The 72,089-nt window shown below is 35.3% G+C and overlaps 6 protein-coding genes across 9 annotated transcripts in view; 4 read left to right on the top strand and 2 right to left on the bottom strand.

Moving 5' to 3' along the window:
- Positions 1-115, top strand: part of LOC133829780 (glycine--tRNA ligase, mitochondrial 1) — a 4,762-nt gene extending 4,647 nt beyond the window's left edge. For both annotated transcript variants that reach the window (XM_062259575.1, XM_062259574.1), the window contains one exon: positions 1-115. This exon is cut by the window's left edge and continues 351 nt beyond it. The gene's annotated coding sequence lies outside the window, so the exon portion shown is untranslated.
- Positions 116-1,803: 1,688 nt separating this feature from the next.
- On the top strand, positions 1,804-6,731 carry LOC133829781 (protein TIC 22, chloroplastic-like). Of its 3 annotated transcripts, none has more exons than XR_009891868.1 (9): positions 1,804-2,289; positions 2,735-2,797; positions 3,200-3,274; positions 3,542-3,592; positions 3,961-4,020; positions 4,130-4,201; positions 4,287-4,322; positions 4,407-4,580; positions 6,448-6,731. XR_009891868.1 is itself a non-coding variant. In XM_062259577.1 (8 exons), the coding sequence occupies exons 1-8, from the start codon at positions 1,840-1,842 to the stop codon at positions 4,497-4,499; spliced, it is 900 nt and encodes a 299-aa protein (XP_062115561.1). In that variant the 5' UTR covers positions 1,804-1,839; the 3' UTR covers positions 4,500-4,929. The 3 variants fall into 3 exon arrangements, 1 of the variants encoding a protein (XP_062115561.1); XR_009891867.1 differs by lacking the exon at positions 6,448-6,731 and adding an exon at positions 4,656-4,929; XM_062259577.1 differs by lacking the exon at positions 6,448-6,731 and having other exon boundaries at positions 4,407-4,929.
- A 2,150-nt stretch (positions 6,732-8,881) lies between these two features.
- Positions 8,882-12,303, top strand: LOC133829779 (uncharacterized). Its single transcript, XM_062259573.1, has 8 exons — positions 8,882-9,338; positions 10,342-10,455; positions 10,568-10,636; positions 10,770-10,789; positions 10,893-10,945; positions 11,080-11,110; positions 11,222-11,303; positions 11,822-12,303. The coding sequence occupies exons 1-8, from the start codon at positions 9,155-9,157 to the stop codon at positions 12,001-12,003; spliced, it is 735 nt and encodes a 244-aa protein (XP_062115557.1). The 5' UTR covers positions 8,882-9,154; the 3' UTR covers positions 12,004-12,303.
- Positions 12,304-22,158: 9,855 nt separating this feature from the next.
- Positions 22,159-25,665, top strand: LOC133829777 (agamous-like MADS-box protein AGL15). The gene is made up of 8 exons (XM_062259572.1): positions 22,159-22,652; positions 23,293-23,365; positions 24,011-24,075; positions 24,172-24,271; positions 24,393-24,434; positions 24,785-24,826; positions 24,921-25,093; positions 25,535-25,665. Exons 1-8 carry the CDS (start codon positions 22,471-22,473, stop codon positions 25,620-25,622), a joined length of 765 nt encoding a protein of 254 aa, XP_062115556.1. The 5' UTR covers positions 22,159-22,470; the 3' UTR covers positions 25,623-25,665.
- Positions 25,666-26,403: 738 nt separating this feature from the next.
- Positions 26,404-27,324, bottom strand: LOC133831795 (protein BPS1, chloroplastic-like). The gene has a single exon (XM_062262209.1). The coding sequence runs from the start codon at positions 27,322-27,324 to the stop codon at positions 26,404-26,406; it is 921 nt and encodes a 306-aa protein (XP_062118193.1).
- Positions 27,325-64,930: 37,606 nt separating this feature from the next.
- Positions 64,931-66,241, bottom strand: LOC133828789 (uncharacterized). Its single transcript, XM_062258890.1, has 5 exons — positions 66,040-66,241; positions 65,745-65,960; positions 65,587-65,679; positions 65,400-65,504; positions 64,931-65,321 (listed from the first exon to the last, which is right to left on the bottom strand). Exons 2-5 carry the CDS (start codon positions 65,913-65,915, stop codon positions 64,980-64,982), a joined length of 711 nt encoding a protein of 236 aa, XP_062114874.1. The 5' UTR covers positions 65,916-65,960; positions 66,040-66,241; the 3' UTR covers positions 64,931-64,979.
- Between the last annotated feature and the right edge of the window lie 5,848 nt (positions 66,242-72,089).

Here is a 72,089-nt window from a genome sequence, read left to right as displayed (position 1 = left end):
ATCATGTAACAATAACCTGATAGGGAAAAAAACAATATTCAATACTTGCAAATTTGATAATCTAGACAACTATACAATGTTATAATAAGGCTAATTTAACCTTTTTTTTTAGGTATTTCAAAAGATTTTGGTTAGGAGCAAGTTAGATAATATTATGTATCAGATCCAGTTGGTTACTTCTGTATATCCAGTTGATTATTAGATGTTGAATTACTAAGCAAATGTTTTAGTATTATACTTGCATGTCATAAAAATCATTTATAAGTAAAATTTTCAGCAATTTCCTTTCTAATAATTACTAGTAAACCAAGAGAAGAATAAGAATTATCTCTAGGTTTTTTTTCTCTTTATAAGTCAAGGTGGATAGACTTTTGATTTCTAATTTTTACCAACTATTTTTCATAAATTAGAGTTGTCACACATGATTATAATATTAAAATTGAATCATCTCATGTTTTTTTAAAATGATATGCTCAATTTTCTCATATCTAAGGATTAAAAAAGAGTGATTATCATTGAATACTTAATACATTGATTATTGAATTTTGTAATAATACTCTATAATGTCATCTTGTTCAGCAAAAATCCATGATCTTTTAACAGTGTAACATTTAAGTCCCTAATATTTTTTTAAGACAAAAGTCTCTAATTTTTTGATATAGTAGCATTTTAGTTTCTAATCTTTTTTTAAGTCCAAAGTAACATGTTTGCTAATGACTCATTAATTATTTAGTTATTAAAAATTCTAATAATATTTTGTTAAAAAAAATTCTAATAATACTTATAATTTTTTTTCTTTTAAAATACCCAAAATTTGAATAAGTGTATTTTACATTTGATATTTTCTATTTTATTTTATTTTTTAATTTTTAACTTATTCTTCAAAATAATTGATGTTTCCAAGGTAAAAATAATTGAGATGTTTCATTTCTTCTTAAAAAAATTGTCAATATCACACTTTTTTTTTAAAATTTAATTTATATAAACTGTCCTGTTCAATTTTTGGTTGATTTTTAAATCATATGTTCGATTATTATGAGTGGATAATTGTATATATATATTTTGATGATGTGTACGTTTGTACTTATTTAAAATTATTTATAAAATTTTGAGAAATTCTTAATAATTTAATGTGTAGAAAATATGAATAAAATATGATTATTTCAAGTATATATAAAAAATAGGTATGCTTATGAGTGCAACAAATCATTTAATCTCTATTTTTGACCCATGCTCCAAATAATTACAATAGCAAAAAAATTATAACTATTTATTTATGGAGTAAATGGTGGTTAAAATATCTAATAATTTCAAAATATTGTACTTTTATACTAATTTTTTTTTGGTGTTAAATACTCAATGTCTTTAAGTACTTTTATAATCAAATTTTTTTTCCGTAGTAAATATGCTCAAAATTTTTAAAATATTATATTTTTATTCCTATTTTTTATTATTTTGATAAATTATAAAAAAAGTAAAAATTAATTAAAATATATATTTTTTACTTTTTATCTTTGATTTTAATTAATTTTTGAAATTTAAATTATTTTATCTTTCTTATTCTTTCTTAAAATAACTATTTTAAATTAAACATTGATAAATATTTTATTAAAATTAATAAAAGTAATTTATAATAATTAAAAATTATGTATTTTCATTAATTTAAAATATAAATTTTTTTTTTAAAAGTAAAGAAAAAAATATAAGTTTTAATTAATTTAATTAGTTTTACTAATCTTAATTTTTTTAATTATTTTAAAAGTAAAAATAATTTAAAATCCTATATTTCCTTCTATCTTCAAGACATTAATACTTCTCTGTCTCTCTCTTCTCATATGGATGTGGAAGCAAGAGCAAACTACAGCTAAAGAGCTTTCTTCGCACTCTTCAATGGAGTCTCCAAAACCCTACGCCTCATCCTCAAACCCTCTCCTCTCACTCTCCACCTTCATACACCAGCAATGCCTCCGTCTCGGTGCCGACCTCTCCACCCGACTCCAAGACACCAAGCGATTCGCCGAAACCGTAACCGGAAATTGGCCCAATAGGAGGCGCTTCCGTCTCTCACCACTACCACCTCTTCCGCCATTTGCCTCCTTAACTCAGCCCAAGCCACCCATGGCTGCCGCTTTGGCCTCCGATCGTGTGGCCAAGACTCTCACCGGCACCGCTGTTTACACCGTTAGCAATTCGAATAATGAGTTCGTTCTCATTTCGGACCCTGAAGGAGTCAAATCCATTGGCTTACTCTGCTTCCGCCAGGAGGACGCCGAATCGTTTCTTGCTCAAGTTTGTTCTTTTATTCCTTTTTGATCATTTCTTTCTTGTTTCTGCCATTTTTAGTTGCTCTATATATGATACTTCTGTCAAAAATAAAATAAAATGGAATGTCATTATACTGTTGAAGAATTAAGTGCATTCCAAATTTCCAGTGCAAATTTTTGTTATGTTGAACTTGAACACTATGGTCATTCTTGGAAAGCAGAATTGAATTAGATAAGATAGTATTAAGAAATATAAGAAAAAAAAATGTAGAAGAATAAATGAGCTGATTATTTGCTGGTAATAAATTAAGAGAAAACAGGATAAACTATTTTTTTTTCTTACAATTAATATAGATGAAGATGTGGGGTTGGATACGATAATTTTATTTCCCAGCAAGTAATTGGGGTTTTTCTTTAGGATATTGAATTCTGCTGTTAGATTCAGGTGGGTTTGTCCTGATTGTTTACAGGTTCGGCTGGGGCGAAGAGAACTGAGAAGTGGTGCTAAAGTTGTCCCCATTACGCTTGATCAGGTGATATTTTGTTCTGAATTGAATCATTTCCTTTTCTTCTGCTTGAACTAAAACTTGTAATGCTTAGTCATGATTTTGCACAATAGTTTTTACTACTTGTTTTTGGGTGTACCGTGTATGCCAATCCGAACATAAGAAGCTTAAGTGGGAACTAGTTGATTATCCGAGTTGGTGCTATAGAGTCCAGGACAGGAACCTACAATGGTAGAAAGGTTAGGAAAGTATGAGGAAGATAATTGTCTATGACAGTTACATCTCCTATGCTTGAGCAGAACACCATAAAAAATGCATCTCTTTTGAAGTCTATAGGCCTTTTGGCTCTTCCCTGAAATATTTTTAACTTCGGCAGGTACAATTACAAAGAAACCTATATGCTCTAATGCTTTTCCTTGTGATATTTAGGTATATATGTTGAAGGTTGAAGGAATAGCATTTCGGTTTTTGCCTGATCCAGTTCAGATAAAAAATGCTCTTGAGGTTAGTTTTTCTCTAATATTGTACTATAAAATATTGGTTGACTTTTATTTGGATGAGCTAAGTATTAAATACCACATCATTTCAGTTTAGTAGCATTTGTAATATTCTTTCTAAAGTGAGTTTCTGTGTCTGTTCATTGAATTGTATTTGCTTTAGGAATTTGGCTATATTTTTTATCTTCTTTTGTACTGTCTATATATCTGAGCACATAATATTGTGCTTTCTTATACACTTAAGTATTTGCTCACAATTATTTATATGTTATAGCTCAAAGCAACTGATCTCAAAAATGGATTCGATGGAGTTCCTATTTTCCAGGTACTACACTAGTTGAATCTAGTATCTTGCTTGAATACAACTGCCTTATCCTTTGGTAAAGTTTGTTTATGGTTAAGATTATTGATTATTTGAAACATCTCTAACCTAGTAATTCATTATATATAGATGCTTTCATACACTTTTTTTTTCTTTCCTTTATTCAACATTTACTTTCATGAAGAAATTTAACTCTGCTCGTACAAACATGTTTATATTTTGTAATTATATCCATTAATGGGACATCTAATTTATTTATCTTATCAGTCTATAAGGTAATCGTCACATGTTTAATTATTTATTTATTACTTTATCGTGTTCCCTTTCATGATGCATGAAAGTACTCTATCTGATTAGTTGTGTGTTTACAGTCGGACCTACTGGTTGTGAAGAAGAAAAACAAGCGTTATTGCCCAATATACTTTACTAAGGTTTGTTTGGCTATGTTTTCTCGTAGTTTTAATTGTACTCGAAAGAATGCAACACTTGTTGACGCACAAGTGTGATTCGCTAGATGCTGAATATTTGACTTTAATGCAGGAAGATATTGATAGGGAGCTCTCTAAGGTCTCTAGGTCATCAAGAGGACCAGGGGTTTCTCAAAATATCATGGTACAAGATATATGATTTACTTGGTCATGTTATACTTTCTGTTTTTATATTCTCATAATATGTTAATTATATATTGTGTTTACAGGTTGGTAGTCTTGAAGACGTTTTAAGAAAAATGGAGGTATTGTGGTGCTTAGTTTTTATAAATTTCTCTAGTCCTTGATTAAAGACAGATCTTAGCTAACTTTATTTGGATCAAATGCAGACGAGTGAAAAGAACTCTGGCTGGGAAGATTTGATTTTTATTCCACCCGGAAAAAGTTACTCCCAGCACATTCAAGATGTGAGTAAAAAATGAAGATACACAGCATAGCTTCAACTTACAACAACATCAAAACAGTGAGACAGTGGCACATTCCGATGGCTCGCAGCGAAGCAGGTGAAGCATCATTCCTCCCTCTCTCTTTTTCTCATTCACTTTCGCATAACAATGCAAAATCTTTGACGCATGCAGCTGGTATCGAAATTTTGGAAATGAAAATAAAACTTCATACTTGACAACAGTTGTGGAAGTCAGTGAAATTCCGAAATTGGACTAACTGCCCAAATTTGTTATACTGTATCTGTACAGTTTAACTGAACTTAAACCGTTCTGGATTTCTTATTTTACATTTTTTGTATGGAGTAGAATTCTAAATTAAAGTATTTTCTACTTAAACTCTTCTCCTATATATACACCTCTAAATGCCAATGCTTTATTCCACTGCTGTGGGAATCAAGATTAGTTACTTCTAATAATATTGTGGGATTTCATGGCATTTGTTGCCAACTGTTGCCCTAGGCTGGGAACATGCCACAGTTGACCAATATGGGTTAATAAAGCCATGTTATAATTACACAATATCTTTTTTATTATATTTTTATTTAGATAGACAAGAGAAATTGGTGAAAATGATATATATTTTTTTAGTGATTTTGTACTTTAGTCTGCTTTTGATAATTCTTTGCAAAATGACATCTGTCTAAAATTCGACTAGTTGTCTAAATTTTTTGACCGATTATTTGAATTTTTCGACCATCTGTCTAAATTATGAGAGGTTATTTTCCAAAAATTATTAAAATTAGATTAGAATACAAAATGATTTTAAAAAAATAGGTCATTTTGCCAAATGACCTTTTAGATAAATCCCTAGTTGATGGTAAATTGTGATGGCCAAACGACATAATGAGCCTATCTATTGATAATTTGTTTGTTTAATCAGCATGCAATGCTGTGCATTGTCAATCTTTTCCTTTTTATTTGTTCATGCCTTAGAGCATAATAATGAATAAAAAAAGGCTTGTTAAGGCAAGTTTGTAGGCTAGGGTCACCAACAAAAAAAGAAAAAGAAACAAATAATCGTTTCTATTTTTCGAATGTTGCATTATGAAAATTAAAGTTAAATGGTCTATATCGTGCTAAAAACATGTCCAATAATCATTTTTGGATCATTATGTTGTCTATTGTATAATATTATTTAAAAATGGAACTTTTATAAACAAATGGAATATTGGTGGAGCCTCTTTTGATTGTAAGAAGTTGACTGTCTAACAAATTAGTAGTTGAAGCTAAGTATCTTTTCTCAATTTTTTATTTTTATTTTTGGTATAAAATTATATTGGTGAATTCTCGTTTAGGGGCTTCACTTTAAGTCCTACCGGTAGGGCTCTCAGTGTTATCGATTTGTGAACATTTTTCAGCGCGATTTTTTTTATGACCGTGTATATTGTAGATATTTAGAGCATTCTGCAATTTTTTAGAAAATTCCGAATAGTTTACAGTACCGAAAACTAAGTTCAAACATGTTGCATGACTAATTTTTTTTATGCGCGTGGAAAATAATATGTTTTAACCTAGTTTTCGGTACTGTAAACTATTCGGAATTTTCTGAAAATTTGTAGGATGTTCTAAACAACTACAATATACATGGTCATAAAAAAAATCGCGCTGAAAACTGTTCACGGGTCGAGAACACTGAGAGTCCCACCTTAGGGCTTAAAGTGAAGCTCCTATAAAAGAATTGTCCAAATTATATTTACATATTTCATAGAACTGTTTAGTAATCTTAATAAGATAAAAAGTTATAATCTTTGAGCAAGTAAACACTAGATAAAGCTCTTTCATTAATTTTTCTCAAATATTTTACCTCTCTTGTTCCCTCTAACTACTATACCTAAACTACCCTTCAAATATTCTAATCATCATAAACCACTGCTATTAACTACACGAGTGCAATGCATTGTTTCACCTTGCAAAGCTTTTGTAGGCTGAAGAAGCAGAGAAAGATGAAAAAGAAGAGTTGCGAGGAAGAAAGGGCTTGATAATGTTCTCTTCATTTTTTAGAAATTACATATTCTAATTGTTCTCATTTGGTTTTCTAGAAAGGGTAAATTGCACTTGAGGTCCTCAACCTTCAACGAGTGTATCATTTAGGTCTCAGTCTTTTTTTTTAGTGTTTAGGTCCTAACTTTTATTTTTTGGTGCACTTTAGTCCCTAAGGCCATATTCCTTCAAAATTTATTAAAAAGTCATGAATTATGCATATGGATTGGGGTATCAATCGAAAAAAGTATCAAAGATCAACTTTTACTTGCCTCATTAGTACCCGCTGTTAACTTTGTTGTTAGATGGTAACAACAGATACTAACAATGCAAATAAAAGTTAAACTTGTGTACTTTTGGTATCAAACAAATAACTTGGGTACTTAAGTGCAACATTTTGTATAACTTGAATACTTTCACCACAAATATCATTTTATATTAAATGTAATTAATTTTCATAGTGTGTTTTAATATTGTGGCTTTTGTGTTTTGGCCAAAAATGCATTTGGACCCTATGTTTTGTGTTTTACAAAATAGATCAAAATAGTATCCTAAATTAGATTTGGTCAAAATAATTATAAATATAATATTGCATTCTTTACTCTTTGGTCACCTTCTCTATATTTGAAATTATTTTGACTAAAATTGGATTTATGGTACTATTTTGATCTGTTTTGTAAAATATATAATTTGAAATGTAATTTAGCAAAATAAATGATTCAAACAAATATTCAAGCAAAACATAGGGATATAAAATTATTATTATTTAATTATATTTATTAATATTAATATTTATATAACAAGTTAAGTTTGAAGTAAATGATTGGAGATAAAATAGTAATTTGATTTGATAAGGGTGATAAAATGAAGTTAAAGCTGCTTTAAAATAAAATTTAAATTGGAAGGGGCTTTAGGTTTTTAACTATCTCTTTCTTATAATGTAATAACTAGAAACGATTTATATATATTTATACTCATTTTCATGATGATTTGTTTTGTTGGATTGCCAATTTTGATGGTTCTTACTTTTTATTATCATAAAAAAAAGGTAAATACTATTTTGGATATTGTGTTGGACAAAAATTATCTTGTATTTTGTTAAAGTTAAATGACAATTTGGATTTTGTATTTTGCAAAATGAAATAATTTGGACCCTTAACCAAATTTTAGTCAATTTTTTTTTAAAATATGATCAAAATGCACCTGAGCTTTATTAATTATTAAATTAAATAAATAATGAAAAATATATTTTAAAATAAAAAATAAATTAACTTGTTTCTTATTTAAAATAGTATTTTAATTATTTTTTTATTTAAAAATATATTTTTCATTAATTAATTAATTAATAAAACTTAGGAGCATTTTGGTTATATTTAAAAAAAGTTTGACCAAAATTTGGTTAAGAGTCTAGATTGTTTCATTTTACAAAACACAAATTCTAAATTGTCAGTTAACAAAATACGGGGTCCGATCGATAACTTTTGCACAACATAAAGTCCAAAATGATATTTACCCTAAAAAAAATACTTATTTTTCTCACTAATTTGGATTAACATTTGTGAACACCCTAACAATTTAATTATTTCAAGATGCAATTTTAGTTATGATATATTGGGTTATGCTTGCAAGTGAGATAATTTTCATAATCACTAATGTTTACTTAATTCTGAGATAAATTATGTCACATCTTAATACTTTATGGAACTTAATTTTTTTCCTTTTTCTTTTAAATAAAAATTTACATATTCTTATTATTAGATTATTGAAATAGACTTATTAATCATTCATTAAAAGTGACATAATTCCATTTTCAATGGTGACTATAATTCGAGACAAACTATTGCCATACAAAAAAAAAGTTTAAGGGCAAGACTAACGATGTCATAATTTGGGGTAAAAAACATATTTGTCCAAATAATTTATATTAAGGAATTTTATAGTAGGGGTGTCATTTTTGTCCATGTTAGTAGGTATGTATCTATTTTTTGTAGTTGTAACATGCATCTTACAAATTTTCAAAAAATTCTAAATAATTTTATGATGCCGAAAACATTATTCAAATATTTAGCTGGATGTGTACATATTTATTTTTTATTTTTTATACAAGTGCAATTGAAGCTATTTTGGACTATATTTTTTTGCACCACAAATTATTTAATTTTTTTAAAAAACAATAGGATGGCTACTAACATAAGTACACCATCATATATAGGAAGTTTAATTTCTCCATATGCCAAAAATAACATAAACACCCATACTATAAAATTATCCAATTAATTCATGGTTATCCTTTTGAAAAATGAGAAAAATATGATCCACACGTGGGAAGACCTCAAGTGTATTTTACTTGTTCAAGATGCAACCGAACCAACCAACAATAAAACAAGCGACGGTTGAGTTAATAATGAAAAGAATCACTACACTACTCCTTAATATTAGTACCAAGTAAGTACCAGAAACTTCCTCTGTTCACCTCACCTCACCTCACCCCAACCTCCTCAACCTCAACTTCCACATCTTCTCTTCTCTTCTCTTCTCCATCACCCACTTCCTCCGCCGCCGGGAACACTCAGACCCAAACCCCTTTCACCTCCTCCGCCACCAACTCCGGTGACCCACCAAAAAAAATTCAATCTTTTTTTCATATAATAATGTTCAGGGACATATCGAGTTGCAATACGTACAACTATGGCGATGCCTTGTACTGGGATGCCCGCTATATCCAGGAAGGTGGATCCTTTGACTGGTACCAGCGTTACTCTGCGCTTCGCCCATTTGTTCGCAAGTATTTCCCAACCACTTCTCGGGTCCTCATGGTTGGCTGTGGCAATGCTGGTATCCCTTTTTCTTTGTTTGGTTCTTTCTAATTTGTGGATTTGGAATCGAGGGTTTCTTTTTATTTTCTCTCTTTTGATGTTTTTTGTTTGGTTGCTGAGAAAATTGAATCAAAGTGAGTTTGATTTTTGTTTGTTTGTTTGGAAATGGGTATTTTTTAAAACAGAAAATTCTGATTGGTCCCTGCCCATTTCATTTATTGATGATTATAGGAGGTAAAAGGAGTGATTTTGTTTTGATTTTGGCCTTTTTTTCTTTTCCTTACTTTTGCCATTTCTGACAGTTGCTCAAAAGAGTGAATTATATAAGAAAAATGGATTTTTGTATAAATTTGATTATTAAGGACATATATAAAATTTTCTTCTATTTAATTGCTCTTTTGGATTGTCTCGATTATGATTAAATTTTTCAAATTGGTTTCTGAGAATTCTGGTGAAGAAATAGATATATGGAGTTCTTGCTTACAATAGTATTATTGTACTTGTCTTTGGTGTTCCTCAACCTTGGATTGTCTTAGAATGAATAAATCACTGATTCATAATGGATCATATTTTGGAAGGGTAACAAGGAAATAAGGGAAAGGAATAGAGCTTACTTAATTTCTTATTTTGATTCTTTTCATTACAGATCAGTAATGCCATAGAAAACAAAATCTGAAAATTCAGTACAAGAAAATACAATAAATGATATAGAAGGGGAAATTCAAGGATCCCTTAGTCCTCCCAAAGTTTACAACATAACAAACACCCTTCAATTTCATCCTCACTCATTATTTATAACATTTTCTTTTACTTACTCATACTAACTACTATTTAAACTATATCCCCCAGCTAAGCAATTTATTACAATTTGATCACCCAACTCCCTTTCTAATCCCTACCGAGGAGCTATCACAATGTTTTTCTCTCTTATTTTCTCCTTTTTAATGTTTTTGTTGCTAATCATTGTGGCCTGATAAAAGGAACTTGTGACACAACTTGGATTGTTTCTGTTGGTTTTGTAGTTATGTCCGAGGACATGGTTAAGGACGGATATGAAGACATAATGAATATTGACATTTCATCAGTTGCCATTGAAATGATGAAAAGAAAGCACGTGCATATTCCTCAGTTGAAATGTATCCTGGTAATGGTAAATGAAACTTTTATGAACATGATAGAATCTTACTTTGCTTTTTTGAGGTTAAGCTATATATCTCTAGGGGAGTTTTCCTATATAAATTGTAATAGATATGCAAATGGATGTTAGAGACATGAGTGCCTTCCCAGATGACTCATTCGACGGCATCCTTGATAAAGGTGTGAGTATAATCATTACTTCTTTTTGTTTTTCTTCGATCATATTGCAATAATCTATACTAATTTTGTTGCGGCTTTAATTCTTGTTGATGTTAACATGTTTGCGACAATGGCCTGTCAAACTCTATTCTAGGAACTCTGGATTCTTTGATGGTATGATTCTTGTTCCCATGTTTTTATTACTTATTACCCCCATTTTAATAGTTTCTGGGCATGCTCTAATGCTTCTTCTTTTTTCTTTTGCTTTTGATTTTAGTGTGGCACCGATGCTCCTGTTAGTGCTTCTCAAATGCTAGGAGAAGTCAGTAGGTTGTAGACTTTAAGACAATGGTTTTGTATTCCAGTCTGTTCTGTGTTATCTGTTTCAGCAGCAATTTGTTTCTTGTATTTAAGTTTTGTAATTGCAAATTTCTGAAGTATTCACTGGTGTTTTTTGGTTGTAGGCTTCTTAAACCGGGAGGTATTTATATGTTGGTAACTATACTCTCCTAGACATGGCTTTGTGGAATTAATTATTTTTTTGTGTTTTTCTTTTTCATGGAAAAGCACGAAATTCTGATCAGTTACTGAATTGTCTTCTGACAGATAACTTATGGTGATCCTAGAGTAAGGATGCCTCATTTGAACAAACCAGCATACAATTGGAAAATTATGTTATACATTATACGTAAGTTTTCATTTACTTTCTCTTTTCAGCCATATTCGGTTCCTCGTCTTTTTTCCTTGCCTTGTGTATCACAAGCATTAGGCTATAGCTCGGTTAGGTACACCACCTCATCTACATGCCTACCAATACTTTTCAGAGGATTCCCTCGCTTATGATTAGTTTTTAGATTGTTACTTAAAGTTAATTTGAGAATGTATGGTGAAATGTGTTTGTTTTTTCGATGTTGTATTCATGAACATTCTTGTAAATTTATGATAAACTTACAAGGCTTTTCTTGAGCTTCTTATTCCTCATTCACCTTCCTTGTCATCTCAAGATGAGAAATGAACATTTATGGCTGGTTTTGTTTTATATATAGTGTCACTGTGTTCTTTCACTGATTGCAAAAATATTCAGCCTAGTTTATCATTGTCATAGGTTGGCCTAATCATTCCAACCTTAGCGGTAGAGCAATTAGAATACTTGTTTAAAGGATATCTGAATATCTCTGAAATTATTTGTCTCGTTATTTTTCACAGCTAGACCTGGATTCGAAAAGCGTGAAGGTGGTAGTTCATCAACCAGGCCGAGTTTGGAACCAATTCCTACAACCGAGAATGGCTTACTCCCAGCGGATTTTGTTTTGGAAGATCCAGATTCTCACTTTATATACATGTGTAAAAAATTGGATGATACAGAGCTGACTGCTGATGTCTTGTAGTAATTTACCAGCGACACGGCACCGATGATCTAAGGTACTACATGCTTACAAGCTTCAAATCACACAGCATAATCATTCATGGGATTACCATTCTTGCTTGTACAATGAGGACTAGTCATTAGCATCCTTGTTGTGTTTTGTAACAGATAAATGTTTCCATTTAGTAATTCAGTGTGCTAGCTTAACTTATAGAGTGAAAAATATATATTTTTTAAAAAAAAATAGCCAAGGAAAATGGAACTCTTGAGAGAAACTATAGTGGAAATCAATAAGGATCATCTTCTTATTTGTTTTTCTTTTTGAGGTCGACTTCTATTTTAGACATGAGAACAATAATGTTTCTTTCATAAAAGGAATGGCATGATTTTTGTTATGATGAAATAGAGAAATCTTTTAAGCATAATTCAAGTGATTATGACAAGGCATTGTCATGCTTGAAGTTGTGCTATGATCATCTCCCTTCACACCTAAAACATTGTTTTGCCTATTGTAGCTTATTTCCTAAAGATCACGAGATCGATGTGCAAACGATTATAAAATTGTGGATGGCACAAGACTTTGTCATTAATGAAGAGACAGGCTATGAGTATGTTCTAAATTTACTTAGAAGATTTTTCTTTCAGGAACCTACAATAGATGTGACGGAGCGTGTGGTTAAATTCAAAATTCACCATTTGATGCATGATCTTGCACCAAATGCTTCTTAGTCGCACCAAGTACTAGTAAACCATCTCGTCCATTCCATGTGTCATTTGGTTCTAGTAACTTTTCAGAAGGTGATGTACGTCGTTTTTCTTCGTTTATAATGCGATCTGTTTTGTTGCAGAATCACTCGCGGGGGAAGTCCGGAGTGAGACGAGGTAACAACACAAACACATTATTTGATAAAATTATTAAAGAGAATGATTATTTACGAGTGCTAGATATATGTGGTTTTCGAATTAAAATAGTTCCAAATTCAATTGGCGACTTGAAATTTTTGAAGTATCTTGATCTCTTCGAGAATGAGGATATCATGCAATTGCCCAATTCCATTACCAAGCTTGTAAATTTGCAAACCTTGAGGCTCTCCTCATGCTTCAATCTTATACAATTGCCAAGAGACATTCAAAAGTTGGTCTGCCTTCGACATCTTGAGATTGATGGGTGCCACAGTCTGACTAGTCTGCCTCAAGGAATTGGTCAGCTAACCAATCTTCAGACGTTATCACTCATTGTTCTAGGCCAATGCAGCCCAGTTAATCTGTTCAACATTGGCCTAGAATAATGAGTGATAACGTCTGAAGATTGGTTAGCTGACCAATTCCTTGAGGCAGACTAGTCAGATTGTGGCACCCATCAATCTCAAGATGTCGAAGGCAGACCAATTTTTGAATGTCTCTTGGAAATTGTATAAGATTGAAGCATGAGGAGAGCCTCAAGGTTTGCAAATTTACAAGCTTGGTAATGGAATTGGGCAATTGCATGATATCCTCATTCTCGGAGAGATCAAGATACTTCAAAAATTCCAAGTCGCCAATTAAATTTGGAGCTATTTTAATTCCAAAATCACACATATCTAGCGCCCGTAAATAATCATTCTCTTTAATAATTTTATCAAACAATGTGTTTGTGTTGTTATCCCGTCTCACTCCGGACTTCCCCCGTGAGTGATTCTGCAACAAAATGGATCGCATTATAAACGAAGAAAAACGACGTACATCACCTTCTGAAAAGTTACTAGAACCAAATGACACATGGAATGGACGAGATGGTTTACTAGCATTTGGTGCGACTGAGAAGCATTTGGTGCAAGATCATGCATCAAATAGTGAATTTTGAATTTAACCACACGCTCCGTCACATCTATTGTAGGTTCTTGAAAGAAAAATCTTCTAAGTAAATTCAGAACATACTCATAGCCTGTCTCTTCATTAATGACAATGCCTTGTGCCATCCACAATTTTATAATCGTTTGCACATCGATCTCGTGATCTTTAGGAAATAAGCTACAATAGGCAAAACAATGTTTTAGGCGTGAAGGGAGATGATCATAGCACAACTTCAAGCATGACAATGCCTTGTCATAATCACTTGAATTATGCTTAAAAGATTTCTCTATTTCATCAGAACAAAAATCATGCCATTCCTTTTTGAGGTCGACTTCTTCCATTGTTTGTGACTTTGTAATGTGTCCCTTTGTGTTTTATTCATTAAAAAAAAAATGTTAACAATTCAGTGACAGTTGAAGAACTATAGGGGTCTTAATAAAGGAGGGACTTTAAACTTAGGATTAGCTTCTTTATATACAAAGTTTTTGTTTCACATTTGATTTTGATGAATGGTGTAACCTACCCCATTAGACATAGTTATTGTGCATTTGTTTACGACTTCCGCCGAGTCCACTAGCACCAGGACACAACGTAAGAAGGAACGTTATGGCTAGTGAGTAGGTTGCACATCGGGTTGTCGGGTTCGGGTGCACGAAAATGGTATCGAACCCGTCCGATACATTTTCGGGATTGGTCAGGTTTGGGCCTTGAATGGGCTTTGACAACAATTTTTTACAAAAATGTCATTTTTTGAGTTTTTTTTAAAACTTTTGTCATGTATTTTTATCAAAATAAAATAATTTACAGCAACATGCCAACATTCAAAAGCATAATTGTTGAATTATTTTTGGTTAGACAAGTCATTTATTTCACACAAAAATCTATAAAAACATAAATCAAAATATAATTTCGGGTTCCCTTTTGGGTTTCGGGTTTAGTTTAATCTGTACCCGTACGCTATAAGAAGTGTGAACTTGAATAAGAATATGTTCAGATTGGTTTGGGGCACCTGAAATTTTTGAATTTTGCCTAAAATCGGGTTTTGCGGGCTCGGGTGTTCGGGTTTTTTAGGTTAAATGTTCAACCCTACTAGTGAGAATTGATTCTCGAATGGATAAGATGAGAATAGTAATAGGTATTTCGATATATAAAAATATTATTTAGAGGAGGAACTTTAAACTTAGGATTAGCTTATTTATTTCAAGGTTATTGTTAGGTATGTGATTTGGATGAATAGTGAGCATTTGCCAATGGTGAACATCTTTTTTTGAACAAAAAACTCATGTCGTTTTGGGAAGGTAACAGAGCAGCATGTCCATGTCTTGAAGGTACAACTACATGTCATTTTTATCAGAAAATAACCTTTCGAACATGTGTCGTTTATTATGGTCACATCCATAACCTACAAAGATAACAACATATCATTTTCTTCAATCACTAAAACTATATAAGATTGAAACGACGTGTTGATTAATTGAAAACCACAAAAATATATGAATAATATCACTTCTGTGAGTCTTTTTAAAAAAACAAACGACATGTAGTTTGGAGAATCTGTATTCTTTAAAAACGACATTGAGTGTGGCTAAAAATGTTGTTTATATTACTCAAAAATTAAAACAAATAAAAGGAAAAATGACTTCATTTTTGGTTTTTTTTATTTTACTTTTTTTTTTTTACAAAATAAGCATAAGCATGGATTGTGTAGTTCTCTAAGTTAGTATTTAAAATGAAATGTGAGTTATAATTTGGAGATAAATATGGGACTTGTTATTTTATTAGGAAAATTATTATTTCATTGTGGTCTATACTCATTAGTCATTTCTTTTATTGTAGAAAAACAGAAATTAGTTTCTGGCAATAATAAAAGTAGAGCTTTTAAAATTATAATAAAAGAAAATTTGATTATAAGTTATTCTCACCTTTACTTACAAACAACTATTTTCATTGTGGTGTTTTCCTTCTTTTTATTTTTTTACTTTCAACTATCCAAATTTCTTTTGATTTTCAAGTATCGAGATTTAAACATTGTATTGTATTAATTAATGATTGTGGGTTTTAAATAAATGATTTTTTAAAATAAAAATAAAAACAAAAAATATTGCAGAATTATTAAAAAATAAATTATTGGTTATTTACAAAAAAATAATAATACAATCATACTATTAAAAGTATAATAAAAAATTGTATATGTAATATTTAATATGTTTAGAAACACCTATGATGCATTTGATGCGTGGTATAAATTTGTATTGTATTGTATTATAATGAATTGTGTTGTATAACATATTTTTACATTGTACTATGTTTGATATTGACTTGTTTTATAACAACCGATACCAAACATATTATTATATAAAAATATATTATAAAACACAATTTATTATAATACAATACAATACGACATATAATACGGGATATCAAACATCCACATAATTTGAATAAAAAATTTAGCACATAGCATATATTAAATATTTTTGAATTAATAGAATAATTTTATTTTCAAGCTCTTGCAAATTAATGTGTTAATATTAAATTCACTAATAATTTTATCTTGTGATACTCAAACTAAAGCGTGATATATATATATACTAGATACAAGCAACGTGCAATATGCATGTTTGTTTAGTTTTATTTATAGAATTTATTAATTATTTTTATTAAATTTATATTAATGTCATATAAATTTTAAAATAAATATCTTATTTTAATTAAATAATTTATTTATATTTGTTTAAGTTTATGTTTGTTCTAGTTTATGAATTGAGAGTGACAACAAGAGATTATATATTATATGTTTAATGTAATATTAAATATTATAAGTGTATTTTAATTTAAGTTTCTGGCTAATTTTTTTTAAAAGTAATTTGTTACTAATTCACATTAGATTATATTACATGTTTAATATGATATTATTCTAATAAGTGAGTTTAAGTTTAATTAAATTTTATTTAAGTTATAAAACGTATGATTTTATTATTTTTAAATAATTATCGTTGTAAAATATCTAAATAATATTCTATTTTAATTTGTTCAATTATTTATTATTTTAAAATAATTATCATTGTAAAATATCTCAAAAATATCATATTTTAATTTGCTTAATTATTTATTATTTTTAAATAATTATCATGGTAAAATATATCAAAAATATCATATCTTAATTTTTTTAATTATTTATTTTATTTTATTTAAGTTTAAGTGATGTTTACAAACTGCAATTAAATATAAGAATATTCTGTTAAATATAAGAATATTTCATTAAAGTTAACATTAAAAAAACAAAAGACCGCTAAAACCAAAAATTTCTATTATCTATACACTTTTTAATAGAAGAGATATATTTTGCAATACTCCATTATTATTAGAAGTGATTAGCACTTCTAGTTTTTATAATTATTTGTAAAATAAATAATACTATGAACACATAAACTATAAAAGATTGTACCTTGTTTAGAAGATTGTTTTGAATAAAATTATCAAAATAGTACTTTTATACAAAATAACATTAAAAAAATACTTTTTTTTTATAGATTAATTTATTGATTTGTTTTGGTAATTTTTTAGATATTATTATTATTATTTTTTGTAAAATTGTAGTTGGTATTGCTCTTTTTTATATTTTAGAATATTTGTGGCAAAATCCTCTTTCGTTATTATTTTGTTGTACCCGTTAGTTTTGGCCATTAAATGGTAGCGATAATCCAAATGTCATTACACCCTATTGACCTTCGATTTGGTCAACAACACGGAGTTACTAAAAACGATAGAAATAAGATGAATTGAACTCAAGAAGATAAACGACACCAAGATTTATAGTGGTTCGACCCCAAAGAATGGTAATGACATACGTCTACTTCGTGTTCTTATTAATGCAGAACTCCAAAACTTGCGATTAGTGAAATAGGGTTCACGAGTTTTAAAAGCTTGGAGGCGAGTATAAGTTTAGTGGATAAAAACACTATAGTTCTCTCTTGATTACAAAAAATTGCCCCTCACTTCAATGAATCCCGTGAGTCCTATTTATAGGCCCAATGATGTACATATGGGCTTATGGGCCGTCCTATATTTGTATTACAAGCATATTTGAATAATAACATAAATAATGATATTTACATATAAAGAGAATTAAATATCCTATAAATATCCAACTCATAACTGCATTTGAATTTTGGCTTCGATCCTACGAGCAAATCTGGTCGTATATGTCAGTATATCAGCTTCCCTATTAATGCAACATTAAAATGGCATAAATGACAATAGTGATTAAAATTTATGTCACATTAATTAATTACACCCTATATATATTCATATGTAAAGCTTGTAAACCAAATTAAATATTTTGTGATTAATTTGTGAATAGAGATAAATAATAGTGCTATAAAAGCATACCATAATTAATGAGAAATGCTAAGGGGCACTATTAGTGCCCAACACCACAAGGAGGTGACATACTGCTATTGATGCAATCTAATATTTGGTCCACACATTTGAGTTTAATAAGTATAATGCAGTATCGCTAACCAACCATAGGCTGACAACTCATGTGGTGTTGGACACCTTAAGGTGCCAAATAACAACACTTATAATTAATACAATGATAAGATTTAAATGTGAATTTAATAATACTCTTTATTATTTTGAGAGAATATAATATTATGGCTCATATTTATTAAGAAACAAAATTGTTTTGAATCCCAAGTAACCCGAGCCACATGTTACTCACTTAGATGTACGAATTATGGGGTTATTTATTTGAAATATTAGTTTGAGATATTATGATTTGAAAATTAAAATTTTGTGTTTTGTTTGAATAATTTTGTTTGGTTAGTTTTTTTTTTTTCTAAAAAAAATAAGATGCATAGATAATAAAGAAAAGAATACAAATCAGATTTTCGATTATAATAAAAAATTGTACGTGTCTTTCTTTTTTAGAAACCAATAATCAATAAAAAAAATTAGTTAGTCGCATAGATTATTTTGAATTAATAAACTAATTTTCAAGCACTAACTAATTAATTATCTCTTAATATTATTAGATTCACTAATAATTTTGTTAGTATGTGATATTCAAATCGAAGCATGTATATCATATTGCAATACTCCATTATTAGAAGTGAGTAGCATGTATTGTTTTCAATACTATTCGAACAATAATAATTAATATGAACACCCTCCATAATCTATCCAAAGTTCTATCTTATTTAGAAGATTATTTTATAAAAAATTATACTACAAATGATTTTAAGATTTTTTTTTTTGTAAAATTGGAGTCAGTATTATTCTTTTTTATATTTTGAAATAGAGATTGAAGCCCAACAAGAATGAAATGAAAAAAATAATAATATAGAAGGATAATTTTATCCAAATAACTTATTGTTTAGCTAAAAAAGCACGCAAACCAACTAATTAGCTATATTATATATTTAAAAAAGGGTGTTGCTATTTGGTACCTTAAGGTACTCAACACCATATAAGGTGACACCTATGGTTGGTTAGCGATACCCCATAAAATTTATTAAATACAAATATGTGAGACCCAATATTACGGATAGCGGTATGTCACCTCACCACTGGTGCCTCTTAGCAATTCTCATAAAAAAAAATAAACATGATAGAAGAACACTTGAATAGAAAAACTTAATAGTTTTAAGTCCAAAATAAATTTCACCAATAAAGCAAGAACTTCCTCATGAAAAATCATTATGTTACACCCAAAATTCGAGAATAAATAAACAATCTCGAAATGTATGCTTGTAAAGAGTAAACTCAAAATTAACAAGTGTTAGCATTATATTTGTACAAATTGTCATGCGATTCCTTGTTACGTCATTAGTGCTCGAGCATTAGTTGTAGATTCGAAAGCGTCAGACTCCTCCAAAAGATGAGTTCGAATGACTAAACAAGAAAGGAGGTGGTAATAACTGGAATGGTGAGCTCGAGGCTTTGGGTGATCTCGAAAGCGCGTTGAGGCAGTGATCAAGCTCGAATACGCGTTAAAGTGATACACAAAGATGTTGTTAAGAAATCCCTATGTATGTGGGATTGGTTAACATCGAATATTGTTACACCCAAATTTCGACACCGTCATAAATGATTCTCGAAATGCAGGCTTGTAAACGTAAGCTCGAAAATGACAAGTAATGGCTCAACACTTGTATAAGTGTGCATGATTCGTGACTTGTTCCTGTTGGTGATCGAGCACAAGTTTATAAGGCTCGAGCTTAAACAAGCTCGAAAGAACGAATCTTCCCTGAGGTATGTGTGTAATTTGAGTCTTAGTGCGAGCTCGAGGTGTTAGTCTTCGAAGATTGAGCTCGATGAAATCATTGGCTAAGGATGAGACTGACTATAATAACGAGCTCGAACTGTTGGTCGATCTCGAAAACGTGTAAACCTTACGTTCAAGGTTAGCAACACACTTTGTACGCAATAACTGTTAGGAGATTTCTATTCCTTAGGGATTTGTTGTTATTTGATATTAAATTCCAATTATCATGGCATATGATGTAACTAATGTATTTAATTATATTTATTTCAAATTTGAATTGTAACTTCCCGAAATAAGGAGAAATTTTGTTAACCAGTTCTATAAATAGCTTGGAGAATTTCATTTGTGGACATGCACAATTTGGTACGGAGAACACTGCTAAATTTCTTTGTAAAAGCTATGAGAGAATATCACAAATCGATAATATTGACTCGTAGACTAGGCAGATTTTAACTGCCGAATCACGTAAAAATCCAACTGCTCTTCATTGTTTACTTAAATCTGCTCTTCCTTGTTTACTTAAATAATTGTTTAGAGCTCTTTCGATTTAAGTTGACGAAAAACAGATCTTTTATTATATAATGCATTTAATATGTATTATTTAGATATTCATTTGAATTTAAATTTGAATGTTATATTATGACTTTTCTAAATTTGTGGGAAGATATTCTTGTAACAAAATCTATAAATAACACGGATTTAGTCTTGAAGCTTTAACGCATATTTTAATAAAAGTGATTTGTGGACGTAGATAGATTTTAACAGTTAAATCTCTTTCTTTTCTTTTTTTTCCTAATTTATTATTTAATTATTCTATATAATTAAGTTGGACAAAAATCAGAATTCCCAATTCCCACTCTAAAAGTTGATGGTTGAACTCTTAAACAAAAATTTTCATTAAAGAGCAAGAAATTGACTTTTAAAACTAGTTTAGAACATTGGGAAGAGATATGATTTGTCAGGGGCTTTACCGTACAAATAAATATAATGCAATAGCAACATATCATAACACAACTTTCATTGCTATGAGCATTATGTAATGTACGTACTTCATAATATTATGTATATCTGACCACTAATAACTTCATAGCTTTTTTCACACTATTATACCAACTACACTATACACTACTACCTAGTCAAAATTATAGTTGGTATCATCTTATTAATTACCTCTAATATACAGTCAAAAATAAAAAATAAAAAATCCCACATATATCTCCACAAATAAAGATTACGATTAATAAAGCATATGGGATTCCCTCCCAAAATAGCAACCCTTTTCTTTTATTTAATAAATATTATTTGTTTGAAATGTTTTTCTTTTTCTTTTTCTTTTATTCCCTACACTAGTGTAACTAATTCTTACAACTCTATCTGGACTACCCTTCTTTTAAAAATGATATTTTGGGATATTTTTTTGAAACTAAATAAAAAATTACAAGTAACAAGATGCCACTAAATCCTTCCAAAAAAATATGTAGAGACAAACTAGGAAAATGGGGTTCTCTAAATATGGTAGGCTCTTTACTAAATGTAAAGACTTAATGTAACCAAAACAAGAGAAAAACATCTTAATGTGGCAAAATATTTATTTGTACATATTTATAAAAAGAAGAAATAGGTCAAAAAAAAAAAGTTGGGTGGGCCACACCCCAAATATAAACACTTTCTCAAATATAATTTTTTTATTTTTTATTTTTTGGTTCTTCTTCTTTAATTTATTCACTTCTAAAACGGCAAAGGACTCAAAATAGGTGAGTACCTCTTTTTCTCTAATTTTGGTAGTGAATTTACCATTTGTGGCAATAATGATGAGCTTACCAATTTTGCAGAGCAAATTAGATAATGACAATAATAAAAGAAGGGGTTTTTTTGTTCTGAAAACCACCCTCAAGTGGGACCCAATTATGAGCCAAAACTGACTAAGATTAAAATAATAATAATAATAATAATAATTTTGTATATAATTTTATTGATTAAATAAATATTAAAAAAGTGGGACCCAAAAGTAGAGACCCTATTAACACCACACCACTCTAAATGTGGCAAAAAAGAGTCATGCACAACTCTAAATAGTATACAGAGCCATGCAAAAGCTTGCCGTTTCCAAGCTCTCGCCATTTGGGGTAAAACGCTCTCTATCTCACGGCCCTTTATCTTCTCATCTTCTCTATATTTGGCAACCCTCACACCCTCTTTTCCAAGATTAGAACAAGAAAACCCATTAAGGGGTTAGGGAGATAAAAGAAGAAGGAGAGATAGTAATAATAATAATAATAATAAAAGAAAGGTTTTTTGATTGAAAGATTGGATTTTTCTTTCTGGGTTTTGAGTTTTGAACAATTTTGGCATCTGGGTTTTTTTTGTTTGTTTGGAAACTGCAAGATGGGTAGGGGTAAGATTGAGATCAAGAGGATTGAAAATGCTAATAGCAGACAAGTCACATTCTCGAAGAGAAGGGCTGGTTTGCTTAAAAAGGCCCAGGAACTTGCTATTCTCTGTGATGCTGAGGTTGCTGTTATAATCTTCTCTAATACAGGGAAACTTTTTGAGTTTTCGAGTTCTGGGTATGGAAGAGATTTACTTTCATTTCGTTCAGTTTTCTTTTTAAATGTTTTGCATGTGTTTTTTTTTTATGCAATCATTTATCCTTTTGAATACACTCCTCTCTTAACTCTGTTCCTTAAATGTTTGTAAATATGGTTTCTTTAAATGGACTCGATAGAAAATATTTATCTGAGATTTGTTATTAGTTTTTCTTTTCTTCTTGATATTCTTTTTTGAAAGGATTTTCTTCTTGATATTCTGTAACTGCTTAAAGGGGCTACATGTTGGAATTGATGTCTGGGTTTTTTTTGCTTATTATTTTGGTGACACTCTATTAGTGGCTGCTGCTTAATGGGTCTAAATCTACATTGTTAAGCATTCTATCCCTCTTTTTGGTACTCTGTAACGATTCTCAATATCATTACTTTGAGTGGTTTTTTAATCCATAGATTCATTTGGGTTTTCTTATCTAACCATTTATTTATATATATACTTCTTCCTCTCGGTTTACTATTATGTTCATTTTTTGGTTGTTTTTCACTTCTCTTTAGCTTTCTCTCATTTTCTTCTGGTGACACATAGACTGATTGGACAACACAAGGTGCCTCGTATGGCTAAAATGATACACTTATTTTGTATTCGTTTTTGTTGTTTTTACAGTATGAAACGAACACTGGCAAGGTACAATAAATGTGTAGATTATCCTGAAGGTGCTATTGTAGACAAAACAGAGGTATTCTTTGTCACATCTCACACATATATACTTGTTTGTCTCTTTTATTGTGTCATTTAAAGTTGGGGATTTGGGCAAAAGTATATATATAATTTTGCTTCTTATTAGAAAAGTCTTGCCTTTTTTCAATTACTTAGAAATATAGGTTGATTCAGAATTTTGACAAGACAAATAGATATTAAATAAATGAAACCAAACCAATAATACTTTTGGAATGTACTTAAGAAGTTGTTGAATAACTCTCCTAACTCATTAAATTTTAATAGAACCTCTTATTGTTATATTTGCTGAGTTATGTACTTTAGTTAAGAGAGAAACCACTTGTATTAGCGTTTTAAATAGTATGATATTTCCATTGACCAAATTAAGTACAACATGTATAATGTATATCTTGATTTATGTATTGTACTTCTTTTTGTAAACTAATCTTGATAGATTTTGGGAATATATTGAAGGCATTTCTAATAATAATGTATTGCTATTTTCACCTGATGAAGTTTTGGCTTGAAGGAAATGACTTTTTTGAGGATTAATACAAATCTAAAAGGCTCTAATTTTTGCTTTTCTCCTGTTTTCTCTCTTGCTTCCCATGATCTTATTTTTAAGATAAAAAACACTATTATGCTTCTCATTGTAACTTTTCAGAAGCAAGACTCCAAGGAGGTTGATGTTTTAAAGGATGAAATCGCAAAGCTACAAAGGAAAAACTTGTATGTATTCTTTGGAGCTTATAGTTCTGTGATGCTGCAAGATCCTAAAAATGAAAGTAGAAAATAATTCAATGCTCTGTTCTTTGTTTTTTTTAGACGTTTGTTGGGCGAAGACTTAAGTGGAGTGAGCTTAAAAGAATTGCAGCATCTTGAACATCAACTAAATGAAGGATTAACTTCAGTGAAGGAGAGAAAGGTTCATAACTTTTGTCTAGAATAACTCTTATTTGTTATCAGTATCATATTGGCTTCTAAATCAGCTTATTGTTTTTTAGCATTTAAAAAGACCTTATTAGTTGTTGATCTTATGATTTCAGGAGAAAACACTGAAGGAGCAACTAGAGCAATCAAGACTACAGGTAAGTGCAAGCCTCAACAACTTGCTAGTCTTCAATTAACTGAGAAAATATCAAGTATAAATGCTGACATACCTACTGTACTTTATTGTTATGCTTATTATTCTAGTAGTTTTCGCTTTTAATTATAGAACGAGGGTGGAGACCGCTTTTGTTTTAGATTGCGAAAAATTCGATGTGACAAAGCTAATAAATTTTGTTAGAAAGCATATGAATGGTGATGGTTTTTCCCAATGTATTACCATAATTGTAGTTTGGATATAAGAAATTTAGATTTCTTATCTTGTACATGGTTGTATCAACCTCAAATCAAAGTAAATACATGCTTATCCTTCCAAATTTTTGGTTTCCAGGAGCAGCGCGTTATGCTTGAAAACGAAACATTACGCAGACAGGTAAGTTTGTGTGTGTCTTTGCTACAAATTGAGTTTGTAACATTAGCTTATCTCAGAGAATAATGTTTCTGATTTTTCCTGCTTTAACTTGTAGGTTCAAGAGCTTCGATGTTTATTTCCTCGAGCTGACTGCACAGTTCCATCATATCTTGAGTACTACCCCATTGAAAAGAAAAATTCTAGTGCTAACCATAGTGACATTGGTCCAGACCAGAACTCCCATTTCGCAGCCGAGAAAGGAGACTCTGACACTACCTTGCATTTAGGGTACTAATTCTTCTCTGAGATTGTTTATAAAAAGTTACTGAGATATGCATTTTTCAAATTTGATTATTGAGACAACCAGGAGGATTAGACATGTTGGTTTGCTCCCACAATGTGTTATGTTTGAATTCTTAGTAGGCACTTACATAGAAATTGTTATAATTTTCTAGGCCCTAAATATTGTACGGTTAGGCAAAGATTCTTCGGCGAAAATGTTTAACCAAGTTTGATTATTAAGACACTCGACAGGAATAACTCAAATGGCCAGACATGTGGTTTGTGGTTTGCTCGCACAAATGTTCGAGTCCTTGTTAGATACTAATTTCCTAGTCCCTAAATATTGCATAGTTAGGCAAAGAGCCTGGTTTTAATTAAAGAAATAAAAATATATAGGGCTCTGAGGCTATGTGATATTTACTCATTGATGTGTTACTCTTCCTCCAGGTTAGCTAGTGATGCTTACAGAAAGAGGAAGTCTCCTGAGCAAGAAATGCACTCCACTGACTCAGGAAGCAACATGGGCCTCCTTTGATTCTTTTCACGGAATCACACAGCAAAACCGAAATGAATTTGGCGATTTGTCTAAGTTTTGCAATTTTTGTTGATAAACTACTGAAGAAAATTTGTGTAGGATCCTAAGCTGGAAGTCAGATAGATTTGTTCCTTTTAGGCTGGTTCTGGTCTAGTGATTAGTCATAACATTCTTATGGAAGTAACTAACTATGGACATTGCATGCCACATATATAGCTTTCTCCTTTAGTATGCATCAAAATAGATTCTTCTCTTTCTTGCAAATATATTCTTCTTTCTCATCTCATTGATATTCTGGCTGCTCTTGTGTTCTTGTTACAATGCTTCATTGTTTAAATCAATGTTCTTTCATTTTTGTTTTCAAGAAAATTAATCGAAAATATAGATATTTTATTCAGTATTATTTTCCAAATTGATATATTTTTTTAATAATTCCTTAAAAAAATAACTTTTGGCAGTTTGTGCCAAGGCAGGATATGCGTGAGTTGGGTAAAAAAAAAGAAAAAAAAAACATTTTGTAAAGTGAAAAAAGGGCTATTTTGTGACACCCATTCCAGAAATGGTTATACCTAATCTAGAATTATAAGAATTCAGCAAAGAGAATAGATTGAGAAAATAAATAATTGAATTTGTGCTTTCTGTACATAGATTTCTTCTTAAAGAAAATAAATACATCTTACAATCAAAATGAAAAAGAAATAGAAATAATATTAGATATACAAAAGATTCAAAACTTCTTCTGAAATAAGAAGCTTTTAGAAAAGTATACTGGTGCTGGTTATTATTCACTTAGTTGTCTAAATCCATTGAGCAATTGATTTCTTCCACTCAAAACCTCATCAAAAAGATGATTCACTTCTTTTCCAAACACCTCTAACTGTGCCTCAAATACCCCCAATTTCTTTCTCAACTCCTCAGCTTCATCATCACTGCTTTTCCCACCAGAAATTGCAGTCACAAGCTTAGCTACTGCCTCATTCACCTCCTTCACTTCCTTGACCCCACTCTTCTTCTCCACTATAGCTTCATAAACACTTGTCTCTAATCTAATAAAGGAAGAAAATTTCACAAACCCAATTCCCAATTTTCTCACCTCAGAGTAGATCTTATCATCCCCAGACAAACCAGACAACACAACCCCACATACCCAATAACCCAAACCCTCAATAACCATCAAAGCATGGTGGATTACCTCTTCCTTACCAGAGCAAGAAGCTTCTTTGACTTTTTCTTTGACCAACTCTTTGTTGGAGCTAAATGGCTGAATAGGCTTCAGATTCTTCAGAGCCAAAGCTGGGGATTTCTCCTCTAAGTTCACACCATGAGACAAGGAGAGCCGAGCTTGAGCAAGGTGAGAAAGAGAGGAGCTGATTGAGTTGAAAAAGTCAAGCAAATTCAAGCTGTATTTGAGATATTCATCCACAGAAGAAGCCTCCCAACTGCTTGCAGGGTATTCAATCTCCACAACCAGCCTAGCAAAAGCCTTGTTGATCAACGAAATGAGCTCAAAACATTGCTGAATCCATGAGAAGGACAAGATCTCTAACTCCAAAGACTGAAACTTTTTCAAGAGATTGGAGACTTGGGATTCAAACCCTTCAAGGGAAGCTGACAAAGCCTCTGTCTGGCTAGGTTGGTGGTGGTGGTGGAGATTCTCCAGCTTGGAATAAAGCTTACTGATCTTTGCTACCAAGAGTACCATCGATTATCAACAACAAAAACAACAAAAGTAACCTCTTTAAAGTTTTGGTTTTTCTTGAATAACGTTCCAATATAGAACTCTCTCTATATATATTATGTATAGTACATAAAGGAAGACCGCGTTCGATATGTATTAAAAAACATGTGCTGTGGTCAAACGTTCTTATCTGGTATTCTGTACTTTGTTGTATACACTATTTTTTCATAGACTATACTCACACGTTTCCTCCAACACCAACTTGTCCACTTGGGTTGGGAGCGTGGTATGAAAGCTGTGTTTTAGGTTTTGTTGTTGTTTTTTGTTTATGGAAGGAAGAAGACAAAAAAGGGTGTCATTATCTCTATCTATATATGCATTAAAATATTGGATTTTGGGTTAAGTGAGGAGTAAGATATGGTAAACTTTGTTTGTTATTTGATGATTAAACGCGTTTTGTCAAACCACACATTGTTTTTGTAGAAGGAATAAGGAAAAGATGGTATTGGGTGGCCTTTCTACCCATTGGTTTCGAGTCAAAAGCTCACTAGTGACACAGTTTAATAAGAGTAATGATATTTGATACTGCCAGATAATCGTATTTATTAAAATAAAAAATATTATTTAAAAAATAATAATAAATTACTTATATAATATTTTAAGTGCATATATTATTACTTCTTTAATAATCTCATTATATATTTATTTTTTATTTATGTAATTATAGGGTAGGAGCATGGGTTTTGCCCATGCCCACCAAAGGTCTAAAGAATTTATAACCCAATTTTCTACATGGTTATTAGTTTTAAAAGAAATTCAAATTATTTATGGTCTCAAAATTAGATTTTAAAAGTCAATCACACTAATTTTTTTTTATCAAAAGAAAAGATATATTGATCAACTAACAATTACAAACAAAACAGAGGAAGGGAACAACCCACTTCAGCCAAAAAGAGTACACCAATCACATATTCCTAACAAACTTAAGCATCTGCTTTTCTCTATAAGTACATTTACTGCCAACTAAATTCAAAACTCTAGCTTTGATAGAGTATCTAATCAAATGGTCAATCTTGTACACTGGTAAGCAGAAATTATCAAGCCAACAATGGTTCCTATTCAGCCATATATGATACACAACTGCTGCACATGTTGCATGAAGTATCATCGAAATCCAGCCAGCCCGAGGCAAAGACAGCCACTGGATCCAATTCCTAAACTGAACCGGCCAAGATAAACCTCTCAGCCAACCCTGGACAGTAAGAAGAATTTTTCTGGAAAAGACACAATAAAAAAATAAATGAGTATGATTCTCATCCTCTTGACCACAAACTGGGCAGCTAATTGAAAGGAGATGAATATGACAGGACTGCAACCAGTCTCTGGTAATCAATTTCTGGTTCACAGCAAGCCAAAGAATGAACTGGTGCTTTGGAGCCGAGAGTCTACACCAGACAGCCTTAACATACTGCACCAGCTCACCAGGAAACACAATCGAGTACAGAGTGCCCAGATGGATTTTTCCATTCCTAACCGCAGCATTCATCTCAGAACCAGACCAGAGATGACTCAATTTAACGATTCTCCTCCAATACCAACTGGTATCCTGCTTTAACCGATACTCCCTAATTGAATCACCCTTTAGATAAACACCATTAACCCATAACAAATCCTGCTTGGAAGAGATTGCCCAAATGTACTTAGCCATCACAACTTTGTTCCAAGAAGAGCTATCCTTGAACCCCAACCCTCCAAAGCATTTAGGTCTGCAGACATGCTCCCAAGAGATCCTATGAATTTTACTTCTATTATCCTTCTCACCCCAAAGGAACTTCACACACAGACTATCAATTGCTTTCACAACTTTTTGAGGTAAAATGAAAATATTCATCCAATAGGATCGAATCCCCAACAAAACTGAATTTATTAGTTGAACCCAACCAGCATATGATAAGTGACGACTAGACCACCCTTTCAGTCGAGCTCTCATTTTATCAATAAGAATTTCACAGTCACTAGCCCTCCATTTGGTCGGTCTCAAGGGAACTCCTAAATAACTCATGGGAAACTGCCCTTCTAACAGACAAAATTCCTGAAGCAATCTATCTTTCTCCCCTGCATCAAGCCCACCTATGTAAATTCTGGATTTGGTTTTATTTATAGAGAGACTCGAAGTGTTAGTAAACACAAAAAACACCTGCTGAATAAGTCTGACTGAATTTTGGCTAGCTTTGCAAAACAAAAGAAGGTCATCAGCGAAACAAAGATTAACCAGCTTTAAAGACTTACATAAGGGATGAAACCTGAACTCTTTCTCTGTAGAAGTCTTTAACAACAATCTAGTAAGGTAATCCATCACCATAACAAATAATAAAGGCGAGATTGGGTCTCCTTGTTTAAGACCTCTAGCACCTTGAAACCGCCCTTGAATACTACCATTCAACACCAAGGAATAAGAAGAACCCTTGAGACAAACCATAATCCATCTAATAAACCTCTTCGGAAAGCACAAAGCATTAAGAAGATTTTCCAAAAAATTCCAGTCAATTGAGTCATAAGCTTTGCTTATATCAATCTTCATAAGGCAACGAGGAGAAATATTTCTCCTATTATAACCTTTAAGCAAATCTTGGAGTATAAGAACATTATGGGCAAGAAAGCGATTCTTAATAAAAGCCCCTTGATTCTGGCTTATCAAAGCAGGAAGCACAAGTTTAAGCCTATTGCATAACATTTTGGAAATGCATTTATATAAAGTATTGCAACAAGCAATAGGCCTAAACTCAGAAGCATTAACTGGTTGATCAACTTTCGGAATTAGAGATAATAATGTACTGTTCAAAGAGTGAGGAATGCTAGCTGTCTCAAAAAAATCAAAAACAACCCAAGCAATTTCCATACCGATATCCTTCCATAAAGCTTTAAAGAAGACAGCCCCAAACCCATCCGGACCTGGACTTTTGAGAGAATGGATGCTAAACATAGCTGTTTTAACCTCCTTGACAGTAAATGGTTTTATCAAACACAGCTGGTCCTCACTGCTCAAAACAGATCCAAAACAGATAGCTTGAGTATCAATAACCCCTGAAGCTTTACTTGCTGTACCCAGAAATTTTTTGAAGTGATCCAGAAAATGGGCAGTAACTTTATCATAATCATCTACAATTTTTCCTTCAGCAGAAACAAATGAAACAATCCTATTAGCTAACTTTCTTTTCTTTAGACTAGCATGAAAGAATGAGGAATTGGAATCCCCAAACCTTAACCAATCAATTTTACTCTTTTGATAAAGATAGCTAGCATATAACTTCTCATGCCTCTTAAACTCAAGATAAGCCACCCGATCTTCATTGCAAAGCACTCTATTGGACGGATCAGCAAGACATTTAGAATGAGCTTGTTGATAATCAAGTTTGCTTCTCTCATAATTACACGAAACATCCCCCATAATCTTCCAGTTAAATTTCTTCAGGGTATGCTTGAGCCGAAGTAACTTCCAGCTAATTTGATCTAAACCCCTGCCAGAAAATCTCAGAGGTTGTTTCCAGTTATTGAGAACAAATTCTCTAAATTGAGGGTGAGCAATCCACATGTTGTAAAAACAAAATGGTTGCACCCCCACCCTTATAGCTGGCAGCTGCTTTATCAAAATCATGGAGTGATCTGAACCAATGTCCCACTGAACCCCAGCCGAAGCTAAAGGATGATCATCCAGCCAAGACTCATTAACAAACACCCTATCCAACTTAGAAAAGATACGAGCCCCACCTTCTTGATTATTAGACCAAGTGAAAAACGGACCCATGGTCTTCATTTCTTCCACCAAACCAAGCTCTAACCATTGTCTAGCATCCTCCATTTCTTTCAATGTGATTGGACGACCACCCATTCTATAATTAGGATTAAAAACAGCGTTGAAATTCCCAAGAACCATCCAAGCTTTACTAGGCCAAGACAAGTGCTCCAAATCCATCCATAAGGACCTCCTCATTTCCAAATTATTAGAACCATAAACAAAAGTAATACAGAAAAAATTCTGATTATGCAACCTAACTTGACAGTGTAATAGCTGATCACTTTCCTGTAACACTTCCAGCTGCACCATTTTAGCATTCCAAATCACTAAGATTCTACCTTCCACAATTTTACTACTGTAAAACTCCCAACCATAAAACATAGTGTTCATAACTTCTTTCAGCTTAACTCCCCTGATTTTTGTTTCAAGAAGAGCTCCAAGCCCAACTTTAGTCAGCCTACACGCATCCAGAATGATCTTCTGTTTATTCACCTTATTCATCCCTCTAACATTCCAACTCATTATGTTGATGCAATCCATGAGTATTTGATTTGATTGGGACTGTAATTGCTGGTTTCTGACCTTCCTAGAGAACACTAAATTGGTTTATGGCTTGTTTAACAGGAATCTGAACTCCATGCCTCTTAACTCTTGTTGTTTTCAGAGAAATCCAGTTATCCTCTACTGGGATAGGAGAAACCTGGCCTTCAGCTAACTGAGAGGAGCTGGAATGATGATTTAAACCAGCATCAGACGAGCTAACATTCAGAATAGGTTCAGATCTATAGCCATTTTGGCCATCTACCTTCTCTACCACTTCTTGTTCTGTACTTAAACTACTAGTATTTCCTTCCATTTGCTTCACCTCTTTCTTACTCCAAACAGCTTCAGAAACAAATTTACAAGAAGAAACTGAGTGACCCAATTTCTTACAATTTGAGCACTTTGTTGGCAGCCATTCATAATCAATAATCCGTTCCGCAATTTGCCCTTTCTCATTAAAATAGCTAATGAATTTCGGCAGTGTATCAGCAATCTCCATCTCAACTAAGACTCTAGCAAATTTAATCATAGAACGATTCTGAGTAATTTTGTCAATCATAATGGGTTTTCCTATTGTGCTAACAAGAGCACTCAGACAGTTCACTCCCCAGTATTGCAACCCAAGAGCAGGTAGCCTAATCCATATTGGAACATATTTGATGGATTTCAGAGACTCAACATCAGTGGTCCAAGGCCGGAGAACAACAGGTTTCCTATCAAAGTGCACAACCCCTGATTCTAACACAAGATCCCTTGTTGCCTCATCTCTGAATTTCACCATAGTAAATCCAGCATTCATTCGGGCAACACTCACAATGCCAAGTTTACCCCAAATCCTTTTTACAAAACCCTCAAACACTGCCAGATGAGGATTTGCCCCAATTACAACACATATTATCGCAGATTTCCAGAAAGAAGCTTCTACTTCAATCTCCTCCATATCCAATTTCGCAACAATCTGGCCATCCTTCTGATATGGTTCTGAGTAGTGAAGCTTCGTGCCACCATAAGAGGGAATCGATTCGCGAAACTTAGCCCAAGTTTCCTTAGCTGAGTCCTGGAAGGATTGCTCTTCGACTTCTGCAGCCCAGTTCGCTGTTTCATGGTGCATATCAAGATTGTGGTCCTTCTTCGAGCCATCATCCAAGGACCGAACATCATATTCCTGTTCTTCTGTAATCCCTAATCCATCAGGTTCTTCAATCACTGGTTATTCAGGACGATTTTGGTCAGAATTCTCACCATTAGATGAAGGGAGCTTCGAAGAGATAACGGATTTTGCAAGCTTCAGCCCAGGTTTTCGCCTCCACGCCATGGAAGAGAGAGAGCCTGAGCAACACACTTATTTTTTTTTTTATACATGTGTAAAACATATTTTTGTAATTTGTTGAAAAATAGTTATGCCCCTACCGATACCGATAGGGGGGCAAAATCCATACCCCACACTAGCATTGCCCAATATTTATATACTAATTTACCATAAGAATCCAAATTTTCGTGAAAATAGTTTTTTTAATATTATGTAAAAAAAGTATTTTTTATATATAATTTTTTTTTTAAAATTCCCTTCAAAACTAAGTGTTGATTATTTTTGACAAAATATCAAAGATACTAAACATATGTCAATCAAATACTTATTTTGTAAAAAATTATGAAAAAGATGTACTGTATTATATAATACAAAGTCACTTAAAAAAAATTATTTTGCCAAATATAGTATTAGAAAAATATCAATTTTGTTTACCTAAAAAACTTCCTAATTTAAAAAATTATTATATATAATAATAAAAAATATATGAGAAATTTGTGAGAATAATTTAATTTTTTTTAAGTGATTTTGTACTCTATTTTACTTTTGATATTTTTTTGCAAAATGACATATATTTAAAATTTGATTAGTTGTCTAAAATTTTTAACTGACTTTTTAAATTTTTCGACCAGTTATCTAAATTTCCAACTAACTATTTAAATTATGAGAGACTACTTTGTAAATATTATTAAAAACAGATTATAGTATAAAATAATTTAAAAAAATATGTCATTTTATAGAGAAACCCAAAATATATATTATATTACGTAGGTAGCTAACCCGTAGTAGGGATCAATCTTGAGCTTTTATAAATTTCCAAATTTTAAATTGTTAAATGGTGACATGTAGAATGCATTTTGATTACACTTGCTAATAGTAGAAACTTTGATGGGTCAATGTTAAATTTAAGAAGAAACAAATATGTTGGAAATAGATTTGAATTTAAGAAATAATTTTTTTTTTTAAAAATCCCAAATAAACAAGTAAATTTATGACTATTGGTGCACAGTTGTAATTTATGATATCAATAAGTGAAAGTATTGTTCATTTATTGCTCACCAGCATATATATAATATCATTCTTTTTAAGTTGTTTAGGCATTTTCGTTGTGGTACTCTGCCACTTGAGTGTATGCATATATCCACATGATATAGCATTGTTAGGCTATCTAACAACCAAACACAACATGTGTTTTCAAGTTAATATACAACACTATTATAAGGGTCATTTGGCAAAATTGACTATTTTTTAAAGTTATTTTGTATTATGATATAGTTTTGATAATTTTTTGCATAATGACATTCGACACTCTAGACAGGTGGTCGAAATTTTTCAGACAGCTGCTCAAAATTTTAGACAGATTTCATTTTACAAAAAATTATCAAAACTATGCCAAAATACAAAACGACTTAAAAAAAATTTCATTTTCGTCAATTACTCATATTATATATAAACATAACAAAATAAACTATTATTACTTCTAATCAAAACAATACATGAGATTTAAAATGCTGATCCCATGTTTAAGTATTTAAATTAACAAATGGAAAATTAGCATAATTCCTAACATGCAATGTAATATAAGGGTAGACATCAGATCCAATCCAATTAAATGTTTGGATTTTGAAAATTATCATCTAATCTAATCCAATCTAACCTAATTAAACTTCAAAATCCAATCCAATCAAATTATTAATTGGATTGATTCGGTTTTTTAGTTCAATTTCGAGTTGGAACATAATTTTTAATATTAACTTAAAAACATACAAAATATTCACTTAAAAACTAAACAACTTCATTCATTTAGTTCAAACTAAATATAGTATTGAACCTAAATGAATTCATTGGATTAAAGTTATGTAGTGTTGAAAATGAGTTGTTTTAAACCAAGTAGAGATTTTTACAATTGCATCTACTCACTCATTTTCAAAAGTTTGAAATGAAGATGAGAGAGAAGGAGGAGAATAGATGCATATCTTTAGTGTTTTTTCCTCTAATTAGGTATGGAAATGTATTGAGGAAAACTAATAGTCAGCTAATTATAATATATTAAAAGAAATATAAATAATTTTTTAATATATAAAGAAGTATAAATAATTAAATATTTCTTAATATATATTATTTGTAACTAGATTCATTTGATCTTTAATTGGATTTTGGCAATATCATTCGCTATCCTATCTAATCCAATTAAAATCTAATTTTTCAAATCGAATCTAATTGTAATTAGATATTTCATTTTTTTGTAATATAATTGGATTGGATTAAATTTATTCAGTGTAATTGAATTGATTTAAATGTTGCCCACTAATATAACAAAAAAAAAATAGTACACATTAAAACTATCACACATTTTGTGAATTTTTTTGTTTTTGTGGGAAGTTTATATAAGTTATCTAGCTTTTCCCCTAAATTTTTGCTTAGGCCCTCAAACCAAAAAGAGCATAAATTGTTGAAATTGTAATCAATTTATTTATATGTTAGTTGATCTAAATTATTAAAAATTAAGAAGTTCTAAATTCAAATTTTTTAGTCCCTAAATTGTCAAGGCCACCTCTTATATAAACTTTATGAAAAATATATGTGCATTCATGTTCCACATTTTTAAGAGCTACTAAACTTGTTTTAAATAATAATTAATTTCCATCGCTTAAGAGCAATTTAAATGATAATTTATTTTCTATAAAATATAAAGTATCATTTTGAATAATTTAGTTGCTTTTTAATAATAATTAATTTCCATGCTGGAGAGGAACTAATTCATTTAAAATGATAATTATTTTTCACAAATATATAGTATTATTTTGAATAATTTAGTTTTTTTAGTGTGAAATATGAAGGAGACTGGATAAATATAATTTGGATTCAATTCTTAGACATGAATATCTTGAAAAAGTGATAAAGCAAAATATCAATACTAATAACTTTTTCCTTTTAATAAACTTAAGTAATAGTGATGTAAGATATTTTATGATTTTTTACATTTGTTTTTACTTGCAATAATAGAGACCAATAGTCTCCTCATGCTTTGAGTCTAATGTAATTTTAGAAATATATTATAGCACAGGTAGAGTAGAAATAGACCTATCATCCAGGGATGCATTTTTTCTTCATGGGAATGGGGTCATGCGGGGACCCACTCTTAATGGGGCAGAAATTTCTCATCTAAATAGAAAATGGGGCAGAGATGGGACAATTTTCCATTCTTAGTTGTTAATTGGGACCGGGTCGAGGATGACACTACCCACTCCAACGAGATTGGTTTAAATTTTTCTTTATTTTTTTAGTAATTGTTTAATGTAGTTTATATTTTTATTTATATGTTATTGTAGTATATTAATAATTTTTTTAAAGATTTAAATTTTTATTTAGGATAATATTTAATATTTTATATTATAAATATCGTGTAATATTTTAATTTTTATGTAATTCATTATTTTTTTAAAAATAATAATTTTTAATTAAATAATACTACGGGAAGTCCCCACCCCAATAAGAGATTCTCTGCTCCGCTCCCAATAAGAAATATACAAAGAAGAGAATTAGAAATGTTAACATGGATGGAGACGGAGCATGGGTTTTGCCCATACCCAGAAAGGGCGTCGTTGTTTTCCGACACGTTATTAATTTATAATTTCAGATTATTTACTGTCTCAAAATTAGAATTCAAAAAGTCAGTTGCATCCATAATTTTTTTATATATATATATATACGTGCAAAACAAATTTTTTAAAATTTGCTGAAAAACAACTATGTCCTTACCGATAGGAGCAAAACCCATACCCCACACTAGCATTCCCCAGTATTTATGTACTAATTTACAATAAGAGTCCAAATTTTCATTATTTTTGTCAAAATATCAAAGATACTAAACATATGTCATCAAATATATCTCGAAAATTAGTTTGCAAAAAATTATCAAAAAGATACTGTGTATAATACAAAGCGACTAAAAAAATTATTTTTCCAAATATACTTTTAGAAAAATATCATTTTTGTTTATATGTGGAACATATTTTGATTATACATGCTAATAATAACAATTTATTTTTAATATCATTACATGTTATAAGTAATATATAATGTAGTAAATAACATGATATCATGATCCTCAATTTTATTTACAATTTTAAATTCAAGACATCGAAGACTCATGGATGAGTAATAAAATCTCATAACGAGAGGAGCATAAACCACAGCAGCAGCACCACTATCCTAAAGATAGGAGATAAATACATGTATATATGCATAATGTATAAAATTGGGCTTGGGGGTTTGAATTCCAAGCTTCCCTTTGATAACAACTTTGATGATGAATCAATGATAAATTTAAGAAGGAACAAACATGTGGAAAGTAAGATGTTAGTGGTTTTTAACTTTTTATTAAATTAAATCAATAAATGAAAGCATTATACATTTATTGCTCACCAGTTTATATAATATCTCACTCTTTTTGAGTTGTTTAGGCATTTTCGTTGTGGTACACTGTCACTTGGGTATATGCATATATATATATATATATATAAATATTCACTGGATATAGCAGTGTTAGGATATCTAATAACCAAACACACCATGTGTTTTCAAGTTAATATACAACACTATATTTTATATATAAACAATAAAATAAACTATTATTAATACTAATCTTAATTATACATGAGATTTATTATGCTAATACCATGTTTAAGCATTTAAAGTAAAAAATGGATACACACTAAAATTGGCATAATTTCTAACAAGCAATATAATATGCCAAATTTAAGAACAACAAAAAAAATAGTAGACATTAAAATTATCACACAATTTTTGGAATTTTTTGTTTTTAGGGTAAGTTTATACAATTTATCTTTCTTTTTTTCCTAAATTTGTGCTTAGCCCTCAAACCAAAAGAGCATAAATTGTTGAAATTTAGTCAATTTAAATATTATATTTAATATTATATTAAACATATAATATATAATCTCTTGATGTCACTGTCAAAATAAAAAATTAGAACAAACATAAATTTAAAATTTATATAACATTAATATAAATTTAATAAAAATAATTAATAAATTCTATAAATAAAACTACGGAACAACATTGCATTTCTTTGTATTTAGTATATATATATATATATATATATTAAAACCAATAATCTCAGTTTTTTTTTTTTTTTTATATAAATAGATTTTGAATAATTTAGTATTTTTTAGTGTGAAATATGGAAGAGACTTCCAATTCTTATCTAATGAGTCATGCTTAGACATGAATATCTAGAAAAAGAGATAAATCAAAATATTATAATCATATTTTTGGGATCGATGGTTTTCTCACACTCATAATCTGATGTCATTTTAGAAATTTAATGGAACAGAGATAAAATAAAATATTTTTCTAATAACCATTTAAGAAGTCCACAAGCATCAGAAGTCACTTCAATTTAAACAAGAGATGTCATAATTTCAACGTCGGTGTAATTAATATTAATCGATTTATGAATGACCCGAAAAATATCATCTTTTATCATTATACAATATGTTATTTTACTTGCTTATTAAGATATATGATTTAAATCAATATAAGTCAAAGTCTCATACACATGGATAATATATAGTTGAATATAATGAGTAAGTATCACTCTTATGAGCTTGTATGCCATTTTTGACTACTAGTTTTCAATTATGACATAAATGGTCACATGTTATGCAATTTTGCCTCTCAACTTGGTCATAACTTGATTTGGTCACTAATTACTATATGGACTAAATTATATTAAGCCAAAGCGTACGTATGCACTTAACTCATAACCCAAAAGTTCATAAAAGCGTGTACTTTATAATTAACTAAACCTTTCTTGAATTGCTTCAAAATATTTCTAAATAAATAATTAATAAATATGATAATATTATTTATTTATTTATTTATAATATGATATAGAACCATGATGTAAACACTATTTATATATATAAAATAACCTTATAAATATAGTAGAAGTATTAAAGTTAGTTTTTGTTTGGGATGAAACGTCAAGCTAATGTGTTTGACAATATTATTCAATCCAATTTGGCTTGTTGAGCTCAAAGAAAATAGTGATGATGATGAAGTTGACCCTTCTATTGATTATATATTTTGGCCTTTTTTAAAGAAAAAACAAACAAAAATTATTAAGCAAACAAAATAAAAAAATGAGTAAAGAAATTACTATATTATTATTTAGTCAGTCATCTAAGAAATTTAGGTAACTGCTAGCATAAGCCTTCATATATATAATTTGACTTTTGGACTTGATCGATTCAAGTATCATTCTAGAACACCATATATAAATATATCAATTGTAAGAGTTAAAAATTTAAAAGTTTGAGTTATCGTTTTGTGATTTTGCGAGTATATAATTGTATTGGTTATAATAAATAAAAATGGGAATGGAATATCATTCATGTCATATTCTAAAATATTATGTAAATTATTCGTAATATATTAATAATTCATTTTTATATCTATTTCTATTCTATATATATATAAAAAGTGTATTTAACCATTTTTCTTGATATTATAATGATACATAATACAAAATTAGATGTATAAAAATTATATTAATATAAGGGATATTACCGGTATAAATACTTAAGTTTATGATTTTGTTGCACTTAAATAACTAACTTATTTTTTTTATGGTATAAATACCTAACGTTTATTTTTTGTTACAACCGTTACCTTTTCCCGTTAAGTGACAAATACCAAACTTTTAAAATATGGATATTGACGGCATAAATACATAACTTTATGTAACTGTTGCACTTAAATATCTAACTTTTAATTTTTGTAGCATAAATAATAAAAAAAAGTTTACTTTTAAAAAATAAAATATTTATTATATTTATGCTACAAATGTTAAAGATGAGGTATTTAAGTGCAACAATTACATAAACTTAGTATTAATGCCGTCAATATCCCTAATTAAAAAGTTTGGTATTTTCCTATTAATGAAAAAAATAACGATTGTAACAAAAAATAAACTTTAGGTATATATATTGTCAAAAAAATAAGTTAGGTATTTAAGTGCAACAGAAACATGAACTTATATATTTATGCAGTCAATATCCCTTAATATAAATTCAAATATTATAAAATATTATTATGATAATAATATATAATATATAATCTTATTTTTTTATAAATTATATTAATATAAATTCAAATATTATAAAATATCATTATAATAGTAATATAATACATAATCTCATTTACACATAAAAAGAAAATATATTTTTTATTTATTTTATCTAACTTATATATATATATTCATAATAACAATAAATATTATATATATATATTATATATAGGTGTTGTGTGTAAAATAACATTCTTGTGTTACTACATATATAAAAAATTAGAATAACATTTATCTTCTATGAAGAATAAACAAATTTATTATCTAATTATTAAGGTGTAATTTGAATAATATCTTGAATATTTTGTACCTTAAATATGGAATTTGTGATCTAGTGTAAAAAAAAACATAAATTTTTTTTTAAAAATTGAGCTATTTCTTGATTAATTGATAGGGATTTTACACTAATCATTAAATTAAACATCTATATTACTATATTAATATTGTTTATACATATTACATTTTTATGTACAAAATTGAACTGATTATTATTGATTTTATATAGTTAAAGTCCTTTTTAATATTGATTTTTTTTTATATTTTTGTTTATAGCAATTTAATAGATTTGTAGGAATAATAGTGGGATATTAATATTTTGAGTAAATGGTTATTACTTACCTTTTATTACACATCTTTCGTATTCCACTTCATTAAAAAAAAAAAAAATACAAAAGGGAAGACGAGAGTGAAGAACTCTATGAAAATCCTCAAGTAGTCACGATCAACAATGGTGTCTACCTGGTTGACCGGGGAGTCCCCGAGTGAGGAGCAAGGCAACCCAACTCGCCATATACGACCCAGTCGACTCCGTAGGCGATGACCCAACTCGCCACAGACAACCTCGTTGACTCCATAGGCGATGACCCAACTCTCCGCTGGTGGCCCACCACGGCGTTGGCGACCAAACACGTCCTCACCACCAAGTCCAAGAGATGTCACTCATCCCACCCTTGTCGAAATCCAATGCCCAAGCATGGCAGATCAACTTTTGAGACGGACATGCGTCTGGAACCCAGCGCTTTACGGGAATTATTGGAATGATCGGGAGCTGAGGCACCGCCGCTTGCTCCACCCAAAACCTGCTCCACCATAAAAAAAAACCCCACTGCAAACGGTGGAAGGGGTTCGAGAATTATTCACTAGAGAGAACATATGCCATTTTGTAGTCTCTGCTACCTCAAGAACAGAATTATCTCCGCTTGTAACTGTTCTTGAGTGTTAGAGAATAGAATTTCACCGGGAAAAGTATGAAATCTCCGTACTATTTATGACAGCATGAGATACTCTTCTCATCACCAATTGATTTTGAGATGTAACCTTATGCTTCTTACTATGCACTACTTTCCACATTCTAACATAATATCAGAGCCAAATAAAACTCTAACGAGTATGTGCGGTCCAAAATAAGAGAGTCAAAAGAACTTTTTGTAATTCGGGGATAGTAAGCCAAAAAGAATCAAAAGAGCCGACGAACCACACTTGCGATTGTTATTGAAACTTGATAATCACAATTTATGGGTCAAACCACTATAATCTTATAATATTGTGTCTTTGCATATGATACTGCTATCAAATTGTTAACCTTAGTTCCATCAATCCACCAAATATTTTACTCTGAAAATTACGCATAATTCTCCCTATTTTCACTGCTTTGCATAGGTTGACAAAAAAAAGGAGTCAACAATAAGGTTGTAATAGTCATTATAATCAAGACACACCCAAAACACTACTAAATTGTTTTCTTATCTAAATGCATTGAAAGACACTTTATTTTGTTACTAGAGAGGACCCAAACAAAATAATAGTTACCATTATATACGAAATTCTTTTCATGGTATGTATAGTTATGTAAATGATTTAAGGTTAATTTTCAACACTATTTGTCTAATTTTTCTATTTTTTAAGGGTTTATATCATTAGAGGTCTTCAATTTTTTCAAAAAGTCTGACATAAGTCCCTAAATTTTATTTTGTATCACTTAAGTCCTAAAACTTATCAAATGGGTATCTCATAGGTCCTTTCAATTAGAAAATAGATTAAAGAATGCGCAACATAAATCAATTTACAGCTCAACAAAAAACGATTTATTTGCTAGATAATCTGAGTCATAAATTACTTTTTGTTGTGCATTCTATAATATGATACACATTTAGTAAGTTTGTAGACCTAAATGACATAAAATAAAATTTAGGGACCTTTTTGATAATTTTTAAAAAGATTAAGGACCTTTAGTGATATAAACATTTTTTTTAAATACTTCTTCAATAATTACTATCTTTGTAAAAGTATTCATTCTATTATGTTTTGCATATTTAACTTTTATTTATTATTATTATTATTATTGAAGTAGGTAGATATGTTTTGTATTATTTTCACCTTGTCGTAATTATTAATTCCATTTATATTTGCAAACACTAAAATAATAGTTTATACCTTTTTGGACCCTGTATTTTTCCTCATTACCTGTTTGGACTCTGTGTTTTGACAAATTACTTTTTGGACTTTATGTTTTGTAAAATGGTTAAAATGGAACCCTAAACTAAATTTTAATAAAGAAAAAATAAAATATAACAACACAGTTTTTAAGCAGAATGATTTTATTTTTATTTTAAATTATTAGTTTGGTAAATTATTTGTGATTTTAGTTGAGAAAACATTGACCGAAATCGGGTTTAGGGTTCTATTTTAACTTTTTTACAAAACATAGGATCCAAAAAGTAATTTGCCAAAACACAAGGTCCAAACAGGTAATGGAAAAAAACACAAGTCCAAAAATGTATAAACTCCTAAAATAATATTAATAAATGATTTGTTTTTTTTTTTTAAAGGAACCTTTAAATAAGTAATGATATTTTTTGTCGAGATTTCTTTACATAACTTTGCCTTTGTTGAGACGGATCAACGTCTGTTGTTACTATCCATGGGCAGCGATAATGGTGTATTACTATTATGTCTTTCTGATTTTATGGTTTATCTATGGAACCCCACCATTAACGAGTCTAAAGAACTGCCTTTTTTCCTCTGTTGGGATCTCATCATTCTGTAGTTGGGCTCGGCTCTGATTCCTTGACCACTGATATCAGAGTGGTAAAGGTCTCATCTTCAGAAAAGAAAGGTGTTGTTGGTACTCTTAATTGGTTCAAAGAGGGTGACCATTGTTGAGATTTATAGTCTGAGAAGCAATACATGGAAAACAATGCCAATGCCTAACTTAGAATTCGAATCATCTACTTCTAATAAGATCCTATTTATACTTCTACGGATTCCTCTGTTGTTGTTAATGAGTGCTTTCATTGGAAGATTTTCTTTGGAAATGATTATTGTCACCTACCATCTTTAGGGATAGTTGCTTTTGATATAAGTATGGAGAAATTTAAGCACCTAATAATGTCAGGAATTTAGCTTAACTTTTCTGGGTGTCTTTCTTTTATCACTTTCAAATATGGTGATTCCATATTTTAAGCACCTGATTTGGTTTGGGTTTTGTCCAATCCTTGGTTCAAATATTTGTCTATCAAATTACTAATTCTTCCTCATCCAAGTATGGTTGATAGACGTATTCCAGTAGGTTTTTTGAGCAATGGGATTCTTTTAATCTATTGCACTGAAACTGATAATTGGTATTAGTATTGTTCAGATAGTTGCTGCAGAAATAGAAAAGGAACAAAATTACCGATTAATAATCTGAGTTGGTCGCGGATTAGGTCGCTCTCTTTAAGACGTTCGCGGCACTGTCCAGGAATATGCAAGCAGACTTTCAGTCCCGTCGTTCCCAGGATAAAGCAGCCCAGTCAATACACTATCTAGGACCTTCACTGCACCGTAGAGAACCGTCATTTCCGACACCCTTAAAAATATTACTGCCCGAAATCTATAAAATTGAGAACTGATTTTCTGAAAATAATCGCACTTAACTCATAACCCAAAAGTTCATAAAAGCGTGTACTTTATAATTAACTATACCTTTCTTGAATTGCTTCAAAATATTTCTAAATAAATTATTAATAAATATGATAATATTATTTATTTATTTATTTATAATATGATATAGAACCATGATGTAAACACTATTTATATATATAAAATAACCTTATAAATATAGTAGAAGTATTAAAGTTAGTTTTTGTTTGGGATGAAACGTCAAGCTAATGTGTTTGACAATATTATTCTATCCAATTTGGCTTGTTGAGCTCAAAGAAAATAATGATGATGATGAAGTTGACCCTTCTATTGATTATATATTTTGGCCTTTTTTAAAGAAAAAACAAACAAAAATTATTAAGCAAACAAAATAAAAAAATGAGTAAAGAAATTACTATATTATTATTTAGTCAGTCATTTAAGAAATTTAGGTAACTGCTAGCATAAGCCTTCATATATATAATTTGACTTTTGGACTTGATCGATTCAAGTATCATTCTAGAACACCATATATAAATATATCAATTGTAAGAGTTAAAAATTTAAAAGTTTGAGTTAACGTTTTGTGATTTTGCGAGTATATAATTGTATTGGTTATAATAAATAAAAATGGGAATGGAATATCATTCATGTCATATTCTAAAATATTATGTAAATTATTCGTAATATATTAATAATTCATTTTTATATCTATTTCTATTCTATATATATATATATATAAAGTGTATTTAACCATTTTTCTTGATATTATAATGATACATAATACAAAATTAGATGTATAAAAATTATATTAATATAAGGGATACTATCGGTATAAATACTTAAGTTTATGATTTTGTTGCACTTAAATAACTAACTTATTTTTTTTACGGTATAAATACCTAACGTTTATTTTTTGTTACAACCGTTACCTTTTCCCGTTAAGTGACAAATACCAAACTTTTTAAATATGGATATTGACGGCATAAATACATAACTTTATGTACCTGTTGCACTTAAATACCTAACTTTTAATTTTTGTAGCATAAATAATAAAAAAAATTTACTTTTAAAAAATAAAATATTTATTATATTTATGCTACAAATGTTAAAGATGAGGTATTTAAGTGCAACAATTACATAAACTTAGTATTAATGCCGTCAATAACCCTAATTAAAAAGTTTGGTATTTTCCTATTAACGAAAAAAATACGATTGCAACACAAAATAAATGTTAGATATATATATATATATATTGTCAAAAAAATAAATTAGGTATTTAAGTGCAATGTATTTATGCAGTAAATATTCCTTAATATAAATTCAAATATTATTATGATAATAATATATAATATATAATCTTATTTTGTATTTAAGCACCTTTTCTATTTTGTTTATTTTTTATTTTTTTAACAATTCACAATTATATATATTGATAAGTTCCAACAAGTATGATACCAACAGTAAGAAGAGGCTTGAAAATATGGGTGAAAGATTTGGTGTGTTGGCCTTCACTGAGTACTTTCAAGTTGTAAGGGTTGAGAATTCTGTATTGCCAAAGAAAAATCCATATGAATCTGTGGTCACAGACAATGACAACACATGATGATGGTTGCTATTTCCTCTTTAGGGGTTTTGAAATGAAGGGTCACTGCCACGTGTTGAAGAAACTATATGAAATTCTGAGATTGCAAGTTTTGAATTGCTGTTTAAATTTTAGTTGATTCTTATGTTAATTAAAGCTCCAATCTTTGGAAATAAAACTAGAAAATAGTATGCTCAGATGGGTTGTACAAGTTGATTCGATTCGATTCGATTCGATTGTGCAATGATATACAGCTATTATGAAGAAGATTATACGGATCAAGATGTTATGAACCTTAATAATAATAATAATAAAGTATTATTTTTGTCCTTTTGTTTTCAATAATACTCATATGGTATCTTGTATTTTAAAATTGTACATATTTAGTACTCTAAACTTAAATTTAATTAATAAAATTTTACCAATTTAATCAAATTGCTGTCAATTATGTAAGTTCCAAATTTAAATTTAATTACTTAATTACATATAACTGATGATAGTTTGATCATATTGACTAAATTTTATCTATCAAATCTGATTCTAAGTATCAAATATGTATAATTAACCAAGTTGAAGTATAATTCAATTAAAATGTTGTAAAAAATAATAATATTTGAAAACATAAAAGTAATAACATATAAAACTATATCAATTGGTATGTATATAAATGGATTATGATTATGATTCGTTATATATTAATATTATTATTATATGATAATTAAAAAAATAATAAATGTTTGACTTTAAGAGAATCTATAGCTTATTCTCTTATATATCATAGGAGATAGAATTAAAAATCATTCTCTTTCTTTCCTCGTTTTCTTTAACCAATATATTATAATTATTATTTGATTTTTTAAAAAATATTTTCATTCATTAATTTATATATCTTAAAATCCTTTTTTAAAAAAAATTAAAACTTTTATGGATATTTTTTGGTTTGTTGTTAAACGTGCACACGAAACAAAATTATGGGATAACAAAAAAACTTAAAATTTTGAACTTTCAAATTTTAGAATGAATTTTTATAATTTAGGTTTACATGATATACCAAACGTTATCTCATAATTTGTGTAGATATTTATCATTTGTATTTAAAAAATCAATAACTAAATTTAATCAAATCAAAATCAGTTTAACAATAATGAATGCAATAGTCTACTCTGAATAATAATTTCTGAAGGACCATTTAATTAAGTAAATTAAAATTTATTTAAAAAAACAACAGAAGTGTTTTACGAGGAAAAATATCTTCTTAGAGGAAGTTGCAAAATATATAATTTGAATTTAAAATATAAAAACGTGCTTATATAAGTATAAATATTTAATTATTAGTTTCCTATAAGAGTAACCATTTACTTAAACATTGGATACTTGCTTATTTGTAAGCCCTCTAATGCGCTTTCGGGCTAATTTGGTTATCGGAGTTGAAATGATGAATCATTTTCAAGTTGACTCTTCGTCTTCAAACCGAGATAATCTATTATTTATTAACAAGACTATATTATTAATGATGATAATAATATCTGACACCAAGCTAATTATAATAATTTTCGAGCTGATCTCTTCTGAGCTAATATAATTTATTTAAAAAATCATGTATAATTTTGCCCCTCAAAAGTATCTATTTGTATCACCTCGAGAGAGACTTTTGAATTTTCTCTTTATTGGGATACACATCCCACTATCTTTATTGGTGTTAACCGAAATTTTCGGCAACTATATTAATGAATACTATTTGCTAGTAATAATAAGGAAAATGAGAAATCGACACGAGGTTTTTACGTGGTTGGGGCGTTAACTAGCCTTAGTCCATGAGTCCATATATTAGAGCAAGAAGAAGCTTTTACAATGGAGTTTTCTAACTGTATCTGGACAGAGTTTCTGCCCTTTTTTTTTTTTTCATGTTGTTCTACAGCTTATATTTATAAGCTGAGGGGGTCATCGGGTCTGGGCCGGATCCGACCCAGGCCCATCAGAGGAAAGTGTAGAGGGGCCTTTTCTAGTGAAGGCCCAATACAAAAAGATATACAATGCACAAAATTCAAACCAGCTAAGGCCCAATTAGTTGACCTGAGACACAAGCCTTCGCCCGACAAAACGGCGCTTTGGCTCTGATCACTTCGAGTCACGAGGCTGATTCAGGAGACAAGACCGGTCAGGGTACTTGGCTGCGCAGTCCTGACACTTCAGTGGACAATCCCAATGTTGCCTTTTCTGCAGGCGAAAAGTGGGGGGACAATGCCCACGCGAACTGAGGCGGTCTCAGGATCCTGGGCGCCCGGCCCTTCAACTGGGGAGGAGGCGATCCAGGTCCGTTTACCTTTGGCCTGCTACATTTACCTCGGGCCCGGACCATTCCAGGCTCTGGGACGGGGACGCGTAGGCCGCGACATTCCGGGCGCCCCGGACATCCTCGGGAAATTCCAAGCTGAAGATGAACCCGGAGGGACATCCCGAACCCTTCCAAACGGGCCCAATCTGGAGTTCCTGGGCCAGGCCCGAATGCCGAGTCGATCCCCTGACCGCGGGCCAGGGCGAAGGCCCAAAGCCCTTCCAGGAAATGGGGATAACATTTACCCCCCAAGCCTTCACCCGGGCTAGCCGGGAGTAGGGTTGCACCACCCTCGCGGCGCTCGCCAAGTCGTCTCCCTAGTTCCTGTCCGGGCTAGGAAGCTTGGCCGAACGGCAGTGGCAGTGGCAGGTGGCTTCGCCCGGGTCGTTTGCCGTGATCCGGGGACGTTTACCTTTGGCCCGCTTTGGGAAAAAGCGACCCACGTGTCGCCATGTGATTGTTGCAAGGGCCTCGAAGAGTCGCCTAGGCCTCCCAAAGGCCGCTAGGCCTAGACTAGGGCGTCAGCGCACGTCACGAGGCGTCACATCCGCCACTCTTGGACCGTCGGATTAGAGGCGTCGAGGATCCAGACCGAAATGACTCATAAATGCCCCCTACAAGATTCTTGACCGTCGGATGAAGAGGCACCTGACCGTTGGATCGTGGGCTAGAATTTGGGGGTTGATATAAAGACTCCCAGAGAACAAAATTCGGCACTTTTCCATTTTCGAACCAGCCTAAGAAAAAACTCGAACGCTTGTTAGAGCTTTGCATGTCCGACCTCGTCGACGAAATACTCCGCCGTTTGCTAGTTCTGCGCCACCGCCTGTTTCCCAGAGCCTCAACCTTCATTCTGCAACCTGACGGCGCTTCTCGGGTTTGCCCCACCGACGAATTGCTGCGCCGGCTGTGCCACTTCAAGAACGAGGTTCTGCCGTCCTTGCGATCGGACAACCGCCAGCCTCAACAGTTGACACCATGCAGTAAGTCTTTTCTAACTCCGTTACCAATTTTTTGAACTTATGCTCTCTAGATGCATGCGCCTAGACCCTGGTGCTTTAGAATTTATTAGGAAGGCGGCTTGGTTTGGGTGGCACCGTGCTCGGATGCTTCCCGGACGAGGGGTAGACCTTAGTAGCCTTCTCTCCCGATCAGGGTCCCGGGGCTTTTTGGGGTCCCGGGCCTGGTCCGACGGGACTCCAAGCAGTCCTTAGGAGACTCCCTGTACCTTGACCGACTTCTTTGGGTTTAGGTACTGACTGATTGGTCTTTCTTTCTCTGTTCCCAGATCGTCAATCATGGCCACGGGTGTTACACTCCATTCCGAAGAAGAGGTCAATAGGGCCCCTGTGGTCGCTCACGGATCCAAGACGCCCACAGGCAACAGGTGGGAAATGGACGAGACGGCCAACTTGTTCCGGAACTACCGGATGATGCTTCTCCTGGAGACGAAGCTGGGCATCGAATCGACTCCGGGCCTCTTCCACAATCGCATGGCTAGGCTAGAGGAATGGGCGCATACGTCCGTGGATGGATTCGGGGCTTGGAGCGCCAGACACATTAGCACGGGAGCTACGCTCCCGCTTCATGCCTACTTCGTGCGGTTCCTGACATACGTGGGGATCGCACCTTTCCAACTACTGCCGCAAGCGTACCGTCTGCTTGCTGGGTGGAAAGTGTTTTGTGTCGCGAAAGAGATCGCGGAGCCCACGCCGGCGGAAGTCTTATACTTCTACAAGTTGGTGCCGCAAGTTAGTGTTAAAAACAAGAGCTTGGACGGCTTTTACAGGCTGCAGCCGCGGAGTGGCTACCCTGCTCCTACCAGCACCTGGAAGCACCCTCCGGATGTCAGGCATTACTGGTTCATGACATCCGGGTTCCTTATTGACAAGAACCCCACGCTGCTGCTAGACTTCCAGCGAGTGGGTAAGTATTCTCCCAGACCCTCTCTTTTATTCATCTTTTGCTTCCACCTCTTATCGTATCTTCCGGGTCGCAGGTCCCTTCATTCAAACCCCCCTTACTCAGTTTCTCCTGGAAAGGAGGAGGTTCTATGCCAAGCTGACCGCGGAGGAGCTGGACGTTGGGGGCTATGTCAATGATAAAAACCTCCGGCTGATAGGGTTGCTGGCGGCCACTCAGACCATCGTCGTCCCGAGTTTCTGGGGCATCCCGTGCGAGAAGGATAACGAGGTCTGGGAGCAGTTGGCCCTCGACCACATCGCCGAGGTGGTGAGAGCGGCGCGGGCCACGGCGGCCCAGCGTAAGAAGAATCAGCTTTCGGCGGAAGAGGCCAACTCGGAAGAGCTGGAGGAGCTTTTCGAAGACGCCCTACCAAACGTCGGGACTCCCGGGGCTAGTGTATCGGGGCGAGGTAACTCCCCTTTAATCTTAACTTATGCTCCCCAAGTCGGGGACTTAGCTAGGGATAGGCTAGAGCCGCCGGACCCCGCGTTTGGGGCTGATGGGGAGATGAGGCCTTCATCTCCCGTCCCTGTAGGATCAGGGACGCTAATGTTCCTGTCCGGGTTCCTCCAGTATGGGGGGTTTCTAACCCCGGATGACGTAGGAGACCGGATACACTCATTCGCTTTAAGGGAATTGAGTCTCGCCCGGGGCTTAGATGAGGGTTTGTCCCGAGCTATTCTTTTTTACTGCAGTGTTTTCCTGTCTGGCTTATTATACTAACTCCTTTCTCCTGTACTTTTGCAGAGGATTCTGATATGTCTAACCTGGCCAGCGAGAAAAGGAGGCTCATCAAGGAAAGGTCGGCCAAGAAGGCGGCCAGGAGTTCAAACGTCGTGGCCGGCCCGGAGACCCTCCCCACCAGTGAAACGCCCGGGTCGGTGCTCTGTCCCGGCGAGGCCCTGGCAGTGGTCCCCTTCCAGGCCGTGGAGCCAGCCGCAGACGTCCCTTCGGACCGGCCCCCGGTGATTGACTTGGTGGAGGGCGACGCCGTAAGCCGGAGCTCAGGAAAGAGGGGCCCGGAAGACGACGCCCGGGAAGGCGAACGCGGGAAAAGGCCCCGGACAACACTGTCGGAAACAGCTGAGGAGTCGCATGGGGAGAGTCGGCTAACCACGAAGGAGATCCCTGCTCCGCCAGTCCTTCCCCTCCGCCCAACTCTTCTCGAGGAGGGGGAGATTTCCATGCGGGACGAACAGTCCCGGGTGATCAACCGGACCTGGGAAAATGGACGGTGCTGGAGGGACGACGCTTACAAGGCTCTGACAATCCGTCGTCAGGTCGAGTTCTCGGACCGTCCTGCCGAGTTCAGCGCTCCCCAGCCGATCGTGGACCGGCTAGCGTCGAGGCGGGCTTCCGCCCCAAGCTGGGCCAAGACATCGCCCCCATGGCCGCTGACTTGCTGAATCAGGTTGGGAGCTCTATGTCCAACCTTCAGCTGAAGAGGTACGCCACGATAGCTAACTTGGACATACTGTTCATCTCTCAGGCTCTCCGCCACCACGCCACCGCGGTACTGTTTGCTTCACTTATATTCCTTCCGTCATTTGTTGGTTTTATTTTCTAACTTTTCTTTGTTCCAGGTTGACTTACTGTCCCAAAGGAGTGTCGACCTAGTAGCCGAGCTTGCCATAAAGATGGAGACGGCCAAGCTGGAGCTGGAGGCGGCCGTGAACCAGACGGAGGCCGTCAAGGAGACCTTGAGCCGGGAAACGACCCATCTTCAGGAAGAAGTGGCCCGGCTGAAGGCGGAGCGTGAGGAGATTGGCCGCACCAAGGCTGGGATGGAAGAGGAGTTGTCCCAGAAGACAAGAATCGCTGATGAAAGGGCGACGCTCTTGGAGACGGCCGTGGCACAGTCCGCCTTGGACCAGGAGGAGATCCGGGCCCTGAAAGCCCGAGTCTGCGAATTGGGCGACTCCCTGCTTCAGGAGAAGGCGGCGCATGAGACGACCCGCCAGGAGAAGGAGGAGGCCGATAACTTGGTGGATGTTACCTTTGACAAGGCCATCTATATGGCCTGGTGTAAGGATAAGAACATGAACCTCCTCGTCTTCCCTGACCCGCAATCGAAGCGTGCCGAATACGAGGCCAAGGAGAGGGAGGATGCAGACCTCCGGGGGGACGCGTTGTAGGCCCATGCCTTGTACTTTTGTTGCTGTTTTTGGCTTGTAATTAAACTTAAAACCTTGCTATTTTCTTTTGTCTTTTAAGAAAACTTCCTTCCATTGTTCAGTGGAGATTTCGATTTGTTGCCGCGACTAACTGATTGCAAGGGGTTCTAGTCCTGGTTCCAACGGCCGGGGCCAGGCCCAACTAAATTTTCCAAGTTTCTAGCCTTGGCGTGGACCTCGTTCGTCCGGGGCAGGACGAGCCTTGGGCTTGGTCCCTTTTATATATCCTCGGACATCGTTCGTCCGGGGTGGGACGAGCCTTGGGCTCGGTCCCTTTTTTAATATCCCCGGACATCGTTTCGTCCGGAGCGGGACGAGCCTTGGCCTTGGTCCCTTTTATATACCCTCGGACATCGTTCGTCCGGGGTGGGACGAGCCTTGGGCTTGGTCCCTTTTATTATATACCCCCGGACATCGTTCGTCCGGGGTGGGACGAGCCTTGGGCTCGGTCCTCTTTTTTAATATCCCCGGACATCGTTTCGTCCGGGGCGGGATGAGCCTTGGGCTTAGTCCCTTTTATATACCCCCGGACATCGTTCGTCCGGGGTGGGACCGGCCTTGGGCTTGGTCCCTTTTATATACCCCCGGACATCGTTCGTCCGAGGTGGGACCGGCCTTGGGCTCGGTCCCTTTTTTAATATCCCCGGACATCGTTTCGTCCGGGGCGGGACGAGCCTTGGGCTTGGTCCCTTTTATATACCCCCGGACATCGTTCGTCCGGGGTGGGACGAGCCTCGGGCTCGGTCCTCTTTTTTAATATCCCCGGACATCGTTTCGTCCGGGGCGGGACGAGCCTTGGGCTTGGTCCCTTTTATATACCCCCGGACATCGTTCGTCCGGGGTGGGACCGGCCTTGGGCTCGGTCCCTTTTTTAATATCCCCGGACATCGTTTCGTCCGGGGCGGGACGAGCCTTGGGCTTGGTCCCTTTTATTACATACCCCCGGACATCGTTCGTCCGGGGTGGGACCGGCCTTGGGCTCGGTCCCTTTTTTAAATCCCCGGACATCGTTTCGTCCGGGGCGGGACTAGCCTTGGGCTTGGTCCCTTTTATATATCCTCGGACATCGTTTATCCGGGGTGGGACGAGCCTTGGGCTTGGTCCCTTTTATTATATACCCTCGGACATTGTTCGTCCGGGGTGGGACCGGCCTTGGGCTTAGTCCCTTTTATTACATACCCCCGGACATCGTTCGTCTTGGGTGGGACCGGCCTTGGGCTCGGTCCCTTTTTTAATATTCCTGGACATCCTTTCGTCCGGGGCGGGACGAGCCTTGGGCTTGGTCCCTTTTATATACCCCCGGACATCGTTCGTCCGGGGTGGGACGAGCCTTGGGCTCGGTCCTCTTTTTTAATATCCCCGGACATTGTTTCGTCCGGGGCGGGACGAGCCTTGGGCTTGGTCCCTTTTATTACATACCCACGGACATCGTTCGTCCGGGGTGGGACCGGCCTTGGGCTCGGTCCCTTTTTTAATATCCCCGGACATCCTTTCGTCCGGGGCGGGACGAGCATTGGGCTTGGTCCCTTTTATTACATACCCCCGAACATCGTTCGTCCGGGGTGGGACCGGCCTTGGGCTCGGTCCCTTTTTTAATATCCCCGGACATCGTTTCGTCCGGGGCGGGACGAGCCTTGGGCTTGGTCCCTTTTATATACCCCCGGACATCGTTCGTTCGGGGTGGGACGAGCCTTGAGCTCGGTCCTCTTTTTCGAACGTGCCTGGGATGATACCCCCCGCAAGTGAGCGGAGACGGGTCTGGGGTCACTTGGGAAAGAAATTCGAAAGGAATTCGCCCTGAGGCGTACATTTCTTTACACGTCGTTTTCATTGTTAAAAAGGGAATTAGCCCTGAGGCGTACATTGCTTACAACGTAAATACTAAACTGGGACAAGTCCTAGGACTACTGGTAGTATTTGCGGAGATGCTCCGCATTCCAGGCTCGCGGAACCTTGGAACCATCGAGCCGCTTCAAGCGGTACGTTCCGGGGCAGACCTCGTGCTGGATCTCATACGGCCCTTCCCAATTAGGGCCCAGAACCCCTACTCCCGGATCCTGAGTGGCAGGGAAGACCCTCTGCAGGACTAGATCGCCGGTTTCGAACTTGCGGTTCTTGACTTTGGAGTTGAAATGCCGCGCGATCTTGCCCTGGTACATCTTCAACTGCACTTGCGATTCCTCCCGGATCTCCTCAATAAGATCTAGCGATTCCTGGAACAAGGCGTGGTTCTGGGCAGGATCGTACGTGTTGCGTCGATGGGACGGGACAGTCGTTTCAATTGGGATGACGGCTTCGCATCCATAAACCATTGAGTAGGGGGTGTGCCCGGTTGACGTCCTTTCGGTCGTCCGGTAGGCCCACAATACGCGTGGGAGTTCCTCGGGCCATTTGCTCTTACAGGCCTGGAGCTTTTTCTTCAGCGTCCCTTTTAGGATTTTGTTCACGGCTTCGGCCTGCCCGTTTGCTTGCAGTCTGGCGACTGCCGAGAAACTCTTCACTATACCGTGTCTTTCGCAAAAATCCGTGAAGTGGAAACTGTCAAATTGCTTCCCGTTGTCGGACACGATTTTCTGGGGGAGGCCATATCGACACACTATGTTGTTGACGACGAAATCTAGGGCCTTCTTGGACGTGATCGTGTTCATGGGCTCCGCCTCGACCCATTTCGTGAAATAGTCTACCGCCACAATGGCATATTTTACCCTCCCCCCCCTTCCCGGTCGGGAGGGATCCCACAAGGTCGATCCCCCACACTGCAAACGGCCAGGGATTGTTCATCAAGGTTATCTCTGTCGGGGGGGCCCGAGGGATCTTCGCGTACCTCTGGCACTGCTCGCACTTATGGACGTAGTCTATGCAGTCTTTCTTCATGGTGGGCCAGAAGTATCCTTGGCGCAGAATCTTCTTGGGCAGACTGGGCCCGGCCGTGTGATCTCCGCAAAAGCCTTCATGGACCTCATACATAATGGCTCCCAGTTCGGTCCCGGACACGCACCTGAGGTAAGGCATAGACAGTCCCCGGCGATAGAGTTTCCCGTCCATCATGACGTACCGGTGGGCCTGGTATAGGAGTTTCCTGGTCGCGGCTCGATCGTTCGGAACTTCCCCGGTGGACAAGTATCGGATCAGCGGCCCCATCCAGGAAGTGGAGTGGTCGACCGTATTGACGGTGGGAGCCCTGATGCTTGGGACGGGGAGATGGTTGACGGGAACTAGTCCGGCCAGTTCGGCCTCTGCGTCGGTTGCCAGCTTCGCTAGCGTATCCGCGAACACGTTCTTCTCCCGGGGAATCTGGCGGATGGAATGCGCCGCGAACGTTTGGAGCATCTCCCTCGCTTGAGATACGTATGCCGCCATACGTTCTCCCTTGGTTTGATATTCCCCCGAAATCTGTCTGACTACCAGCTGAGAATCACTGTAAATTTCGAGGTTCGCGGCCCCTACTTCCCGGGCCAGACGCAGGCCGGCTAGGACAGCTTCGTGCTCCGCCTCGTTGTTCGAGGCTTTGAACTGGAAACGGAGGGCATTTTGTAGCTGGTGCCCCTGTGGTGACACCAAGATGATCCCGGCGCCAGCCCCGTTCTCGTTCGAGGCTTCGTCCACGAAGATTTTCCAAACGGGCGCCGCGGAAGATGCGGGGATACTCTTTTCTGGGGGGATCCCGGAACATTCGACGATAAAATCGGCCAGGGCCTGTCCCTTTATGGACACCCGGGGCACGTAGGATATATCAAATTTGCTCAACTCCATTGCCCATTTCAGGAGTCTTCCCGACGACTCAGGTTTCTGCAACACCTGCCGCAGGGGATGGTTTGTTAAGACTTTTATGGCGTGAGCCTGGAAATAGGGTCGAAGCTTCCGGGATGCCATCAATAGGCAGAAAGTCAGCTTTTTTATCAGCGGGTACCTAGATTCGGCGTCTAGTAACCGCTTGCTCACGTAGTATACTGGGAGTTGTGTCCTTTCCTCTTCTCGTACCAGCGCGGCGCTGATGGCATGCTCGGTCACGGCCAGGTATAGGTACAAAGGTTCTCCTTCGACTGGCTTCGCTAGGATGGGGGCCTTGGCCAGGTGTTCTTTCAGCTTCTGGAAGACTTCTTCGCACTCGGGTGACCACTCGAACCGCTGGCTTCCCCGAGGGATGTTGAAAAAGGGGATGCACTTGTCCGTGGCCTTGGAAACGAAACGGCTCAGGGCGGCCACTCGCCCCGTCAGGCTTTGAACGTCCTTGTGCTTCCGGGGAGAGGCCATGTCGATCAGTGCCTTGATCTTATCTGGGTTGGCTTCGATTCCTCGGAAGCTCACTATGAAGCCCAGGAACTTCCCGGAAGCTACGCCGAAAGTGCACTTTTTAGGGTTCAGCTTCATCCCGTACTTCCGGATAACCGCGAAAGCCTCCGCCAAATCCTCCGAATGGTCCCCCGGCGTCTTGGACTTGACCAGCATATCGTCAATGTACACTTCCATGTTTCGCCCCAGCTGGGCCCGAAACATTCGATTGACGAGCCTCTGGTAAGTTGCTCCGGCATTTTTGAGTCCGAAAGGCATGACTATGTAGCAATAGATGCCCCTGTCGGTTTGGAAACTGGTGTGCTCCTGATCCGCCACGTGCATGAAGATCTGGTTGTAGCCCGAGTAGGCGTCCATGAAACTTAAGATCTCGTAACCGGGTGTAGCGTCCACCATTTGGTCTATTCAGGGGAGCGGGAAACAGTCCTTCGGGCACGCTTTGTTGAGGTCCGTGAAGTCGATGCAAGTTCTCCAGGTCCCGTTGGGTTTCGGCACCAAGACCGGGTTGGCCAGCCATACCGGGTATATCGCTTCGCGGATGAAATTGATGGAAGATAACTTCTCCACCTCCAGCTTGAGGGCCTCGGCCCTTTCCATCCCCAAAGGTCTGCGTTTCTGGCGGACCGGGGTCGCGTTTGGGTCAATACTTAACGCGTGGCAGATGATATTGCGGTCGATCCCGGTCATATCGGAGTGGGACCACGCCAGAAGATCCTGGTTTTCCTGGACTCGGGCGATAATGGAGGCCCGGATATCCGCCGGTAGGCTCTTTCCCACTTGGATGACCCTGGTCGGGTCGGCTTCGCTGATGCGTACCTCTTCTACTTCGTCCATTGGCTCCAGGACACGCTCGTCTCCTATTCGCGGGTCCAATCGCCCTCATCCTGGACCACTCGCTCGACCGGGCGGAGGGCAGGCTCGACGGGCTCCTCCCAGACCATACAAACGGGACGGGCAGAGATGTGGTAACACTTCCGAGCGCTTATTTTGTCTCCGCGGACAGTCTCTATTCCTCCGTTGCTGCACGGGAACTTCATGCATAGATGGCGGATGGAGGTTATGGCCCCGAACTCGACTAGGGCGGGCCGGCCAAAGATGACGTTGTAAGCGGTTGTGCAATCCACTACAACAAAGGTGCGGAACTTGAACGAGTGCTGCAACTCATCCCCCAGTGTCACCGACAGCTGGACCTTTCCCATGGGGAGGAGCGCGTCTCCGTTGAAGCCGTAGATTTGGGTCGGGCAGGACGCCAAATCGACCTCCGTCAGGCCAATGGCGGCAAATGCAGGTTTGAACAGCAAGTTGACGGAGCTTCCGTCATCCACCAACACGCGGGATACCAGCTTGTTGGCAATTTGGGCATCTACGACCAGCTGGTCGTGGTGCGGGAAAAGACGTTGCGGGCGTCGTCCTCCGTGAACGTGATGGGGAGGTTCATCAGTTTAGGGCGCTGAGCCGGGACTTGGACAAGGGCGCAAACTTCTTGGTCGTGGTCCAGCTCGCTCAGATAGCGCTTTTGGTCATTCTTTGAAGGTCCTCCTAGGTGGGGTCCGCCCGATATGGTCGCCACGTGCCCTTCCACTCGAGGGGGAGCCGCTCCGGAAGGGTAGGGCATTCCGGGGCCGGGGGCCTGCGCGGCGACGATCCCCTGAGGGGCCTGCGCCGGGGGTCCTGGTGCATACCCTCCCTGGGGCGGGTACGCACGAGTCGTCACCGGCGCTGTGGACTGTCCGGGGATTGCTGACACGCCCGGGACGCCCCCGGGCATTCTTACCCACTGATGGAGGTGTCCCAGCTTGATGAGGTTCTCAATCTCATCTTTGAGCTGTCGACACTCGTCGGTGGTGTGGCCCACATCTTTGTGATAGGCACACCGTTTGCTGTTGTCTCTGGGATTCCTTCCCCCCTTAAACATGGGGCTAGGCTTCCGGTAGTGGACTTCTCTTTCTGTGGCCAGGTAGATTTTTTCCCGGGTGTCTACCAAGTTGGTGTATTCTGAATATTGGGGCTCGTATCCCCGCTTCCCTTTCTTGGCTAGCTCCGGCCGGTTCTGGCCTTTGCCGGACCGCTTCCCCCGGGAAGGAGTCACACTTGCCTCGGTTACTCCGGTCTGCGATTGCTGGGCTACGATGGGGGCCGCACCTTGCCCCGCCGGCGCGACGCCATAACCAGAGAAGTGCGTTGATGGGGCCGGGGCGTATCCCGAAGCAGCAGGGCCGTATACCGTAGGCGTGTACCTGATACCGGGCGCGACGGCCGCCCCCGGGACTATGGGGGGGGGGGGGGTTGCGTAGTACTGCGCATGGAACTGCCCCGCACCACCCGGAATCGTCTGAGGGATGGGGCGAGGAGCCGGCGGCCATCCGAAGGCCTGGATCTGAGCCTCCTCCCAGTTGATGAATCCTTGGGCTCTTCTGATGAATTCTTCCAGAGTGGTGGCTTTACTGCGCTGCATGTCGTCCCAGAGTGGGGACCCGGCCCGGATCCCAGACTGCAGTGCCACCAGGCGCTGTCCGTCATCGACCTTGGTCTTGGAGGCTTCTTCAGTGAAGCGCTGGATATAGGCTCTCAACGTCTCCGCGGGTAGTTGCTTAATATTGGCGAGGGCGTTGATTTGCATGTCCACCCTCATGGCGGCCACGAATTGCTTCCGGAACGCCGACTGTAGCCCGGACCATGTTTGGATGGACCCCGGTTTAAGCCTTTTCCACCACTCTTCGGCGGGACTGCCCAATGTGATGGACAAGCAGAGGCATTTGCCGTCGTCGCTGACGTGGGCCACGGTCATGAGTCGGTTGTACCGGGACAGATGATCCCTAGGATCTGTGCTTCCAGTGTATGCGGTGAGGCTTGGCATCTTGAACCCCTTGGGCAGTACGGCGTCCAGGATGTGCCTCGCGCATGGCTCTTTATCCTCTTCGTTAGAGTCAGTATCCGCGCCTTCCTGCTTGCGGACCAAGTGGTCAGTGACCTTTTTTAATGCGACCATTTGCTCCATGAGCCTCTTGGTCGTGTTATCATCCAGGGGGCTTCTCTCGTTCCTCTTGTCATTGATGTCGTTCCTGAGGTCGCCGTCTCGAGGAAGGATTTTTTCCTTGCGGGCCCGCTCTTTCCGGGCATTCAGTCCGTCACGTAGATCTACCCGGGAAATGTCGTCTCCTGAGCTGAGAGCGTGGCGATCCTCATGGCGAGACCGGTCCCGGCGGTTCTTGTTGACCGAGGCACTTGGGTGCAAAGACTTTTCCCGCCCGTTCGCCCCTGGGGCGTGCCGGGGCTGATCGTTCCGTGGCCGTTCTCCCTGCGGATCGATTGGGCGGCCTCGTCCCGGGACAGGGCGCACCTTCTCTTTCCTAGGTAACGGCCGGGAACGTGCCCCGGCTTTCTCGACGGGGGTGGTCTTTAGCCCGGTCGTCCGTCGCTCCTTGTCCGGGACTTTCGGAGCCGTGTCGGGAAAAGGCTCTGGGGGACGGATCGGGCTGGCACCCCTAGGGCCTCCGGCTTGCGCTTGGGGAGCGGGTTGTTGCGTCTCTGGTTGCGGGCCAGCTGTGGGGTTGGCTGCCGGACCCTGCGCGGCCATCAGTGCTTACAGGACTCGCAGGGACTCTTGCACCCGGCGGTGCGCCTCCGCCTGCTCAGCCATCCTGGCTTCCTGATCCAGGATCTGCTGCCTCAGTCTAGTCACCTCCGAGTCTTGCTGATCGTCGCGAGGGACCCCGGGGTCCGCGGCTTCATCGTGATACTCCCCCTCATTCTCCTCCCGTAGTACTCTTCTTCGTTTTCTACTTCGTACTCTGCCTCGCCCTCGTAGTCTTGCGACTCATCTTGGTGAGATGTCTGAGGGGGCACGTCTTCAGGCAGGTCATGAGGAATGTGCTGAGAAGGCAGCGGGTCTCCGTTACCTTGCTCTGGGATGGTAGGGTCGAAGGTGGTGTGACGCGTGTTCACCATCGCAGTAAAAGGCCTGACGTTGGCGCTAGCTTCCTTCTGCTCTCAATGAAAGCACCAAACTGTTAACCGAGATTTTCGGCAACTATATTAATGAATACTATTTGCTAGTAATAATAAGGAAAATGGGAAATCGACACGAGGTTTTTACGTGGTTGGGGCGTTAACTAGCCTTAGTCCACGAGTCCATATATTAGAGCAAGAATAAGCTTTTACAATGAAGTTTTCTAACTGTATCTGGACAGAGTTTCTGCCCTTTTTCTTTTTTCTTTTTTTCATGTTGTTCTACAGCTTATATTTATAAGCTGAGGGGGTCATCGGGTCTGGGCCGGATCCGACCCAGGCCCATCAGAGGAAAGTGTAGAGGGGCCTTTTCTAGTGAAGGCCCAATACAAAAAGATATACAATGCACAAAATTCAAACCAGCTAAGGCCCAATTAGTTGACCTGAGACACAAGCCTTCGCCCGACAAAACGGCGCTTTGGCTCTGATCACTTCGAGTCACGAGGCCGATTCAGGAGACAAGACCGGTCAGGGTACTTGGCTGCACAGTCCTGACACTTCAGTGGACAATCCCAATGCTGCCTTTTCTGCAGGCGAAAAGTGGGGGGACAATGCCCACGCGAACTGAGGCGGTCTCAGGATCCTGGGCGCTTGGCCCTTCAACTGGGGAGGAGGCGATCCAGGTCCGTTTACCTTTGGCCTGCTACATTTACTTCGGGCCCGGACCATTCCAGGCTCCGGGACGGGGACGCGTAGGCCGCGACGTTCCAGGCGCCCCGGACATCCCCGGGACATTCCAAGCTGAAGATGAACCCGGAGGGACATCCCGGACCCTTCCAAACGGGCCCAATCTGGAGTTCCTGGGCCAGGCTCGAATGCCGAGTCGGTCCCCTGACCGCGGGCCAGGGCGAAGGCCCAAAGCCCTTCCAGGAAATGGGGATAACAATTGGGATATACGCCTACTCCAGTAGGGAATCGACCTATCTATGCTTATTTTTAAGATTTTGACAAAACACAAATTCTAAAAGTTAGTTTTAAATTTAAAGGGTCCAAAGAAGTAATAAGTCAAAATAATCATTGCACAAAACATAAATTTCTTTATACATTATTTAGATTTTTTTATAAAAAAAACCACAGAAAGTGTATAATTAAATATTATACGCGAATTTTAAATTTAAGTTTCTTGCTAGTTTTTAAAAAAAAGCAAGTTGTTGCTAATTAACATGAGATTATATTATATGCTTAATATGCTATTATTCTAATAAGTGAGTTTAAGTTTAATTAAATTTTATTTAAGTTAGAAACATATGATTTTATTATTTTTAAACAATTATCATTATATAATATCTAAAAAATATCCTATTTTAATTTATTTAATTATTTATTATTTTTAAATAATTATTATGGTAAAATATCTAAAAAATATCCTATTTTAATTTGTTTAATTATTTATAATTTTTAAATAATTATCATTGTAAAATATCTCAAAAATATCTTATTTTTATTTTTTTAATTATTTATTTTATTTAAATTTAAGTTACAAACTATCGTTAAATATAAGAATATTCGGTTAAAATTAACATTAAAAAAATAAAAAAAAGTTAAAACCAATAATTTGGAGAGAAAATATTTATATATATATTGATTGAACATATATATATATATATATAAAGTTTTACCTTAGAAAAATATAAATAAATGTACCTGAAAGTCTTCAAGAACTAGAATGAACATACAAATGGCCGTTCAATTGTTAACCTCACAAGAATGTAAGATTTAATCAACAAAAAAAAATCTTTATGGAATTTGGATTTAGTTTAGCCTAAAAGTTTCTATTTCGAAAAACGAAAAGAATTTTTTTGAGATTTTTTATTTATTTAAAATCTCATTCAATTATCCTATAGCTAATATCTTTCAACAACTATCCTAGAATGAACTAGTGTGAAAAATTAATAATTTTTCCATATGCACGTGTGAACCTTAGTCTTGTCCTTTGCAAAACAACACCTAATAACAAGTCCATAAAAATCCTATCTCTACTTTTTCCAATGGCTATATATGTTAATTAAAGCTTCAATCTTTGGAAATAAATAAACTAGCAAATAGTGGACTTTGCAGAAGTTGATTAGATTCAGTTATATATATTATGAAGAAGATTATACTGATCGAGAATAATAACAACTTCCAAAAACAAAGTTGAAGGCATGAAAATAAAGCTATAAAGTAAACCGAACACCGACCTTCCGAACACCGAAAAAACCAAAACCAATTAAACCGAACACCGAAAAAATTGTTAACGGCGTAAACCGTCCCTGTTCGGTCGGTTTAAAAAATCCATGTGGACCGACTGGTTTGAAACGAAACCGACAGAACTTAAAAATATGTATAGGTTATGTTATGTATATGGACTTTTAATTATATTTTCAAACTTTTAAATTTGTGAATGTAACTATGTTCTATGTATTTATGTTTTTAAAAAGCACCAAAATGGATTATAACAATCCAAAATTTTTAGTTTTTTTTTTTAACTAAAACTTTCAAAAAATTATGGAATTTTTTAAAAAAAAAAATTTAACTTTAGTTTGGTTAGTTTAACCGACCAAACCGCGGTCCAAAACGGTTTCTGTTTTTTAATTAGTTTGATCGGTCGGTTTTTGAATTGCACCAATCCGGACCGAAAACTGAATTCTGAATTTAATAATATGAAAAAACCACCCAAACCGACCGATGCTCAGCCTTACTATAAAGAGTTTAATACGTACGAAGAATGAACTAGTCGGTTAAAATGTTGTAAACAAAAAAATGTGAAAAGGTAATAATATTTGAAAAACATAAAAGTAGTAACATATAAAACTATTCAATTGGTATGCATATAAATGGATTGGAGCTAGTCTTGGTGGTTGAATTCTTCTTCTTCTTCTTCTTCTTTTTGTGGTGCAAGACATTTGTGGCTATAATGGTGCAATCTATACAAACCACTGGCAGGTAGAACAAGGCACATCATGATGCCAAAGATGAAAAAAATCTCAGGACCGCCAGGGTAATCCATAAGTAGGATTGCGTTGCGCTTCAATATATGCATGAGATTATTTGCATGGCAGTAAACACAGCACAAGCAAATGAAGATGTGTAGAAGAGCCCACCCATGATGGCCACCATTGAATTCATCACTACTATCAATTCTTCTTCTTCTTCTTCTTCTTGTTCTTGTTGTGATGATCCTCTTGTTATTCCTGGCTTTGATCATAATCTCAAAAGTCACCAGCATGGAGTACAAGAACGTAATCATCATAAATGTGTAGAAAGAAACGCCAGCCATGTCCGAGACCACTGCCACTGCTGCTGGAGACATATCTTCACAATTCCAAGCATCTGACAACTCCTTTCCCTGAAAGTAAATTCCACACCAACCCAAACAAGAAAAAAATACAACGACATAGTTTTCTGCTAATATTTCAACTCTAACCCTAATTCACTTCCACTGTATTCACCTTCTCCTCCACACATATTTTTATCTCTTTCTTCTTAATTAATTTCTTCCTAGACAAACTAACTGTGTGAGGGAGTTGTGATTTGTTATATATTAATATTATGGATTAGTTAATTAATTATATGATAATTTTAAAAAATAATAAATGTTTGAATTTGAGAGAATCTAGCTTATTCGGTTATAGATCATATAGGAGATATAGAATTAAAGATTATTCTCTTTCTTTCCTCTTTTTCTTTAACCAATATATCTTATAAGATTTCATTTGATTATTTAAAAAGTGTGTTCATTCATTAATATATATATATATATATATGTTAAAACCTTTTTAAAATTCAGGTATGTAATTAATTAATTATGTTATGTCATTATTTTAATTAAAAATGTAATTAATTATGAAATTATTACTTATCAAAACTAATTTTGACTAGAATCGAATTTAATAAAATATTTTGTATTATTTGATTATTATTTTAGTATTACTGAAGGGACAAAGAAATAAGTAAGTATTAAAATAAAAAACATAATATATATTTTTTAATTTAGAAATATAATAAAGAAAAAATACAAATTTAGCCCCTATATTTTTTCTGAATACGCTATCAATCCTTGTGTTTTGTAAAATAACAATTGAGATACAGTGTTTTACAAAATGGATCAAAATAGCTCATCGAACACATTCACTACAAAAATCAGGGCCTATACCGAGAACAAATGTCCTCGGTATAAGCCTGAATGTCCTCGGTATATCTTCTACCGAGACAATGTCGTCGGTAGAAAGTTATCGGTACAGCCGCGTCGGTAAAACAAAACTTATACCGACGACATTAAAAATGTTCTCGGTATAAGTTTTACCGAGGATAATGTCCTCGGTAGAAAGTAATAAATGTCCTCGGTACAACAAACCCCAATTTCTCATCGTACTGGTATATACCGACATCTTGGTGGTATATACCGAGGACAATGTCCTCGGTATAGACTTGTCCCCAATTTTTTTTTATATTTGTTATTCCCTTATTTATTTATTTATTTAGAATTAAATATAAAAAAAAATAGAATAAAATTAAAACACTTATATTAAAGATATAAATAAAAACATAAGAGTATATTCGCTAAATCAAAATAAAAACTTGTCTTAAACATGATAATGTAATAGTCAATTGTAATAAAATTCATACATAAGTCCTACTGAGTCGGTGCTCCAACATCGGGATCATCAGGTGGTGATGGGGCAGATTGAGATCCCGGGGTGATACAATGAGTCCGGACATGCTCCTCTAACTGTCGAAGACGCTCTCTCATCTCAGACAACTCTTCATCTCTAGTTTGTGAAGGACGAAAATCAAATGGAGTTCGGTCCCTTATGTTAAGGATACGTCCATATCCTTTCTGGTGGCCCCGTCGTTTTCCGAAGACATTTTGTACCAAAGATATGTCTTCATCTTCAGGCGCACTCGAAACTGGTGTGGAACTCTCAGTATCAGTTGCCTGTGTCTGCTCTGTGTCGCGGTATGCACGCAATTCCTCCTGTGATACAATGTATAATGTAATTAAAATTTTGAAACAATTAAAAATTTGAAAAATGTTTAAAAAAACTTAACGTACCCAAGTATTTTTGGCTGTCTCTGTCACCCACCCTGTGCCTGATTTATGGTGAGTATCCATCCAGCTATCCGGGATGGACTCAAGTTGCCCAGTCTCTAAATTGCGCTGTCACGTACATATATTTTTATAAAATTAATAATTAAACGTAAATAAGAAAAATAAACTAAAAAATAATTAATTAACTAACCTTTTTATAGCGTAAGGCTGGGATTGACTGAGAACCTCCATAGCTAAGCTCTTTCAGTTTCTTTCTATTTTCCTTGTTGACCACAGAACGTTTCTGCAAAAAGTTATCGTTAGTAATATATTTAATTAAGATAGTTAAGTTTAGCAAGAAATTAATACCGTAATTTCTGGGCGTCGGAAAAAATCAATTGCTTTTTGCCACTGCGTATCCGTGCAACCACCATAACGATTTTGTGGCCCATTAATCGTTAAATGCTCTTTAATATCGTACTTCCAGTCAGAATACTTTTTAGCACACGAAGTATCAATGCCTCTCAAGATCCCAGGCATATGCCCTTCTCCATATCTAGTACGCCCAATATCAAACAAATCATCCTAATTTACAAACATTTATTAGTAAATATCATATATAACATAAAATGAGAATTAACATAAAAATACATAAACTACTTACTTCCAAATGTGCAAGTATTCTTTCTTTCGAGGCATTTGGTACTTTTGACCATTGAGGACAGTCCGGATCTGTGTACTTTCGAACAAGTAATCCGAGCTCTCTTGAGAAATTTGAGCTGTACTCTCCGATCTCTTTATATGTTCTCCCCCGCACATCCCACTCGAGAGGGAGAGGACGCCCCAACTGTTCCCTTTTTTCCCGCGTGTTCAATCCCTTATGGCGTCCACGTTTACTTGGAGGCGCTATTGTATGCAAATTCAATATTTTAAAATTAATGTGGATTAATTGTTAAATTTTAAGGAGTATATCAATGTGTAAAGTATTACCTCGTTCACAATCAGCTGGGATATCTGACGGTCCACGTGGAGGATCGCATCCTCCACCATCACCCCCGTGAGATTGAGCAATAACATCAGCCATATCTGTCAAATTAATCGATATTAAAATTACATTTATCAGTTAAAAATGACAATATAAAATTATTTATTGTTAAAAATAATTACTTCAACATATTATAAAATTACCACTTAATTATCACTATAATAATCTTCACTATCATCATCGGTTTCTATGTGTTCATCTTCCTCTTCATCATCTTCATATTCAACCTCCTCCTCCTCCTCCTCCTCCACTTCCTCTTCCTCCTCCTCCTCTTCTTCTTCCATTTCCTCCTCCCTCTCCTCCTCAATTGCAACATTATCTATCTCAACAAATTGTAATGGAGCCCCCGTACGTTCAAAGCTGATTTGTGGCAACGGTCCAAGATCAACGAATAATTGGAAATTAGAGGAACTAGTGTCGTGCATAACATCTACTTCTACATCCTCCGCTTGTTCTTCAACTAGTGGGATGTCCCACACATTTCTGTGATGCACTTCTTGGACGACTTTCCAATGAGATTTATTTTTAAGGTCTTCAACGTTGACACACCTCCTACACGGACATTTCACCAATCCTCTTGAGTCAACGCACTGCCGAGTTCTCTGGAGAAAATCCATCACACCAGCCTCATACTCATCGGATAATCGATCTGTCAAATTAATCCAGCTCTTGTCGATCGACATTGTATGAATGTAGCACTGCACGGAACACTAATCATCAAACTTACAATCAATTTGTGTGTGTCCTAATTCAGAGAGAGGCAAATGTAAGAGTCTTCAATGACTCACCCTCTCTAAACGGGTCTAAGGCCTCTTGTGATGAACACTAAAAAAATATAATATTATCACTAGGTGATAATAACACTATTATATCTTTGGTAATAATTTTTTATTACCAAAGAAAAAAGCAAATAAAATTAAATATGTTTTTTTAATGTCTTATGCTCTTTGAAGTTAATTATGTTGTTTTATGATATCTAACTATAATATATTTCAGTGTAAATATTATTAAATTACATATTATACTTATGCTTTATTGAATAGTTTTATTAATTTAAACAAAATTTCTAAGATTTGTATCAAATTTATTTATTTACTTTAGGATTTAATTACTACTTAAATTATTTAATTAATGTTTATTTTTATTAAAATTTAGTTGCATAATGTTAATGTTAATTTTTTTTAATGTTAATTTTAAAATATATTATTTATATAAAAAAACATAAATTATTTAAAAATTGAAAAAACAATTAAAAAAAATACCGAAAAATTAAAAACAACTAACAAATATTATTAAAAACATATTTTTTTAATTTTAATTTTAATAATGATTAAAACTAACAAATATTAAATTTAATTTTTTTAATTTTAAATTTAATTTTAATAATGATTTTCTAATAATATATTTGTTAATTTTATTTAATCAGAACTAACAAATATTATTATTTTTACATATTAATTTAGTATTTATTAAATTACATATTTTACTTATGCTTTATTGAATAGTTTTATTAATTTAAACAAAATTTCTAAAATTTGTTTAAAATTTATTTATTTACTTTAGGATTTAATTATTACTTAAATTATTTAATTAATGTTTATTTTTATTAAAATTTAGTTGCATAATGTTAATGTTAATTTTTTTTAATCTTAATTTTAAAATATATTATTTTACTTATCAATTCACTATTTATTAAATTAGAAATTTTATTGAGTACTTCTACTAATATTCACAATATCTCTAAATTTTACAATTCTATAAAAAATTCGGCAGCATAACGACTATATTTTCATATATCCCAAAATTTAAAATCCTGCAAATAACACATAAAAAATATCCAGACCCAGATCATGCAGAGAGCATTACAAATACATTTTAAACGACTATATAATTTATAATTATTAGTCTAAATTTTATTAATTATTCAATTTTCTAACCAAAATATTAAAATTCTACTAAAAATTAACAACAACAAATTAATCATCAATATTCATAAAATCTGAATTTTTACTACTAACATAAGCAAAAAAATTAAAATTGACAACAACAACATACTAACATTACCACCAAAATTTTCAATTTAACACTCAAATATTTAATATGTTTACTAATATGTTTAATACACATAAAATTCACCAAAACAACATAGAATTTATTTAAAAAAAATACTAATTAATCATTTAACAATTTTCTAATTCCTAATATCATTTTTACTAATACTTATTTTGAAAACCTAAAACTAAATACATTCTATCTAATATAATTATTTCAGATTTTTATTAAAATTAATATTATATTATTTATATAAAAAAAACATAAATTATTCAAAAATTGAAAAAAAATTAAAAAAATACAGAAAAAATTAAAAAAAACTTACCAATGCCTTCAATATCTTGCTAGCAATCCCTATAGTCCAACAAAAACCAAATACCCAACCTTCAAACAAAAATTAGAAAATATCATTATACAATTTCATAAATATATATATATAAAAAATGAATAAATAAACCATACCTTCAACAAATACACAGAAATTCCTTCACCCTTGGCAATTTTGGGGCTTAAAACCGAGCGTTTATGGAGGAAAATGGCTATAATCGGCGGAGGGAGGCGGAGGTTACGGAGAAAACCCAGAGAAACCAGAGAGGAAGGAGAAGGGGCTTCGCGGCTGAGGGTGATATTTATAAACCATATACCGAGAACATGTTCTCGGTATAGGTTCTCGGTATAGCAACTAAAGCTATTCAGAACCGCGAAAATGTCCCGCACATATGAAATGTCTATACCGAGGACATGTTGTCGGTATAATGTTCTCGGTATTGAACCTTTTTTTTGTAGTGATTCTCTGCTATTGTACTGAATGCATCTCGTCTCCAACAACCCAATAATCGATTTTATAATTGATAAATATTAAACAAAAAATGGGTCTAGGGTATACTATTTTGATTTATTTTATAAAACACAAGGTCTGAATTGTCATTTAATAAAACACATGTGTCGATTACGTATTCGGGAAAAATATAGGGGTCAAAATGTTATTTTCCATTTATCGATGTTCTAAAGAAATTTTTAAATTTATTTCAATGAAGTCAATTAAACTCATGTAAAAATAAAATATATAAATATGAGTTTATATTTTTTTGGACTCTGTGTTTTATCACATTACTTGTTTGGACCCTGTGTTTTGACAAATTATTTTTTGGACCCTGTATTATGTAAAATGGTTCAAATAGACCCCTAAACACAAATTCGATTAAAAAAAATTGAACTAAATCACAAATAATTTACCAAACTAACAGCTAAGAACAAAAGCACAACTATTCTGCCTAACAACTGTGTTGTTATATTTAATTTTTTTATCATCAAAATCGGATTTAGAGGTTTATTTGAACTATTTTAAAAAATACAGAGTCTAAAAAGTAATTTTTCAAAACACAAAATCTAAACAAATAATGAGACAAAACACATTGTTCAAAAAATTATAATTAGGGGTGAACACGGGTTAGATTTTCATGTTTTAGGTGCATCGGGTTCAGGTTTAGCGGGTTTCGAGTGGGGAAATGTGGTACCGAACCCACTCAAATTTTTTTTTCTTCAAATTTTTGGGTAATTTCAGGTTTCAGGTGAGGTTGGGTGGGATCGGTTTGGGGTGAGCCGAAAATGGATTTTGGGTCGTTTATGGGCCTTGGTAAAAGTTTTTCAAAAATACCATTTTTGACACTTTTTTTTACAATTTTTCTTGCGAGAAAAAAGATTAAAAAAATTACAAATAAAAATATCAATTGTTTTTTTACAAGCTTTTTTATTTCATTCAAAAATTATAAAAAAATGCATAATTTCTAAAGTCTAAATTCTAAAGGCTTGATTAAGGAGAAAAATATATTTCTCTCTCTCCTCTCAGCTGCATTGTTGCCATGGCAAGGAGGGCGAAAAATCAACGAAGGAAGAAGGGATCAGGGAAGAAAATCGAACTAAGCTCTTCGGATCCAATCAGGAAGACAAGATCAATGGATGGGATTCTTGGAGTTGAAGCCATAGATTTTTCGTATGCAGACTTAGAGGAAGACGAAGGTCTCATGCTCTCCCCCAAATCTTCGGCAAGGGCTCTTGTAACGCCCCAATACCCCAGGGACCATTACGGTGCACATTGCAACAGTGCTAAACTTGCTAATCGAGTCATTTGGCCAAAATAGTGTAACTAAGTATGATTAGCGGTTTAGGGATTAAAATTTTTGGTTAAGGTATAAAGTTTCATTAGAACGTTTACTGTATACATTGGGATCCCAAAAATATAATTTAAATGTCTATTACAAGAAAATATTTACAACAGGCCGATCTAAGCGGAAAAACAGGGTTTAACCCTAGTTCCTCTTTCAAACCTCAGTCGTGTGGTGGTCGAGCAGTTGCATATGTACTCGTCATCACCTAAGCTCTCCAACTCAAGGATGGTCCAGCTTTCTTTTGCCTTTACCTGCACCACAAAGCACCCGTGAGCCGAAGCCCATTAAGAAAACTCAATATGCTCATGAACAATCATATCATGATATCAAATCATATCTGGCATGCCTAGCAAACATAGCTCTATTCAAGCATGCAAATAAACTCTGATAATGCTGGGGAATCTAGGATAAGAAATCCTGCCCTCCTGATTGGATGACTATCAAGTCAATCCTAATCAGATGAGTGATTTAACACTTGAGGTTCTGGTAAACCATACTGAGTGACCGTCAAGCAAGTCACTACGGGGCTCAGCACCCAAAGCCATGAAAATGATGATCATAATGATCATACAGAGCTTATAGCCCTGAACAGATGAGTGAATACCACTTTGAGGTTCTGTTAAACCATAATGAGTGACTGACAAGCAAGTCACTATAGGGCCCAGTGCCCATAGCCGTGTAACAAAACCGTTACCTAGGCTTTCCTGCAATGACTTTAATCAGATGAGTGACTAATGAGTAGTCACTAGCTTAAACAGATGAGTGACTGATGGGTAAGTCACTAGCCATCAGGTGACTAATGAGCCATGCTCTGGATAGGTGACTAATGAGTCACGCTCTGGTTAGGTGACTAATGAGCCACACTCAGGATAGGTGACTAATGAGTCACGCTCTGGACAGGTGACTAATGAGTCACGCTGTGGAGGTCCCATACCCTCCTAGCCATGTGACATGTAGGTCACCTTAGCCTTTCTGGCTCTGGCTCTAAATGACTAGCCTATTGGCTAGACAAGCGCTCTTAGTTTTCATCGAACTTGAGGTCGGTCCGGCATTAATGCTCTTTTGAGTCATTTAATGCAGATGTTGATTAGATCTAATCTTTGTTGGCTTGCATTAAACATGCTAAAACCATCCTTGACTTATGAGTCAATGATATGTGACTAGTGCTCAATACTACTGTCGAACTTGACTAATGAGTTACAGCTTCACAGTTAATACTGACACCATTGCCAATCCCTGACTAATGAGTCAGTGCCATGCACAAGTAAGCAATGCAACCGGGCATATATCATATGTTAAATATCCAAAAGTAGGGCATTCAACATGCTTACTTAATAGTTGCTAGCATAATTATGATCATGCACAAACACAGAGACTCAATCTCTGATCAATCTCATATTCATCATTCATGGCATGCCCTAATCACATGTTTCTTGTGCATCACATGCA

The sequence above is a fragment of the Humulus lupulus genome, chromosome 4 (genome assembly GCF_963169125.1).
Source record: "Humulus lupulus chromosome 4, drHumLupu1.1, whole genome shotgun sequence".
Lineage (NCBI taxonomy): Eukaryota > Viridiplantae > Streptophyta > Magnoliopsida > Rosales > Cannabaceae > Humulus > Humulus lupulus.
This window is presented reverse-complemented; position numbering and strand designations above follow the sequence as displayed.

Bases quoted from the DNA above. Each gene is read 5' to 3' on its own strand.
- LOC133829781 (XM_062259577.1), top strand. From the start codon at position 1,840: ATGTGGAAGCAAGAGCAAACTACAGCTAAAGAGCTTTCTTCGCACTCT. The intron at 2,798-3,199 runs GTGATATTTTGT...TGTGATATTTAG, and splicing joins TCCCCATTACGCTTGATCAG to GTATATATGTTGAAGGTTGA. The intron at 3,593-3,960 runs GTACTACACTAG...GTGTGTTTACAG, and splicing joins ATGGAGTTCCTATTTTCCAG to TCGGACCTACTGGTTGTGAA.
- LOC133829779 (XM_062259573.1), top strand. From the start codon at position 9,155: ATGTTCAGGGACATATCGAGTTGCAATACGTACAACTATGGCGATGCC. The intron at 10,946-11,079 runs GTTGTAGACTTT...TTTTGGTTGTAG, and splicing joins ATGCTAGGAGAAGTCAGTAG to GCTTCTTAAACCGGGAGGTA. The intron at 11,304-11,821 runs GTAAGTTTTCAT...TATTTTTCACAG, and splicing joins AATTATGTTATACATTATAC to CTAGACCTGGATTCGAAAAG.
- LOC133829777 (XM_062259572.1), top strand. From the start codon at position 22,471: ATGGGTAGGGGTAAGATTGAGATCAAGAGGATTGAAAATGCTAATAGC. The intron at 23,366-24,010 runs GTATTCTTTGTC...GTAACTTTTCAG, and splicing joins CTATTGTAGACAAAACAGAG to AAGCAAGACTCCAAGGAGGT. The intron at 24,435-24,784 runs GTAAGTGCAAGC...TTTGGTTTCCAG, and splicing joins TAGAGCAATCAAGACTACAG to GAGCAGCGCGTTATGCTTGA.
- LOC133831795 (XM_062262209.1), bottom strand. From the start codon at position 27,324: ATGGTACTCTTGGTAGCAAAGATCAGTAAGCTTTATTCCAAGCTGGAG.
- LOC133828789 (XM_062258890.1), bottom strand. From the start codon at position 65,915: ATGCCTGGGATCTTGAGAGGCATTGATACTTCGTGTGCTAAAAAGTAT. The intron at 65,505-65,586 runs GTTAGTTAATTA...TGTACGTGACAG, and splicing joins CAGCCTTACGCTATAAAAAG to CGCAATTTAGAGACTGGGCA. The intron at 65,322-65,399 runs GTACGTTAAGTT...ATTGTATCACAG, and splicing joins AGACAGCCAAAAATACTTGG to GAGGAATTGCGTGCATACCG.